Source organism: Sciurus carolinensis, chromosome X, assembly GCF_902686445.1.
Source record: "Sciurus carolinensis chromosome X, mSciCar1.2, whole genome shotgun sequence".
In the NCBI taxonomy this organism is placed as follows: Eukaryota; Metazoa; Chordata; class Mammalia; order Rodentia; family Sciuridae; genus Sciurus; species Sciurus carolinensis.
The window spans coordinates 30,984,371-31,038,953 of NC_062232.1; the positions used below are offsets into that span (position 1 = coordinate 30,984,371).

Consider the following 54,583-nt stretch of genomic DNA (forward strand, 5'->3'; position numbering starts at 1 on the left):
GAAGAGCATTCCATTCTCTAAAAAGGTAATAGCGTCCCTAACTTTGAACATCCAGGGTAGTTCCATTTGGAAGGGAAGTCTGGATTTTAATCTCTTGGATTTAATGGCACTAAATTAACAACAATTTTAAAAATGGATTTTGTAGAATCCAATTATTAGAGAAAACATTTTGTAAAACCATATACAACTGAGAAATAGTCAAGCATTATGTATTAGCTTGAGAATGTGCATTTCCCAAGTGAACGGAATTTACTTCACCAAAAACCTTTTTTTTTCACAATTCACAATATTTATAGAAATATAATTGTATCATTGGAAAAAAGAATTCATTTTCCAAATGATACATTTCATGAGCAGCAAATTAATGCAATTCCTTGATTATGGGGGGGGTAACAAAGGAATAATATGCCAATATAGTATAACTGCTTATTCCTAACTAGAAATAATTACCACTATGTAGAATACTATTGAATTTTGAAGAATCACTCAATGAATTAGTGTTATTCATAAAATTGTACTCTTTACAATATATTTGTCTCAGCACAGATGCAAAGTTAAAAACATAAAATTATAAAAATACACCAAATAATAGAAATTAGTTGTTACTACTTTAAAATCCTATTAATCTGTTGTATATAACAAAAACTTTGAAAGAACTACACACAAAATGAGAGGCTTTAAAAACAATGCCTTTTTGTCAAAACAAGTCAACAAATTGACCTCTTGCTAAATATTTTATTTCCTTAGGGTTACTTTGAGTTGCTTTCAAAGACACATTAGTAACAATAAGTTCTAAATGTAGACAGAGAACATTCTGCCGATATTTTACTGTATCACAAAATGTCATACTACCATATTTTATAATAAAACCAAATTCTCAAGTATCCTAGTATGTTACATATTATCATACCAAAACATCACTTTCTCTAAGTCTATTATTCTTGTGAACATATTTTTTAACAAATAATGACTTTTGGTCCTAGTAAGAAAATACAGAGCAATATATGACATTAAAATGATCTTTAGTGATTTTAGTGAAAATCCACTTAGGGGTTTGACAAGGACATTAGCAATTATAAGTTGTAATACATATGTTATTCTCAAAGATAAGATGGCAAATAACAACAGAGAAAGACATGGTCACTGGGGTAAATTAGTTGGTGTACAGACCAACCAAGAAGGATCAACTTAAAAATGCTGAGTGGATTTTAGCTTTTGTTCCTGGTTGTTCCTGGAGTGGGAACTACTGCAGTTGATGCTGCTTCTCTTCATGTAAGGGGTTTGCTTGCAGCCAATGCATTGTATGATAAAATTATCTTCAGATGGAAAATTGAGTCAGAAGATTAGAGATGCACCTGTTTATAAAACTGTTACTATGTTCTAAACACTGTGATCTTTCCAATGTGTTTTCTGTATTAGTTTTGTATGGTAGAAAATAATTTGCCATAAACTTGTCTTTATAGTGTTTCAAGTGATGTTATTTATTGGCTTATTGCCTCTTGGCACCATAACAGAGTCCACTTAATAATGTAAAACCTGTGATAATCCTTGGCCTTAAAATCTAATGCTAAATAGTTACTGTGTTCTAATTAATAATTCTAAGCTACTAATTAATTTCCTCTGAAAGCTAAATAAAACCTTACACAAATACTCTGGAGTGCTGCTGCTGGTTTTGTGTTTGTGACAGTGTGTGTATCTTGATCCAGGGCATGGTGGCCTGCTGAGTTCTATAAATAGACATTAGTAATCCTTTTGGAAAAAGGGCCTGGTACCTCTCAGCTTTTCGCTGAATCCTCCCCTCAACCCTTATAAATAGATTTTCCCTTGTCACATAACAACCAAAAAGAAAGCTCATCATGTTTTCTTCCTCTCTGTTCTTTGTCTTGCTCCCATCTAAATTTTCATATTCTGAGTTTACATTATTTTCCTAAATAGAAAAATGCCTGAGAGTCTGAAGATTGAAATCACCCAATTTCAGTCAGGAAAGAGATCTTATAATTATTAAAATCTAATTTCTGTAGGGAGAGGTTAAAACCTGGGTTTTAGAAGGATTTAGTGACTTGATGAAGGGCTGAGGGACAGGGGTGGGTGAGTCCATCTTGATGTCTAGAAGGTGGCTTAAAGTTCAGCCGGTGAAAAGGAATTGTGTTTGTCTTAGGGTTGGCACAACAGAAAGCAGAGGTATGCTTGGGCAAGAAAAGCGCTTCCTTATAAGGCCCTGGTCTTTGACCTGAGTTAGTCAGTTATAGAGGAATATATTTTGTAGGCGGGTTTTCTGGGAGGGGAAGCTTTGGCTCCTAGATTATCTGATGCTCTTTCACCACTGGAAGCAAGGCTTCAGACCACTATATTTGGAAGACGAAGGGGCATGCTCACAGGCACTGTAAAAAGTTAAACTACTCCCTGTCACGATGGTGGGTGGTGACAATACACTTGCACTTTGAAAAGGATCTGTGGTCTGCTTATTTTTAAATGATGCGAAACTCTGGCCTTTTGGAGAATTAGGCGTTTCCTCGGTCCAGAAAATGAAGATACCAGCTGGAAAGGCGTACAAACCCCAATTCTGGGTCCTGTTGGTTGCAGTTGTTCAAAGGGATGTGACCAGTTTCCACAGACAGAACCGACCAAGGGACTCTAGGACCCAGAGGCTACACGCGGGGCCAGCAGGGCCGGCTGTAGCCTCCTGGACTCCAGCGTGGCGCGGAGCGCCTGTCTCAGGGCGCGGGTTCGCGACCCGCTGGGGGACCGTCACTAGAGAGACGCAGTGGGCATTCTGGCGCGCGGGCGGCGCACGGCGCGTGTGGGCGTGTCCCATCGGGGCCGCGCCGCCCGCCCCACCCCAGCCGGGTTGGTTCCCCCCAGGCCCAGCTCCAACGCCCGGGCCGGTCGGCCGGGCCCGCGTGCCCTCGGCGGGCTGCGCATAGCGCGGGAGCTGGTCGGGGCTGGGCATGCCAGGAACCCCTAGGATAGCCGCCGCCGCCGCCGCCACCGCTGCCGCCGCCACTGCCGCCACTGCCACAGCGTCCGTCCCCGGTCCGCCCCGCTGAAGCGCGGAGATGAAATTCCCGGCCTCTGTGCTGGCGTCCGTGTTTCTGTTCGTGGCCGAGACGACGGCGGCGCTCTACCTGAGCAGCACCTACCGCTCGGGCGGGGACCGCATGTGGCAGGCGCTGACGCTGTTTTTCTCGCTGATGCCCTGCGCGCTAGTGCAGCTCACCCTCCTCTTCGTGCACCGCGACCTCAGCCGCGATCGCCCGCTCGTGCTGCTGCTGCACCTGCTTCAACTCGGGCCCCTGTTCAGGTGCGTGCGGAAGCCGGGAGCCAGCCTAGGCCGCAGCCCCCGGCCGGCTCCCCCCACCAGCCCGAGCGTGGGGGGCGGCCTTCCGGTAGGGACAGGTGGCTGGGCCGGAGGCCGGCCCGCCCTCCCCTCCAGCCTCACGATTCCAGTCAGCAGAATGTGGCAGGATCCTAGCATAATGACACTAAAGCTGAGGCGCCCAGCATTCCTGTCAGGTACCATCATATGAACTTGTCAACATTCACCTGAATTTGACCGACCAAAATGGCAGCTTCGTGGGGTTCATTCTCATAAAATATGTGGCTTTCTCCGCGGTCAAGTGGGCGCCGGCAAAATTGGCTTGCGTGGTCACCACTCCTTGGAAGCGGGTTCTAAGCCACAGTTAAAGCAGGCTGTTTCATTTGATTTATCAGACACGTGGAACTTACTGTGTGCCAGGCTCTGGTCTCAGTGCTTCGCAAATATTAGTGAATTTCATTCGCATACAGGAGTCTAGAAATCCACATGCCAGTCTTTTGTCGTAGTGGGATGATGATGATTATGGAGCATGGAAACATATACGGTCATAGAAATGTCTTCCAGCCCTGCCTAAGTTATAAACATAGTAGTGAAAGCCGGTACAAGTGGGCCATGAAGACAACAACTTGGTGTGTGTTTAAAAGAACTGTCAGTGACATTTCTGGAAATAGTTTTTATGACTGCAAGGCAAGTAGAAATATATAGGCATGAAACAGACTTTGCCTTTATTTAAGGCCCTTGAAGGGAATTTAAAATGTGTTGTCTTCCTATCTTTCCTCTATAGGAAAAGCAAAATAAAGGGTTTTATCTGGATTCCAAATAAATTTGTAATTGTGAATTCTAAATATAGGTGACAGAGGAATTTGAAGAGAGAAAGATCAGTGACACACCTCAGGGACCCCAAAATTCAGCTAACCAGGAACCTTTCCTACCAGGAAATCAAACTCTGTCTCCCCCCCAACCCACTTCACATACACCACATATGCACAGTCGAGCAGCAGGATAGAGTTTACAAAGCCCCATTATAAAACGTTTGCACCTCATATTAAGAACAGACATTCCAACTGACACTGGTTTACACATAGTCTTGGCAAACTTGGTGAACAAGTTTTCCAGCCTCCAGAAGCTCTGGAATCCTAGAAAGGAAGAGAAGCATGTATGCTGGCAGAAGTGAGAAGTTGCTACTGTTGTCCTGACAGCTGAGCAAGAATGGAGGTGGGGGGTAGGGCAATTTTACAAAGACCTGCCCTGGAGCTGTTTATGAGGAGAGTCCTAGCCAAGCAAGCCCTGTGGTCCCAATAGTGTTCCTGCTGAGTAAAATAAATGTGATCTGACTTTGGGCAAGGTACTCATCATTTCTTCATCTGTGAAGAGAAACTCAGTTCAGTGGCTTGACATGGGAGAACTGACATTTCTCCAAAGCTGCTTCTGTTAGGTGGCTCAGTATGTTCCGGGTTCATTAACTCATTACTATGAGGTAGATGTAATTGCCCCCACTTTATTTGTTTATTTATTTATTTATATATTTTGGTGGTGAGGATGGGACCCAGGGCCTGGTGCATGCTAACCCAGCACTCTACCACTGAGCTATACCCCTGGCCTTTGTCCCCATTTTATAGATGAGAAAAATGAGACCACAGACCATGTTCCCAAGGCTTCTTAAAAAATGGAATCAGGTTATTTATGTTCACTATGCCCTGTGAAAGAAAGCAGAGTATGTAGTACATTTTATTAATAGTTCTGCCTTAAGAAAAATTTTGATCATTTCTGACAAAATTTAAAAACTAATACAACTTAAATAGGCCATCCAAGTAAATGAGAATACCTATCATTGCCATCATTTAAAATGCTGCTAAACATTAAGAGTAACCCAAGACAAAGCTCATGACATAATATTATATATAAAAGCGGGATAACAAGTATAAACCTGAGCTGAAGGAAATACCCTAAGATGTTGAAAGCAGTAATTTCTGGAAGGTGGAGTGTGATTTTAGTATTTAGAAAAACAGGAAAGTGTATAATTTTCTCCTTTATTATATAGTTTTCTGTATATTTCAGTTTTTACAGTAAAAATAATTTAATTTTATTAAAGAAAGGAAAAGTTTGGTGCTTTGAAGAGATTAGTACATAGAAAGTTTCAACAGTATAAAAAGAGACTTATTTCCAGAAAATTCTGAATGGAACAAAATAAAAGGTTAAAAACAAAACAACAGGCAACCTTTTTCCACTCCAAGGAGTCTCTCATTCTAATGCAGCTGATTCATTTCAAGGAGATACTGGACCCATGATCTTAGAACTGAGATACACAAAATGTGGTTCCAAGTCTCTTAGCTTCCATATGAAAACAAAAGGAATTTGTAGCTTTATATTAACTTAGTATCTTACTGAAATTTCTTCTTGCTGATTGGTTCTATTGAAACTAAAACATCAGCTCACATAAAGATTAAAATTATTTCCCCCAACAAAAGAGAGACATGGTTTCTCCCTTTCCCCACTTATCGTTGGATTTATTCAGACTTCTAAATTGTTTTGGGACAGTTCAGCTCTATTTAACTTCGGGTAGGTACTAGTCAAACTCATTTTCCTTAGATGCTGTTTTTGAGTTCACGAAGGATGATGACCCACTTAAACTGCAATATAGGAGTACTGCTGGGGTATAGTGTAGTGGCACAGTGCTTGCTCAGCTAGCATGCAGGAGGCCTGAGTTCCATCCCCAGCACCACACCAACCTCCCCCACCCCCAGTACCTTATACTAATGATTATGGACTAAATACTATTAACTCCACTCTGCCTCTTCTTTCCCTTAGGAAGGCATTAAGAAAGCAGTTTTTTTTTTATATCTTGCATTTTAGTCTTATATGTAAATCTGTAATGCAGTTTCAATGGTTGTTTCTACATTAAGTCTGGATCTGAATATGAACTTTGAATAATGCCCTGAATTTATTTTTTTTTTCAATTTAAGGGAAATCTTACTGTGAATTATAATAGATATTTTGGGAAAACAGAGGGAGAGGAAAACATCTCTTACCAGAAAAACCAATCAATCAACCAATCAACCAACCAACCATTCAACAGAATGACCATTCTATTGATCATTCTTTTACAGTTAATTTTCATAAATTAATTGAGAGGGATAAATGTAAATGAGTTACAAGTTCAAAGAATTTCCCCCATTTTTATTTACTGGCATAAAGAGGGAAAAAATGGTACATTACAAATCTGGGTTTGTAAAATAAAGGCTAAGAAATTCCAAAATTCTAATAGAACATTGCAAAATGATTCACCGTAGTCTTTCCCTCTGTAGTAAACTTTTGGAATAATTTTAAATAACAGTCTACATTTAAAGACTATTTCATTGGCAAAGTGGTTTTACTTACGGTGTTTCATTCCATCCGCTATAAAACCCTGTGAGCTAGCTGTCATTATCTTATTTTTACAGTCCAGGAATTGAGGCTCCAAGAGATTAAGCAAGTGGCTCTTCAAAGGTCTCACAGCATTTTCTATTTAACCAGTTTGGTTCTTGTGTAGCCTCTCAGAGCATGCATGTCATATGAAGATAACGTGGCTTATAGGAAATCATAGTATTTCTTTGGAAAATGTATTCATATTAGGGTCCTTGGTTCCACAAGTTATTTGTGCTGGCACCAACATGCATGGTTTCAGCTAAGAATTAAACTCCTGATTTTATGCTTAAAGAATGGGATATGTGATGCTTGCTAATGGAATAAAGTTTAAAAAATGGACCCAGCTACTGATTATCTATCTATATCAGTGGTTGGCAAACTGTGCCCCACTGGCCAGATTCCCTCAACTACCTGCTTTTATAAATAAGGTTTTATTGGAACACAGCCATTGTCATTCATTTATAGATTGTCTATAATTGCTTTAGCACTTCAGAGGCAGAGCTAAGCAGTTGTAATAGAGACCATGGCCTATAAAGCTAAAATATTTATTCTCTGTAACTACTTTGAAAAATTTCCTGACCCCTGATCTACATGATACTGGAAAGCTACCTTGAACGGTTATAAAAAGTTCATTTTTGGTGCTAGGGCTAAAACCCAGGACCTCGAACATGCTAATCAGGCATTCCACCTGAGAAGCAGTCATACATTGAATAATTTTGTTGAAAATGTCTAATTTTGGGCTTCATTTAGAAATCTCATAAGCAAAACAAACCCAAAACAGATTTGGAATTACAAGAATACAGTAGTAGTTTGTTTTTGCTTAGTTTTCTTACCCAGTAGTGGTGAAACATCTTGGGGCCATTAACAGATTTATTAAACACCTACTATGTATAAAAGTGTGCTAAGACAATGTATTACCTGGGAAATGCAATGGATTGTGAAAAAGTCTACCTCAGCTTTAGAGTCACCTGTGTCATTATTTCATTCTGGTACCTTCTTTCATTTCTTGATTGATCTATGTAGTTTTATTTTGTCCACAATTCTATAAATGCTTCCCATTTCACACAGCCCCCTCCTCAGCCTCAAGAGAATTGCATTCTCCTAACTGAACCATCATTTCATTCGTTTGGCTCTCAGCATACATTGGTCTTTTGATTGCTTGTTTGTTTTGATCTTTAAAAACTCTAAACTTGATTTTATTATGTAAGTAAAGCATATTTGTTGTTGAAATGACAGAAAAGCAGAAAACAGATATGCACAGTAAAAAAAAATAAAACCTCTAAAGAGAATAATTCTTGATTTTTTTTTTTGTATATCCTTACTAATATTTTTATGGTGAATACTTGTAAACTCTCAGGGAAAATAAACCCTGATTTTCAGTGTTTGCCGATTTCCACAATGCGTTTATTCCCATCAAGTGTGATCACACTACTAGTTGTTTAATAACTGGCTTACAAAATTCCTATAAGCTCTTAACAATAAGCTCTCTTGAGTCAGTATGAAGCAGCTCAAACATACCACCATGTAAGTATGTGTGTGTGTGTGTGTGTGTGTGTGTGTGTGTAATTTGTATGTATTTATACATGTGTATAATTTTCTTTTTTAAAAATGTAATTTTCTTTATATATTCTGTTGTAATTTGTTTCTTTCATTTACCTTATAGGCTAAAAATATTTTTAAGATTTTACTTGTTTATTTACTTATTTTTGGTGCTGGGGATGGAATCTAGGGCCTTGAACATGCAAAGCAGGTATTCTACCACTGAGCCGTATCCCCAACCCAGCATTTTTTTTTTATGTCAGTAGATGTATTTCTAAACCTCCAGTTTTAAGCACCACATAATATTGCATTGAAGGGATATATTGGATTTATTTAATTAGTCTTTCATTTTGAAGACCTTGAGAGTATTCTTGCAATTTTGCTATTACAAATAATTCTATGATTCAAATTCTTGTAGTAGGGTTTCTAAGTGAAATAATATATAAGAAAATATTTTATAAGCTAAAAGTGCTGTATAAATATTAGTAGTTTTCATTACTTGTTATCCTTATTCAATATCCCATTGCCCCATTTAGATAATGAACACCTCTGAATGAGGCAGGGGTATCCAGCCATTTTTGCATTCCCCAGAGCACTTAGTAAAGTACATCTGCACTCTTCTCATATTTGAGGGGGAAAAAATGCCTTTTGGTTCATTCTGTCTTCCAGTTCATGTTATTGTCAATGGCCCAGCAGTGTGAAGTGGCTTAAGTGACTAGGCCTTATTCAGTTCCCAGTCACAGATTTGGGTTTGGGACCAGCTGGGCTCAAACTCATGACCTGAACTTAGTTATAATGATTTTCAGCTGAATGCACTGGTACATACTGTTTTACATGTTTTCATGTAATATATTGAAGTCACCTTGACCCACTGCACAAAATGTACTGGACAAACTTCCACCCCCCACACATGGTACTGCACTCCTTCTTTCTCTCAGAAACAAATGAACAAAGGTAATAATCACGAAATATGTTCACTTTGTACTCACCAGAAAGGTTCCTGCATTTCCTCCCTTGCATCAATGACTTTATTATTTCAAATTATAAATGTATTCTCGTTACCATAGTTGCCTCAGGGCAAGAGTATAAAGTTAACAACATTCAATAAAGTAGATGAAGCTGTAAAATCTTCTAGCAGCATTATAAGGTTGTTATGAATGTACATGTTTCAAGAAACAAAAAAGGTCTTCAGCAATTTTTAAACCTAAGGCCATGAACATTTTTCCTATTACTAGGGATAACCCATTTTCCTTGCCTTTTATTATGGAAAATTTCAAACATACAGAGCAAAACTTGATTTCTCCGGTGAACACCCAAGTACCCACTCTAGATTTCACAATTAACATTTTGTTTCACAGTTCTAGCCTTCCCTCTAGCCATCTATCAATCCATATGTGTGTGTATGTGTGTATGTGTACTTAAAAATAAATCACAGGTATCAGTACTCTTCCCCTTTTCAGCATTCCTATCATTACCTAAAGAGGAAATCCAAATTTAAAAGCCAGTTATTCTAATTCTGGATATGTCACTGGTTAAGACTCTGTCCCTAGAGCAGGCTTGGAATTCCATAAGTAAGATGTATCTGGGAAGCCACGGGGCATGATTGGCTTTAGCCCTGCCATGTAAGGGCTTATGAGGACAAAGAGATAGGTAACATATTGTGGTCTTCCAGTGAAATGCTAGATGGCAAGCTTCCCTGAACTGGGCAATGGCCCAACCATATTTTCTGCTTTAACTGGAGTGGTTTGGGGAATCTATTATATGTGCAGTGTGTGTGTGTGTGTGTGTGTGTGTGTGTGTGTGTGTGTGTGTCATCGCCATCTTCCACCACAAAGTAGCTATCGTTTCTGCTTTATAATTGAGGGACAAGGCTCAGATGATAAGTTATTTGCCTGGAGCTTCATAGCTAAGATGTGTCAGGAGGGAAAATTGAACATGTTTCTGTGACTTGAGAGCCTGATCCACTTTCCTCTGTGGCCTTTGGTGTCACCCCTCAATTTGGTTCTTACTCAATTCCCATTGGCCTCCGTGAGGGCCTGAAGAGGAGCAAGTGCTTAGAACTGGTCCTTAGAGGGGATAACTTAGAGGGATGACTATAGTCCAGAATAGCCAAGTCAAGGCTTTGAGAATCAGAACAAATGGAAGATGGAAGAAAAGAGAATCCTGCCCATCTATAATTATTATGACTTGCTGATTTGTTTCCAGGTGTTTTGAAGTCTTCTGCATCTACTGTCAGTCAGGCCACAATGAAGAACCTTATGTCAGCATCACCAAGAAGCGGCAGATGCCAAAAAATGGCTTCTCAGAGGAGATTGAGAAGGAGGTGGGTCAGGCAGAAGGCAAGCTATTTACTCACCGGTCTGCATTCAGCCGGGCTTCAGTGATCCAGGCTTTTCTAGGCTCTGCCCCACAACTGACCCTGCAGCTGTATATAAGCATCTTGGAGCAGACCATCACTGTTGGAAGAAGTATGTATATTTTTTATTTCTTCTTGAACTTGGGGCTCAAAATGGGAAGCAAACTATGCTGTTTATTTTGTTTCAAGTGGAATTCATTCATACATACTTTCAATCCTGAGTCTGTGTTCTGCTTACTAAGCTCAAAATTTAGTGAATTAAAATGCTAACATTAAATTTGCTTAGGAATCTGGATTTTGGACAGGGCTCAAAGGGGAAAGCTCATCTACGCTCCAACTGTGAATCAGCTGAGTGGTTCAGCAGATGGGGGACTAGAATCCATTGAAGGCCCATTCATTAACATGTCTGGTTGCTCACATGTCTTTTTGGTTTTGTTTTCTATTGAGGATTTAACTCAATAGTGCTCTACCATTAAGCTACATTCCAAGCCCTTTTTATTTTTCATTATGAGACAGAGTCTCATTAAGTTTCTTAGACTGACTTTGAACTTGTGATCCTCCTGCTTCAGCCTCTTGAGTCACTGGGATTACAAGCATGTGCCACTGTGCCTGACTTCATATGTCTTAATGCTGTTGTTGGGGATCTCAGGTTGCCTCCATTTGATCTCACTATATAGTTGAAGTTGGGCTTCCTCACAGCATGGTGGCTGCTTCCAGGGGTTATTTTCCTCATAGTGAGAGAAGGATAAGGCCAGATGGAAAGCCATATTCCTTCTGTGATCCAGCCTTGGGAGACATGGAATATCACTTGTGCAGCCTTCTCTTTGTTGAAGCAGTCACAAAGTCCTGCTCTGTTTCAAGGAAGGGGGAGGGAAGTAAACTCCTGCTGGGAAATGGAAGATCATGTGAGACCAAAAATACCACTGTGACCATTTTTAGAAAAGGCAGCTTGCCAGAGGCTAGTCCTCTTGGAATTTCATCTCTGAGTTTCAATGATAGCTCTAAATTAGCTGAGATAGTTGATTGTGATAGCTTTGTAGTGAATGGTGGATCAAGGCCACTGTCCTGTCTTCTTGAAGTTCTGATAGGTATATTAGATGCTTGGCTTTTAAGTGAACACAATTTTCTAACCTTAGGGCTATTCACACATCATCAAATTGAGAGCATATTTTTGGGTAATTCAGGTTTCTCACAAAGCCTTTATTTGTATTGGAGACAAATGAAAAACCTTCAAATGAGAGGGCAAATAACCCCTCCCACATATTAATATTATGCATATATGAAAAATGGTACTCTGATGAGTTTTACAATAGATATGAAAAATGGTTTGAAAGTTTTTAATTGAAAAAATACATTTCAGAAATGCTGAAATCAGATTTTAAAAAAATACTCTTCTTTGTTTCACTTCACTCAATTTTATCCTCTTTTTGCCTGTATATTAAGTGGGATATTAAATGTCTTAATTCATGGTGCTGTCATGATACTTACATGTCAGAGGTGTCTTCCTTATCCAGGTTACCTGACTGTGACTCTTAAGATATGAGTCAGGATCTTAAGTAGAGGTCTTGAACCTTGGTGGATTGGCATTTATATGAAAATGCCTCCCACAACCCCTCGTAGACAGTAGATACTAAATAAACATAGCAGCATCTTTAATCTCTAAGGACTTATGACTGAAATGGCTCTTGACTAAGGTAAGTTTTCTGCAGTATAGTATACCTTTTTCCCAGTTTATTGCTTTACCAGATGGGCAGGGACACAGTGAAAAATCAGATATAGTGATAACCTATTTGGTTTTTATAAGCAAATCCATTTTTTCTCAAGTTTTTGATAGTGAAGACTGCCTTATGGGCCTTATCAGGGCACTGCCTATTTTTGTAAATAAAATTTTGTATGGAACACAGCCATCCTTTTTTGTATGTATGTTGTCTCTGGCTGTTTGGGGGCTACAGTGACAGAATTGAACCGTTACAACAGAAACATATGGTCCACAAAGCCTAAAATATTTACTGTCTAGCTCCTTATAGAAAAAGTTTGCCAACCCTTGTAATTTTTCAGACAGATTTCCATTCAGGTAAATAAAATCTATCCTCTAAATATCCCTTGTCAGTATCACAAGGGATATCTGTGAGATATCCCAAGAAGTTGGAAAAAATATAAGTCCTCTGAGAATTAAATGATAAACCAATTAGACCTAGAAAAAGGAAGTGGGCATGAGCCTGTTAAACAGACAGATTGCTGTCATTTATGCAGGTCTTGACCACCCCCAATCACTGCCTTAACATATCCTGACAAAGGAATCCCTCACCCAGAAAGGGCAAGGCCCTTTTAAATGGAGTGTGGGGTAGGGTGTGTCATAGGCAAATGTTGGAACTGTCTATCATATGTTTAAGAATACATTTGGTGCATGGGACAAACAGCTGATGACAGGTTAAACAACTCAGTGTCAATTTTGCTCATGTAACAAGAAACTGGAGGTGGGTGATTGCTGGCATTATTTCTACAGTGACAAAGTTGATGATCGTGCAGATCCATTGACCTTTGTCTTGGGTTGCTACTGTGGCTCCTACCATCATAACTGCATTTAAGGCAGGAGGAAGGGCTGAAGAGGGAGGAGCAGATAACTTTCTCCTTTTATTACTCAGTATAACTTTCCCAGAAATCTTCCTCATAGACTTCACTCTAGGTCTCCTTGACCAGAAGTGATCACATGGTCACCTGATTGCATGGGATGCTTGGAAAACCAGGCATAGGAATGATGGCCACCAATGTCTTAAACCAACGTGTTAAAGTTTGGATATGAGATGTCTCCCAAAAAGTTCATGTGGCAAAGCAGGAGTGTTCAGAGGTGAAAGGATTAGATTATGAGAGCTATAACTTAATTGATTGATTAATCCATTAGATGGACCAATAATTTGAATGGATTACTGGGTGGTGTAGCTGCAGGAAGTAGGTCATTGGGAGGGTGCCTTTTGGAATTAGGTTTTGTCCCTGGCTCCTTGCCTTCTCTCTCTGCTTCCTGCTGCCTTGTGCTGAGCAACTTTCCTCCATCCATACCTTTCAGCCATAATACTCTACCTTATCTCAGACCCAGAGAAAAGGAGTTAACTGACAGTGGACTGAACCTCTGAAACCATGAGCCCAAAACAAACTTTTCCTCTGAGTTCTTGTTGGGTATTTTGGTCAAAGTTACAAAAAGCTGACTAACACCAATATTCCTCATGCTTCCTTGAGAATTATTAGAATTACTTGAGGCCTTGTTAAATATATAGATTACCAGGACTCATCTCTGGAAACTGACTTGTTGGGTATGGGATGGAGGCCTAGGGTATATCCTTTTATTTTATTTCTCTCTCTCTCTTTTTTTTTTAAATAATGAATCCAAAGTGATTCTATTATCAGTGAAGTTTGGGTACACTGGATTAGACTACTCATGATGTACTGGGGTTGGGTCTCACTTAGAATAAAACTGTTTTCTTAAAAGACAATAGGGATGGATATTGAACAGGCAGATAATAATGTCTGCCATACCATCTAATGTGTTCTAGAACAACAGAAAAGTCTGTCCTCTTGACAAGAGAGATACCTGGAGTCCGTCAGAACCTGGCCCCATTCAGGATTCAAATTCTGTTACCCTCTACTCTCTGATTTTGTGCTCCTGAGAAAACACTGATAAATTTGGCCTTGGAAGGATTTGGCATAAAAAGAGAAAGCAGAGTTGCTTTTTTAATATTGTGATATAATTTATATAGCATAAAAAATTTAAATTATGGTATTTTTAAGTGTACAATTCAGTGACTTTTAGCACAGTCACAATGTTGTTGTGCCATCATCACCACTATCTATATATAGAACATTTTCATTATGCCAAAAAGAAATCCCTACTTAGCCATTTTAATAGTCACTCCTCATTTCCTGTGGCCCTAGACTCTGACAACCATTAATCTACTTTCTGTCTCTGTGGATTTGCCTATCATGTATATTTCATATAATTGGAAAATTTTTTTTCCGTGTGAACAAATAATGAACACCATGTTTGTGAGCTTCAGTCTAGGGTGAGTTTGGCCATCCTGAGACACTGTGAATTTGGTCAGTTCTTACCAGAGGCATGAAGTCACTGAACCTTGGAAAATGTGTTGGGCTGAAGCCCAGGTGAGGAAAACAAGGTTGTTCTGCTCTGGGAAGGTCCCTGCTGTCTGCCATTTGGCCTGCCTGAACCTCAGAGTGCCCTTCTGTCTTCCATTTTAGGTGGTAATGTTGATCTATTAATGATTTGCTTTGTGCCGGGCAGCGTGATGAACATCATAGCTTTTCATTTTCCATATCCCTGTGAGGTAGATAATACTTTCTTCATTTTACTAAAGGGAGAAATTACATTCATTGTCCAGCAGAGGAACTGGGATTTGAAGTTAGATTTGTGTGATTTCATTAATGGATGCAATGAGTTTTTATTGAGTATGTTCTGCATTTCAGACCCTGTGCTGGTCTCTGAGGATAGAGTGGCGAATAAGGTGGGCAGGCTCTATCATCTTAGAATAGGGTCAATAGACATGAAACAATGAATCATATATTCATTTTATTGCAGATAAATCCTGCAAAGTCTGTGGGGGAGATTGGGGGAATCTAAGCAGGCCTGGGAGATGAGACAAAGAATTCCAAAACATAGGTTTATCTTGAAAGCTGGCACATAAAGCACAGAAGGGAGGTGAGAAAAAAAGCAGGAAAGAGCATCCCAGGATTTCAAGCTCTGTTCCAGAGGCAATGGGAGGGCACTGATGAGCATTCAGCAACATTGCGATCAGATTTAGTTTTAGAAACTGAGCGCTCTGGAAAATGGATTGGAAGGGAGTGAAGGGAGAAACAGGGAGGCCAGTAAGTGGGCTGCTAAATTTGCCAAGGTGACAGTGATAATGGTTTGGAGTGGAATAGTCAGACAGAATTATTGGAGCAATATTAAGATTGTGGAAGTGGAATGACCATGATAATTAATTAGCTATGAAGGTGAGACAGAGGAGATGTTGAGTGGTTCCCAGTTTCTGGACATGAGCAATTATAGTCATGGATCCCCATTTGTATTGGTGGAGAACTCTGTAGAAGGAGTAGGTTTGTATGGTATGTTTTTGCTTTCAGATTCAGATTTAAAAAAAAAAAAGAAACATGTTTTAAAGATTTGATTTAAATCAAAATATACTTATTAATATATTCCATATAAACAGCATCATCAATCTAATTTTCACAAGAAAGACCTAACCTGTCAGTGATTGTGTATTTCACAGAGCAACATAGAGCCACCAGGGGCCAAATACGTGTGTTTCCCCAAGTTGCAACTGGGCCTGGTGCTCAGGTGTTTCCTGGACTACAGAGCCACTTGCTGTGACAACCAGCTCCTGTTGCCCCTTGGGTAGAGACAGGAGAGTGTCATGTAGAGGAAGGACATGGGAGGAAATGGATATACCAGGCAGACCACGCTCTGGTTTCCTCTCCCCTCCTTCTGCCTGGTGCTAAGTCAGCCTCTCTGCCTCTGTGGAAGCAGGAGGATCTGGCTTGGCCTTTGGCTAATTCATAGGAGCACCCCAAAGATGAAGGAAATAGTGTCACATTGTGCTTGGGGCTCTTTGGAAGCTGTGCTTGTAGAAACCCAAGAAGCCTTTCTTGCCACATAATAGCCACACATCCTTGTACTCACAGAAACCTCACTGTCAGGAGGTCCAGCCCACAAAGCTGTGATTCCTTGTAGAGCCATGAAGCACTCCTTGGCCCAGTTCATCTCTTCCTGCTCTGCCTGCAAGTAGCAAGCAGGCCTCTGCCCACCACTGCAGGTGCAGGGTCACCCTCAGCTGATCACATGGTAGGGATACCATCCCTCCTCTCTTGAGATGAGTGAAACATCTCATTGTCCAGGGCCTGGGTTTCTCCTTGTCCCATGTCCCTTCATGGAGAGTGAATGCCTTTAGGACAGGCAATGCCAGGGAGGTAGTTTAACAGAGTCAGGCTGTTTGGTGTGTGAGGTGGCATTTGGAATTTGAACCTGGATGAGCCCTTACTGGTGAGCCCTCTGCAGAGTCCAGGGCCCTGGGAAGATCAGCAGGGACACTGCTGCCCCCTTATGCATTTTACTCAGCTGTGTTTGTGGGTTTCAGAGGAAACATGGAGACTGGCATCATCCTAATCCAGCAGCCTGCCAAATGCCCCTTCCACATGTGCAAGGAAACCTACACTCAGGAAGAAAAGGGGGTCCTGTGAGAACTGCTGCCCTTGGGAAGGCATGAGCCAACCTGAGTTTAGGCCCTTTGTGCCTTTTTGAAAGATGGGTTGGGGAACACGAGGAAAGATTCCCTGTAGCTTGGGCCCTATGGAGAGGATGCCATTGGTGATCAGTGACCTTTTGGGAGAAGGAACACTGAAATCTGAGAGAAGAGAAGGCTGCTAATCAGGTCTGTGGTCACATCATTGTCAGGGCCTGCCAAGGTCTGGCATGGATCAACACAGCAGAAAATATCAGCTGTGATGTTTTAGGACCTTGTGAAATAGGTTCTCATTTGTTACCAAGGAGGCATTCAGAAATACAGTCCTGGGGACAAGAACTTAGTGGTTATTAGTTCATATGGGATATTTGAAGCAACATATGTTGATGGTGTCTTCTACACTGCAGTTCTCAAGGTCAGGATTAAGTATTTTCTTTATACTTCACAACCCCTAGGACAAGATAGATTTTAAATAATTACTTGAATAAGCCTGCTACTTCTAAAAGAAAAAATATCACCTGTGAGCATAGATGAGCCTGAGAATCTAGCTTGGGGAAGGTACCATTGGGTTGGTATTGGCATGAACTTAGGCCTAGGATCTAGGATGGCTTCCCACCCAAGTCATTCTTTTGGATCAGAGGTGTTTTGAAGTCCCTCGGTTCCTGATTCCTGAATGTGACAGATCCTGCAGGATGTGGCCAAAGGGAGATGGTCTGTCTCTTTAGAAAGGGCCTGTTGAGGCCAAAATGGGATTCAAGATAAATGGGTCCTTTTACTCACCTGTAATACACTATTTCCTAAAGTGCACATTAAAAAGTGGCAGCTTATGTCTGCAGATAGGTTGCTAAGTTTACACAGACAACTTAAAAGAAAATTAATAAACTGCTGACATTTAAAAATTAAGGACTTTTGTCAGACATAGTGTTGCATATCTGTAATCCCAGCACGAAGGCTGAGAATTGCAAGTTCAAAGCCAGCTTCAGCAATTTAGTGAGGCCCTACGCAACTTAGCAAGGCCCTGTCTCAAAATAAAAATAAAAATGGCTGGGGATGTGACTCAATGGTTAAGCACCCCTGGTTCAATTCCTGATACCAAAAGAATAAGAATAAAAAAACTTGAAATGTGGCTCAGTGGTTAAGTGCCTCTGGGTTTGATCCCTGATACAAAAAAAAAAAAAAAAATTAAGAACTTTTTACATGAAAGTCTTGATGCCTGGCCACTCTTGAGAAACTGAAATGAACATATACTTGTTTACAATCCAATAGAAATGAGCAGCTGTTGCCCCAATAAGACTGGGCCTTTGATTTGCCAAAGTCCTTACTCCTCCCTAGAGTCCCTTATTTGACTCACTTCACTTAGTAACTGTTTGTCCACTATAGGTACTTGAGTTTGTTACTCCCATAATAAATTAATTCAGTCCTCAGACTGATTGATCTTATTTAATTTAATGAGTAGTATAATTTCGGTGCTTCTCAAACTACCTTTCACATGGGGTTGGCATTAGAAAATTTTCTTGTTTTCATGTTCCAGTTCATTGTGAACTAACATCTGGTCATATTAGTAGTATTCGGCTCACATTTGACTTGTCACTTGAGTTAACATCTGGACTGATATATACCCTGTTCAAGAAGATGAGCCCACTCATTTAAATTTTGTGACAAAGCCAGATTGCAGTATAGATTCCTCTGTGCCAATTATTTTCCATTCATTTAAGACCAACCAGTAACAAACAGTTCATTGACCAGTACCAGTGCTCAAATGACAGTTTGAATGGATTGGGATAATTCATTTGTCATATTGTATTCTTCTGAGTATGATTTTAGTTAATAATTCTGTTTTTGTTTTTGTATATATTTTTGTACTGGGGAATGAACCTAGGGACACTTTACCACTGAGCTTTATTCCTAGTGCTTTTTAGTTTTTATTTTGAGACAAGGTCTTACTAAGTTATGGAGGATTTCAATAAGTTGCCTATTCTGGTCTCAAACTTGTGACCCTCCAGCCTCAGCCTCCCAAGTACTAGGATTACAGATGTGCACCATTGCACCTGGCATATGAGTATAATTTTAAATCTGAAGAAAGACAGTAAATAGGACCTCATTTTGTATCATTTTTCCTTCTGAGTCTTCCCGAACACCAAAGATACATCCTTTTTACATTTAGAACCTTAGAATAACACTGATGAAAATGTTAGTAAATTTCTGTTAAAGCAAAAGCTATTAGGGAAACCAATTAGCAACAAGGGGGCAGGTTAACTATTGTGATTATGAGATACTTGAGTTCTGAAAGGAATTCATCAACTCACTTGTGGAGGGGACTTTTCATGACACCAACTGGCAAAATAGTAAAAGGAGAGGAAGGGGAACTGGATTCTGATCTCTCATAGTTTATTTTACTTGGGGGCCTATCAGCTTCCATAGCTGTAAAGTGCAGTTGAAAAATTATTTCAGCTGGGCATGGTGGCAAACATCTGTAAATCTCAGAGATTTGGAAGGCTGAGAAAGGAGGATGGCAAGTTCAAAGCCAACCTGGACAACTTAGCAAGACCCTGTCTCAAGATAAAAAATAAAAAGGAGGGCTGGGGATATAGCTCAGTTGGTAGAGTGCTTGCCTTGCAAGCACGAGGCCCTGTGTTCAATCCCCAGCACCAAAAATAAATAAATAAATAAATAAAAATTAAAAAATAAATAAATAAAAATGATTGGGGATGTAGCTCAGTGGTAGAGCACCCCTGATTTCAATCATGAGTACTGCAAATAATAATAATGGTTGATAATAATAATAATATAATTTCAGAGGTCTGATTGAGGTATATGATTACCAGACTATGTTCTTTTCCTAGGAAAAGATCTCTACTGAAAATGGGTAAATGGTGTTCAGAGGACAAGATTTTTTTTTAAGATCTCCATTTGTCAACTGAGGCCCAGAGACTGGTGATCAGCTTGGTCAAGGTCATATGGCAAATGGGTGGCACAGTGGGAACAAGAGCCTGACCCTCTACCTGTTGTTGAGGCTCTTTATCCTGAAAAGGGCCTTTAGATAGAAAGTGTTTGTTGTCTCCCCTGAAGAGATGAAGCTCTTTAATGTGGATTGTATTAGGGTCTCTTGAATTTCTAGAAAAGCATATCACAACTCCTCTCAAGAGCTTTCATGTGTTTATTTGGGCGGGAAAAAGGAAGGAAAAAAAGACTGATTTGGACTTTGCAAACAGCTCTTGTTCTGCTGGATTTTATGTTAACTTTGTCAAGTAAGCTGTTCTGGAAATTCTGACCCCAATCAGTGATGTGGTGTTAAAGGTGCTTATGTCATAACATGAGGAGCTTGTGCCCAATAACCTATTCTCAGAAATATCTTGGGTCTTGTCCTATTTCATAGGGCTCTAAGACAGTCTTTGTTGGTTGAAGACAAAAATCTCTAGCCTGTAGCTGATTGTAGGCCCTTAGGGAAGCATCAGCATGCATTAAAACTAGGTGGAGATGACAGAAACTTATAATGGTTCACGAACAACTTGTGACAATTTTAACAAGAGAACAGTCTGTGGGAGTGTGTAACACACATAATAAAACTGAAGGAAAAATTTTTTGTGACATGCAGAGTAAGATAAAATGTTTTAAACAAAATATATAAGCAAAAATGTTTTAAACAAAATATATAAGCATAATGATTTAGTCTAGATTCTAGATAATTGTATTTTAATAAAGATCCAAGGAAATGGGTTTTTAAATATTATTTTTTAGTTGTTAGTGGGCCTTTATTTTATTTATATGCAGTGCTAAGAACTGAACCCAGTGCCTCACACATGCTAGGCAAGTGCTCTACCACTGAGCTACAACCCCAGCCCAAAGAAATGTTTGATATGCATCTTCAATTAAAAATAACTGGTGGGGCTTGGGTTGTAGTTCATTTGTATAAGTGCATACCTAGCATGCTCTAGATCCCGGGTTACATACCCCATTACCAATAAATAAATAAATATCACAGGGGGAAGATGCTTGATAAAATTTAAGAAGGAAAATTGTGACCAAATATTTTTAGAAATGTACTGAAATGATTACTGAAATCACTGTAATTTTGTTGCCTAAAATCATGAGGGAAAGCATCAAAAGGACCCTGCTAATTAAAAATATATAATGATAGTAGGGGCATTGACAAATGCCTAGGGGCTTCCAATACAACCTAGAACTTTTGAAATATAGTTGTCCCTCAGTACCCAAGGGGGACTGATTCCAGGATTCCTGCAGATGCCCAAATTGGTGGATGCTCAAGTCCCTTCTATAAAATGGCGTCATGCTGTATGTAACCTACATACATCCTCCCCCTCTACCTTTTCTTTCTGGAGATGGGTCCTGTTCTGTTGTCCAGTCTGGTCTCCTAGCTCCTAAACTCAGGTAATCCTCCTGCCTGCCTCTGCCTCCCAAGTAGCTGGGACTACAGGCATGTACCACCACACCTGACCCTTCCCTATATTTTAAATTATCTCTAGATGACTTTTCACGTGTAGTACAATGTAGATGTTAGGAAATAGTTATCCTGAATTATTTATGGAATAATTACAAAAAAAGTTTGTACATATTCAGTACAGACACAATTTTTTCTAATATTTTCAATCTGCATTTGGTCAAAACACAGTCGCAGAACCCAAAGATAGAAAGGGATGAGTGTGTTTACGTTAATAATATTCCTATTCAGATTATTTTAGCACCTCCTTTGCTTCGCCTTTTTTCCAAGCAACTCCAATACTAACACAGAAAATAAAGCTAATTTTTCTGACATCACTTACAAGGTGAACAAACAATTCTAAAGAACAAATCTCTTTATTTCCAAGGTTTCTCTGGAAAATCTCCAAGACGATTTTAAGTGCAAAATATGTTATGATATAGGGAAATATTGGGGATTGAAAAGGAGTAAATTATATGTATGTATGAATATGTCAAAATGAACCCCACTATTATGTACAATTATAATGCACTAATAAAAACATTTAAAGAGATATTATGATGTTTTTATTTTATTTAACTTTTCATTTTGGAAGGCAAAAATAGAAAGGTTGCCAGGAGATTTGAGAGTTGAGAATTAAGATAGGATCATGAGCCAGGCATGGTGGTGCATGCCTATAATCCTAGCGACTCTGGAGGCTGAATCAGGAAGATTGCAAGTTCAAGGACAGCCTCAGCAATTTAGCAAGACCCTCAGCAATTTAGAGACATCCTGTCTCAAGATAAAAAAATAAATGAAAAGGACTGGGGATGTAGCTCAGTGGTGAAGTACTCCTGGGTTCAGCCCCCAGTACCAAAATTAAAGAAAAAAAAGATAGGCTCATGGGTGCCTAAGTATTGTAAATGAATGTTTATAGGTTGGCTAGCTATTAATGTGACAACACAGTATTGAGATAAACATACAGACGTCCTTAGTATCCTCATAAATGTAGAATTTATATTTCTTTTATTTGAAAAAAGAATAATTAAGTGCTTGATAATGTCATGGGGAAAAGGGTCTATCATAGGTTGAATACCTGGTGTCCCCCAAAAGCTCATGTGTGAGACAATGCAAGAATATTCAGAGGTGAAATAATTAGGTTATGAGAGTATTAACCTAATTAGTGGATTACTCCATTGATGTAGATTAACTGAGTGGTAACTGTAGGCAGATAGGGTGTGACTGGAAGAAATAGGTCTCTGGGTACATGTCGTTGGGGTTCATATATTGTCCTTGTTGAGAAGAACTCTCTCTCCTTTGTTTTCCACACCCTGAGCTGCTTTCTTCTGCCATGCTCTTCTACCACCATGTTCTGCATCATCTGGGGCCCTGACCTATGGAGTCTGCCAACCATGAGCCAAAATAAGCTTTTCCTCCTCTAAATTGTTCTGGTCAGGTCTTTTACTCACAGTGCCACAAAAACTGACTAAAACAGTGTCATTGTGATCAAATATGGAATCTCTGCTATTTGGTCAGTATTACATAGGTGATGTGGTAGACTGAATAATGTCCTCCCAAAGACATTCAGTTTCTAATTCCTGGAACCTGTTAATGTTACTTTATATGTCAGAAAGAACTTTGTAGGTAAAGAGATTGAGATGAAGTTACCCAGGTGATCCCTTAAGATTGCAGAGGCAGAAAACAATGCAAAGATTGAAGCAAGATGCTATACTTTGAGGAACTGACATGGCCACTGTCCACACCACCATCTTGTGGGAGCAAAACCAATGCCTGACTTGGAGCAAACCACCACTGAGGACTCTGGCCAGTGTCACTTCCAACCACCCACAAGGGATGGGGAATATCTTTGCAAACCTCTTCAGGGACCTTTTTGGCAAAAAAGAAACATGCATCCTCATGATGGACCTGGGTGCTTCAGGGAAGACAACTAGTCTATACAAACTGAAGCTGGTTGAAATTGTCACCACCATTCCCACCACAGGTTTCAATGAGTATAAGAATGTATTCATTGAATACAAGAACATCAGCTTCACTGTATGAGATGTGGGTGACCAGGACAAGATCTGCCTGTTATGGTGTCACTACTTCCAGAAAACCCAAGGCTTGATCTTTGTGGTGGACTACAATGACAGAGTGTGTGAACGAGACCTGTGAGGAGCTCATGAGGGTGCTAGCCAAAGATGAGCCCCGAGACAGTGTCCTCCTAATGTTTGTCAACAAGCAGCACCTCCCAGATGCCATGAACATGGCCAAAAAATCACACACAAGCTGGGGCTACACTCACTACATCACAGGAACTGGTACATTCAGGCCACCAGTGGGGACAGGCTCTATGAAAGACTGGACTAGCTGTCCAATCAGCTCTGGAACCAGAAGTGAACCAGAACTCTTGACCTCCTCACTTCTTCCTCTCCACCCTCATTTTCCTCTCATGTGGCAAACGTGCAACTCTGCCGTCCTGAGTAGCAGAAGTTGTCTCCATGGGTTGGTCTATCTGCATTGCACAGTGCTGTATATATGTAGACACAGCCTGCAACCAGGTTTTTGTGTAATGTAAATAGTTTCTGTTTCCACTGAGGAAACTGTTTCCTTCAGTATTGAAAAGGAATTTAGGCATGTGGGCATCTGGCCTCCTGGGCTTCAGGTTGGTGTTGGGATCCATTTTTTGTTTGTTTTTTAACCCAAACTCAGTGCATTTTTAAAAATAGTTAAAAAATACAAGTTAAGGAGAGAAACTTGAACACACAGAAGGATGACTATGCCTGGTGTACAGCCTGAATGCTAGTTCATCAGCCATTCCCCTTCTGGGAACACAAGATGGTGACACAAACTGCCATCCACTGCATGGTCCCAATAGAGACCCTGTGATTCGCCTGTCTTTGGGTCACCTACATTCCAGAGCATTGTGTTGTACTTGTGCTCCCATGGTCACCTGGGGGTGAGCTGGGAGGGCCATTGTGGAGGACACAGGGCCCAGATGCACCTTTGGTTGGCGTGTGGCCAGAGCAGCAGCCCATGTCCCCAGCATCCACTCACTCATGCACCCTCTCAGCATGCTGGCAGATCTGGGTCTCCCCAGCACGAGTGCATACAAGCTGGGAGTGTTGGCCTACTCTAGACCCACAGGCCCGGAGCACCCCCATCTCCATGTGTGAAGTAGCTTTCTCTCTCAGCATGCAAGGGTCTGATTTGCCATTGAAAAAGATGACATCTACTTTTTCCTTTTGTATTTGATAAACACTGAAGAAGCTGGAGCTGTTAAATTTATCTTGGGGAAACCTCAGAACTGGTTTATTTGGTGTCATAGAACCTCTTAATGCTTTTGATACACAATTAATAATCAACTATTTTGTATACTTGTTTTCAGTTTTCATTTTGACAAGCACTGTAATTATAGCTATTAGAATAATGTCTCTTAACTATTAAAAAAATATGTGCTACACTGCTGTCTCTGAAGATGGAGGAAGGGGCTAAGAGCTAAGGAATGAAGCTGTTGAAACTTGAAAAGGCAAGGAAATGGATTCTGCCCTAGAGCCCCTGGGAAAGGCATGGCCCTATTGACACCTTGATTCTAGCCCAGTGAAACTGATCTGGAACTTCTTACTTCCAGTAGTGTAAGAGAATAAATGTGTGCTGTTTTAAGCCACCAAATGTGTGCTAATTTGTCACAGCAGTCATAGGAAACCAGCACAGGTAAAGAGTGATCTTTACAATGAATCAAAATAAATAAATTAATTTAAAAAGAGTAATATCACTTCTTATTAAGAGAACAGACCAATACTTCACCTTCATAAAAGGCAAATCAAGTCCTAGGTTTGTTTCAGTGCAACATTTGATCCTAAAGGACTGACAAGCTTGTGTGTGTGTGTGTGTGTGTGTGTGTGTGTGTGTGTAGTCATACACGCATGTGCATGGTACTAGGAGTTTAACCCAGGGGTGCTTTACCACTGAGCTACCTACCCCCAGGTCTTTTTTATTTTTATTTTGAGACAGGCTTTCACTAAGTTGTTGAGGCTCACCTTGAATTTGCAATCCTCCTGCCTCAGCCTCCCTAGTCACTAGGATTATAGGTGTGCACCACTGTGCCCAGCCCTACAAACTCTGTTTGACAGTTGTACAAATAACCCATCAAAACTGAGCCATATCTGGCAAAAAATTTAACATAAATTTGCGTTCCTTTTCAGATTCTCTTTCTGTAGACCTTCTATAGCTTTCTTTGTTCATTCAGGTTTTGTCCTTAACCATCGTTTGTCTTTCCCATTCTAGAGCAACAAATCATTGAACTTTAGATTGTCTTACTATCTTAAGATTCCTAATAGAATTCCACTCATGTATCTTAACTTTGAAGCAGTCACTTGTTTCTAAAGAAAATTAGAGTATGTTTAATTTTGAAATTCTGTAATTATAGCAGACTAGCAAATCTCATGGATACACCTAACAGCCTTATGCAGCTACATAAACCCTTATTTACTTTCATAAAATGGCAAAAATGAACATACTCATTTACAGACCCAAAGATAGAACCTGTTTGCATATATACAAATAAGAAGCAAAAGTATATAAATTTACATTATGCTTACTAGTCAGTTTTTCAGTATTTTGTCTTATATAGAAATGATCTAAACATCATTGCAAATCAAATCTCCAGTTGTCTCAAGATCTTGGAAATGTTCTTTAAGGTGACATACTACAAAGCCTCATTACTATGGAAGTACAAGTTCACTTAAACAATGATTTAATTTGCTTCGATGTAAATTTGGGTTTTTCACAATTGCAGATAATCAATATGAATAATTCTAGCTCATTTCATCAGAAAACTGCATAAGTTTAGGAAAAACATACCCCCCAAAAAAGTGTGCTTGTATTATAGGTAACACTGGTAAATCAGAAAAGACATACTTGTTTACATTAAGCCCAAACTCTTAAACTAGTCTTATTTGTCAAAGACTTACATGAATTAATGTAAATTTGAATTCTTAAAATGATTTTGTATGCATTTCTAGGAGAATATATACTTTAAAGCTAGCACATTTAAAGTATTGATGATTCATTTCCTATATTTTAATTATATAAATAATTTGTCTGGAAATGCTAGTCAGAAGAGAGTTCCCTTAAGAGACTTTATAAACTAATGTATCAATATCATCCAATGGTAAAAGTGTTTCTGAATTGCAGATAGACAAACAGGCACAGAGATGTAACACTTATAACTTCAACCCTATAATTTCAGATATAGGTCAAGTGTCAACATAAAATCAGAAATTCTTTCTAGACCAGATTTCAAATAGCTGTTCTCCTAAATGGCATGAGACTCTTAGTAGATTTGCAAGTTCAAGCTAATAAAAGCAAACTAATAAAAGACAGACTAGATGATTTTCTGTTGCCTCTTAACCAACTGGAGTCTAGATTTCTATAAACCAGGAATAGACATTTAGAGAGATATGCAGATGTTCAGACTCTAAAATCAAATTCCTGTGCTGGGCACAGTGGTGCACACCTCTAATCCCAGCAACTCAGGAGGTGGAGGCAGGAAGATCACAAGTTCGAGGCCAGCCTCAGCAACTTATACCATCAGAAACTTAATAAGACCATGTCTCAAAATAAAAAAGAAGTGGAAATATAGTTCAGTAGCAAAGAACCCCTGGGTTCAATCCCCAATACCAAAAAAAATTTTTTTTGAATTCCCAATCATTTCTGCCAATAATGGGAAATAATGACCATAAATGAACCAAACCAAAATGAACACAGGGTTAATAGGGAGATTATTAAAAATTAGAAAATGAGAGCATCAACCAGGTCCTATTGGTACTCTGGATTCACCTATGGGAGCCAAGAAAAGACAATCCTGGGCTTTCACTGTGTGCAAGGTGCTTTTCTCTGTCAGATACTGTTTACCTGACTCTGACAGGAACATCTATGGGGCATCTTGTCAGTGTGTTCCAAAGTGGTTAGAAGGTATTTTTCAAAATGGATGAAATCATGTTGCTCACATCCATATAAACACGTTATTTATTCGAGAGGGAAATGACAGATGTTACAACAGTTCAAAAGAGAACAAAGGAATGTTGACTAAGAATATTGAAATAAGTATGTAATTGGAAACAAAACTTGTTTTATTTCATTTTGATAGGGAAGACAGTTGAACTCCTATTGACAGTGTATGTTGCGTGGGTATCAGTTACCTGAGAAACAGCTTGTATCCTAGAGCTGGTAAGCAATAAGACCTTCAACAGTAACAGGAGGTGCATCACCCAGAGTGTGGAGATGTAGTGCACAACTCTGCATGCCACCCCTTCTTTAAGGATGAGACAGTCAGTCCCAATCCAGAAAGAATGACTGATGCCTGGGTTCCAGAGTCTGGCAGGTGTTCTTATAGACCCATTCATTGGCAAAACTGCTCACAATTCAGGAATCTCTGTGCAGTTGCCATCAGCAAATGCTATCAGAGTGTAAATCCATGACAGTACTTCATACGTCTCTCAGTTTCTGTTATGTTTAGTTGGAGATGCCTGTGGAACATCTAAAAGGAGAAATACCATAGAGATATTGCAGATTTAATATGGAGGCAGGAATGGATATCTAGCATGGAGAACTGAATTTGAACCCTGTAGCAGGCTCTTGGATACTCAGTGATAGGTCCATGCAATTGTATGAAGGGCTCTGTGCACATTGCCAACATCTGGGAACCCCAAACCTGTGTCCCAGTGCATACTACAGTGTTTTTCTTCTTTTCTGTCTTAGGGATTTCTCCTATGCCAGAGAAAGCTTTGGTACTGATGAGAACTATAGGGAAGCTAACATGCACAGGGCCACCCCCAAAGGTCTTAGTGGATAAAGCCTTAGCCTCTCTATCCTTCAGATGGATAACCTGGGGTTCAATCTATATAGACTTCTGTGGATCATCATTTGCCACAGCATTTACCAGCTTAATGCGGCCTTTGTTAGCCTGGCATCCTTCTCTCTCTCTTGCTTCCCCCACTCCTTTCTGCTTCCGAGGCCTGCCTCCCAAATGAACCACTTCTGTCTCAAGCTCTGTCGCTCGGGAGTAGTCATCTGAATAGAGATGATAATTTGAGCCACTGTAGGCCAGGCATGTGCAGCTGTGGAAAAGACAGTTAGGTTCATCCAGGGACAAGTTCTGTCAAATGGAGGCTGTGAAAGAATAGAGGGGTAAGTACCCTTGAGTTTGTACAATAGGACAAATGCAGTTTTGCACCAAGCATTCTTTGCTGGATGCAGGGAGGGGTGATGAAGAGGGTTTGATAAGAACTTAAAATTTTGTAGTCTTAGTTAGGTGTTTTAGTTAGCTTTTTCACTGCTGGGACCAAAAGACCCAACAAGAAGAATTAGAGGGGGAAAAGTTTATTTTGGGGCTCATGGTTTCAGAGGTATTAGTGCATAGACAGCTGACTCCATTCTTTGGGGCCTGAGATGAGGCAGAACATCATGGTGGAAAAGTGGTAGAGGAAAGCAGGTCAGGACATGGCCACCAAAGAAGCAGAGAGAGAGACTAAGCTCAGTTCACCAAATGTATATCCTTAAGGCACACCCCTAATGACTCACCTCCTCCATCCACACCCTACCAACCTATAGTCACCACTCAGTTAATCCCTGTCTGGGGATTAATACACTGATTAGGTTAAGGTTCTCATTACCCAATCATTTCACCTCTCTAAGCATTCTTGGATTGTCTTCACATGAGCTTTTGGGGGATACCTCATATCTAAACCATAACAGCAGGCAAGCCAAATGAACAGAAGGTGATAGTCTGAATTAGGGATTTCAAAGGTGTTTATTGTCTCTTGAATTCCTAGGAAAAGATTCTTAATAATTTATTCCCACTGTGTCATTTCTACTGCATTTGGGAGAAGAACGAAGAGACTATGATTCATAGGTCTAATTTTATAATACAAATCTTTGAACTTGGGTTAATTTGACACAGTCATCTTCTATTGATCAGGTTGCTGCTCAAAGGTCTACCTTGGACAGACACATTGATAGCTTCTGAAAAAAAATCTTATTTATTTCATTGCCTGTTTTCAGAACCAACTGCATTTTATGAATTAGTCTAAAAATAATAGTTTTAATTTATACATTCTTAGAGGTGTATTGGGAGGGAGAGTCAAAGGATAACTCTTGTTTTTATTTGATGTTTTACTGATATAATCTTACATATATGTATATATACATATATATTTTTTGGGGGGGGGAAGAACTGGGGATTGAACCCAGGAGCACTCTACCACTGAGCTATACCCCCAGACTTTTTTTATTCTTTATTTTGAGACAGGATCTTGCTAAATTGCCCAGGGTAGCCTTGAACTTGGGATCCTCTTGCCTCTGCCTCCCAAGTCACTGGGATTACAGACATGTGCCACTGCACCTGGCGTAAGCTTGTAAATTTTCACTACAACATCATCTCAGTTTTTTGCATGTGTGTACTCACACACACAAGTGATGTGCACACACATACACAAAATATAAAACTTCAAAAAACCTGAAAGGAAGTTCACTGGAATTTCAATTAGTTGTTGTCCTGAGATAGTGAGAGAGTATGGGTGATTTTTTTTCTTGTTTTCATGTGTCTTTGTTTTTCATGCTTCCTTAATTAAGTTTTATTGCGGGCAGGAAGCATGATGAGGCATGGGCTACTGGGGCTGATCATGGGTCTTTGTCTTATTCATTTGTGCATACCCAGTTCTGGCACTTATGTGTGGTCAGTGAATGGTAAAAAGAAAAGAGAAAACTAACCACTCTCCCAAATGGTATTTCTGTGAGTTTAGGCAGGGCGATTATATTAATCTCATTTTCACAGATGAAAAACAAGATTTTTTTTAAGATATTTCAATTTCAAGTGATAGAAGATCAACTAGAAGCAGCTTAAAATTGAAAAAAATGTATCACTTCACATAATAAGTTCTGAGGCATTGTGATCCCATTATTTGTTGACACAACAATGTCATCAAGGACCCAGGCATTTTCTGTCTTTTTGCCTGTCATCTTCAGCTTGTTTCTAGTCTCCCCTGATGATTTTCAGAGAACTGTGCATCTATTATATAATTATGTATTAAAAAAAACCATAAAACATAGTGACTTAAAATCCTAACAGTCATTTCTTTTGCCTGTGATTTTGCAGCTTGAGCAAGTCTCAGCAGGGTCACCTTGTTTCCATGCCACATGGCTTCAGCTGAGGCAGTTTGGTACTGCTTCAAGTTCATTGCTTACCTGGGAGTGAGGGCTGGAAACCTTGATGGTTTTCCATGTTGACCTCTCCTTGGTTTTCCTGCAGCATGACAGCTAGGTCTTAAGCACAAGGATTCCAAGAGATGAATTGGAAGTTTTCTGTTTCTTGATACATTGGCCTAGAAGCCAGCAGTTATTTTTTCCACATTCTATTATTCAAGGAGTTGCATGATCTCAGATTCCAAGAGAGAAGATATAAACCCTATTTCTTGATGGGAAGAAAATCAAAGAATGTCAGGGAACATGTTTTAAAACATCCACAGATCATTACAGATCTAAACATTGCACATAGGCACCAAGTCAGGAGGAAAAGGGAGAGTTCTTCCTGGATACTTTTTTTTCCTTGAGGAGGAATACCATTTCCTTCAGCAGAATTCTATTCAGTTTATGTTGACTAGAATTAGGTCACATCATGTGCGCATACTAAACCTATCCCTAGTTGTAGGGATAGAAAGTAGAGTTTCAGATAATCTGAGAGATAGATGTGCTTGACCTTGCAGACCTACAAAGCAGAACAATTAACTTAACCCAGTAAATATGTCATACAAATGGTATCATCTTCCTATTCATAACACAAAAATAGTGAAGAGACTAGTATAAACTAGTCTCTTCAAACCATTGATTTACTCCAATGGCCAAACCTGGAGGCTAGTCATTTGAACACATGGGAGGGTGAGTAGCATCTAGTTAGAATCAGAGTTCTGCCTGTAAGGAAGAAGGAAGGAAGGATATTAATTTAGTGTGATGCTCAAAGTATTTGTAACATTGAGGTTCAGGAAGCTTAAAAGCCCAAAGCCAAGACCAAGACCAGTTTTGGAGTATTTGACCTAATGCTAGTTGTTTTAGCCAACACTGCTTCTCTTGGAGTTGGAGAATGTTAGAGATGGAACAGTCGTAAGAGGGCATCGTGTCTGATTGTGCACCCTTTGTAGAAATTCCCTATGTAGGGTTCCTGAAAGGTAGTCCACTAGCCTCTGCTTGATTATAATCAGCAGTAGAGCTCTGAATACTCCAGAGACTGTTCCATTGGTAAAATACTATTGTTAGAAAGTACTTCATTATATAATAAATTAAGAGGGGCTTTTCCTTTTCTTCCAGAAATGACAAGTGCTGGATATATTATATTCAGAAAAAGGCCACTAAAAATTGGCCTGATTCCTTCTTTTAGAATTTTGAATCATGATGCTCTTATGTCTTCTCAGTTTTGTCCCAGTTATCAGTTTGTCTGTGTGTGTGTGTGTGTGTGTGTAAGAACTAAACCCAAATGTGATCAGCCACTGAGCTATATCCCCAGCCTCTTTTATTTTTTGAGAAAATTCTTGTTAAATGGCTGAGGCTTGGCCTTGAACTTGCCATCCTACTGCCTCAACCTCCTGAGATTGGGATTACAGATGTGTGTGTAATCACACTCAGTTTAAGTCTTAATCCAGTAGTTGACAAAACAGTGATACTAAGAAGACCCAAAGGCCAGAGTCCTATTCACTCCTTAAAACACCTTGGCCTGAAAAGTACAAGTACAGATTACTTATGCAGTTGCAAACCTATCTAACTGCATCTACATCAGTATATTTCCAGCCGAGTGCTGTGGTGCACATCTGTAGTCCAGCTACTTAGGAGGTTGAGGCAAGAGGATTGCAAATTTGAGGCCAGTCTATGCAACAGAGTGAGATCCTGACACACATACACACACACATATACACACACAAAAGTTACCAATTCCTCAGATTTGTCTGCAAGGATATCAGGAAAGGGTTTGTTTGATTGTTTTGTTTTGTGTTGAGCTGTATCCCTAGTTTGTTTGTTGTTCGAAACAAGGTCTCACTAAGTTACCCAGGCTGACCTCAAACTTGGCAATACTCCTGCTCCCAAACACCTTTCTAATGCCTTATCAAGGTTGATAGTACTTTGCCTGGTGGATGGGCATGTAGACATACTAACGACTTTTTTATCCTAAGTGAATTGAATTTAGTTTTTACTTCTCAAGTGTGACATACTCAATCATTCCTCCTCCTCTGTAATCAAAGATCACCCTGGCTGCTGAGTGGGAGAATGAAAGATTGGGTAATGGTGGATAGTTGTACATGGGCGAGGGGAACACACATAGAAAGGGTTAAACTGGCTCATAAAGCTATATTTATTTTTTTTTCTTGGGGGGCGGTGGTGGAAATCAAACCCAGGGCTTCACACATACTAGACAAGCACTGTACCACTGAACTACACCCTCAGTCCTCACATGGCTATAATAATGTGGATAATAGTATTGCTGGCCTTTCCTTTTTAAGGCTGATTCTGCAGTTAATCAGCATGTGGGAGACTAAGAAAGAAGGTTGAAAGAACCAATCTTTATATTTCCCTAGATAAATAGTTTTTAATGCTTGCTTCAGATTGGAAGCTATTTCTGGTAGTTATAATTGTGCCTCAAGAGACCTAACAGTAATTTGGACTCAGTGAACAGAATGGAATTGAATTTTCTCTAGGAAAAATAATACGAAGCATAAATTCAGTGCATCTTATACCAGGGTTATTATAATGGCACATGGTATTCATTATGTTTGGACAAATTTAAGACAATGAATTCATGACTTTAGAACCTCTGAGAATTGGTGACTTTGAGTTGACATGAAGTTGTCATCTGCTTCTGTGAACATATTCTGAGTTGTTTTTGTATGTATAGACTAGGATCCAAACATCAAGGTTAAGTAAAGGAAATATTTATGTGTGTATGTGCACACAGTGATGGTATCTAGAAAGAATCTGGAAAAACTCATTATTTAATTTCAAAGTTTTTTTACTCATTTTTAAAAGGGCATTTCAATTATTTTTAGTTAATGATTGTTGAAAAGGATGATAATACATTGAGCAGAGAATTCGTTAACCAATTTCTTCTCTTTTTGAGTAAGAATGAATGTCCAAACAGATGAACCTAACTAATGTGCCATGAAACTTAGTTAAACAGTCCAAAGGCAATGGAAATTTCTGAACATTTGATTTTCGAATAAACCTGGGACAACCAGAAATAATGTTTTTTGCTTTTGGACTTTTCATACCTTATTGTTGAAAATCTTGGTTAAAGATAGATTTGTTTTTCTTCTGCCCCTTTGGAGAAGATCCCATACACGTTAGGAACAGCTTCAATAACAATGGTGTACCATTTTAAAATGTTTATAGATATGATTGATAAATGAAGAATACATATCATACTGGTTTGCCTATAAAATTTTATTAATAAATCCTTGTCATTAATTGAGTTCATCAATAAACATTTATTGAGCCCTTTTCCTTACTGCTATAGTTTTGATAAGTATCTCCTGAAGGCCCATGTGTTGAAGGCTTGGTTACCAATCTGGGGCAATATTGGGAGGTGGTAGAACCTTTAGGAGGTGGGGCCTAGTGGAAGTTAGGTCATTGGGGGCATGCCCTTAAAGTGGATATTGGGACCCCATTCCCTTCCTGTCTCTCTCTTTTCTTCCCAGGCACCTTGAGATGAACATCCTCCTCCACTACATACTGTCAACCATGATGTACTGCCTCAACACAGGCCCCAAAGCAACAGGGCCAACCAACTCTAAACTAAAACCTCCAACATCAACCAAAACAAACCTTTCCTTTTTTAAGTTGGTTATTTTAAGTATATTGTTACAGCAATGCAAAGCTGATTAACACACCTACTACGTGCCAGGTACTATACTTGGTGCCAGGCATCAGTGAATAATACAAGATCTTTGTCCAATTTGCAGTCTATCAGAAATATCAATTTGATATATGTCTATTTTACCTAAAGGTAGAGTGTTAGTTAATTGGCAATTTGGGGAGAAATTATACTGAGGAATACTGTAGGAATTGAGAAGATTAGTGGTGGTAAGGATGGTGCAAGTGTTAGCAAAGGTAGAAAATGCAAGAGACCATTTCAGTCATAGAAGGTCTAGTGACCGTGCCTGATTATTTACAAAGTTCACTGTACAGGGGAAACTGTGTTTTAAGAGGGTTTGCTGTACCTTGACCTAGAGCTGAGAATCTACAGCAGGATGCAGAACCTCTGCCTTGGGATTGAGTGACCCTGCTACCATTTTGCCGTTAGATAACCTGCTAGAGGGCCCTGCACATGAGTCCAGGTATTCCTCCCTTTGTCTATCAAGGACCAAGGGTTTTTTTGTCCAGCTCAACTCACTGATGCTCCTTCTCTCTGCCTGAAGCAGGATAAGGAAGGAGGAGGACAAGTTGATAGGATTGATAGGGGGATCGGCCCTAGTCCTGCTTCTTTCTGGTCATTGCATGTGCCCTGGGAGATGATTCCCCAAAACCAGCTTAGCACTTTGAGGCTTACTCATTCCCAGATGCCTAGACTGCATGGTTTCAGGAAGACTTAGATATGCAATACTCATGTAATAGAAGACAGATAGGAAATTTAGACTCAGTGGAAATGAAGAATTGGACAACTCCCCAAAGTACTCTGGTGAGTTCTCCGGACCCCATAGGACCCTGAACAATTGTGAGAGCAACAGACTCCTTGCCTCACATTGATAAAAGAGATAAAAAGTGGAACTGAGACCACTGCTAGAGAAATAGAACTAATTATATTGATTTAGGCAGAAGAGCCAAATGGTTAAGACCAAGACTGTAGAGCAAGACTGCTTAGGTTTGAATGTCAACTCCGTTACCCAAGAAGTTAACAGGTAAGTTTAACTCTGCTAGTTCTCATCTATTTCATGAGGATAATAACATTATCTCCTTTATAGTGTTCCTTTATAGAATTAAGTGATTGGCACCTATAAAATTCTTACATTAGTTCCTTGGCATGAAATAAGTGCAATAATTTTTGAGCATAAAAAAGATGAGCTGGAGGAGATCTTGCCATCCAGGTCCTTACACAAGAAATTGGAGTATGTCTGGGAGAAAAAGAGCAAAATCATTCAGGATCTAGGGGATTATAGAATATACAGTTATCATATCACGTGGATTGTGAATGATGGGTCATAATATTTGTGCCAACAATTCTGAGAACTCAATTAGATCTAAATATGTATTGGAGGAAAAGTCCTCAATTTCTAACTAGACATCTGGTAAACTGGCAGATGTTCAAGAGAGATTTTGGTAACAGTAAGATCTTAATCACTAAGAATTCAAGATTTTTTACAGCACTAGGGTGTCACACTGGTTACATCTGTAGAATGAGTTTTACGGGGGCGCTCTAAGTCAGGGTTTCTGCTGTGTTTATTTTCTACTTGGTATTTTGCCAGGGTAAAGAAGGAAAATATTTCTGGGACAACTTCATTGTACTAATGAAAGGGTAACCTTTTTATTTTCCTTTAAAAAATTCAATCTAATAAACATTGAGTGCCTACTAAGTATAATAGTAGTGCATCCAGTTTTTTTAATATATCTTTTTATTGACATTTAAAATGCATACAAAAAAACTGTACTCATCGCAAGAGTAAAGTTTGGCAAATTAGCACAAAGTAAACACTCTACTCACATTAAGAAAGAATACCAGCAAACATTTCCTTCTGTGTCCCTTTTAAGTCACTTACCTTACCATTCTACCCAAAGCACAACAGAAAGCAGACTTCTAACACCACAGATTAATTTTTCCCAATTTTAAAATGTATATAATTTTAGAGGTCTGGCTTCTTTCACTTAACACTGTATTTGTTAGAGTCATCCATGCTTTGGTTAATATCAGAAGTTTGTTCCTTAGCATTGCTTGGAAATTCCTTAGTATTCTATTGTATGACTATATCACAATGTGTTGGGACATTGTGCTTTTAATTAATATATGGGTTATTTCCAGATTGTGGCTCTTCAAAATAAAGCTTCTGTGAATCTCTTTGTACATTCCTTTTAGCACACCAATATATGCAGTTCTGTTGCATATATACTCAGCAGCGGAACTGCTGGGCCATAGGGAATTCTTATATTTAGCTTTAGTAGAATCTACAAAAGCAATTTTACCATTTTGTACACCCACAAGGAGCATATGAGTATTCCAGTTCCTCCACATCCTTGCCAATGCTGAGTTTTACTTTTTGTAATTCACTAGTTGTATATAGTAGCTGGTCCTTTGAATTTGCTTTTCCCAATGACTAATGAGCAGATTGATTTAATAGCAGATTAGACACCAATCCTTTTCATGTTTTTAGTTGCCATTCAATATCTCTCCATGGGTGTGGGTATATATGAAGTGACTGTTCAAATCTTCTTGCCAATTTTAAAATTGACTTTTATTTACCCTTTTGGTCCCTGTTCATACCTTTTTGTATCTCCATACTTCCATGTAGGATCATTTCCTGTGCCCTTGAAATGTTACCTTTAGTATATCTTTTAGAGAAGACAACATATACCCTCTCCTCATTTTTGTTTTGTCAGATTTTTTTTTTGCCTTCATCTTTGAGTGTGGAAGTCTGTTAAGATGTTATTTACTTCCCACTTTTGTTTTATCATTCCTTTGTCTTCCAGCTTCCATTATTTCTGTTGAGATGTTCTTATTATTGTTCTTTGAATCTGACATTCTGTCAGATGTTGTTATTATTGTTCTTTGAAGTTAACCAGTTTGTTTATTTGTGACTGCTTTTTAGGACTTTCCCTTTGACTTTGATGTTCAGCAATTTTAACATGATGTTTAGTTGTGGTTTTCTTTGTGTATATACTACTTGTTGTTTGTAGTATTTTCTGAACATGTGGTTTGGTATTTTAGCAGTTGAGGAAAATTCTCAGCTTTTATTGCTTCACATATTGCTTCTGAGCCATTCTCCCCTCTACTTCTCTCTTTTTCTCTCTCCCCCCCTTCCTCCCTCGTCTCTGACATTTTCATTTTCCCATGATTTCTCATGCTTTTTGTTTCTACATTTGAATATTTCCTTCTGACTTTCCTTCTAGTTAGTGCTCATTATCTTTATAACTGTGTCTAATTTGCTATTAAGCCTATCTGTTGATTTCTTAATTGTAATTGTGGTATTTTTTAGTTCTATAATTTTCATTTGAGATTTTAAAAGCTTCCTGTCTGATAAATTCCCCATCTTCTTATATAATTTCATATATGTATTGATTAGTTTTTAAAGTTCATGTAAGATAATTCCAAAATCTGTATTATCAATAGATCTGTTTTTATTACCTCTTATTCTTGGATTTTAGCCATTTTTAAAATTGATATGCCATGTTATATTTAATTTTATGCAGATATTTGTATGAAAAAAGAAGAGGTAATTTGAGACTCTGAATGAATTTTCTTTCTCTAGGAAGATTTACCTTTGTTTATGGCAAGGAATTGAAATAGATGCAGATCAACTTAACTCAAGATTTGGGCTGGATTCTAATTAGAATAAGTTATACTCCATGTATGTATAATATGTCAAAATACACTGTACTGTCATGTGTATCTAAAAAGAACAACAAAAAAAGAACAATTTAAAATCCAGCTCTTAAAAAAAAAAAAGGCTCGAACTGGTTGAAATCTGTATTTACTTAAGTCTTTGTGAGGACTTAGTCTATTTCCAGTCACCCTTACTCCAAGTATCCTTTGGGTTGCCACCAGAAAGCTTTGGGTATATACCAGGGTCATTATGGAGGCTGAATGTCAATATTTGCTGCCACACCCACCAGCTTTATGAGATTGTGTTCAGATGTGTTCAGATTCTTGGTCTCTTAGCACCAGCTTTTGTTTGGGTAAATGTCTTGAGGGGAAAATCAGCTTCATATTTTTCTCTTGGGATTTTCTTCTCTAGAGATCTTAGCCCCAGAAGTGTCCACTGCTTTGATAGATCCCTGATACCTTTAAAAAGCAGATGTTCATCCAGTTATTTTTTTCATTTTAAATGCCTGTGTGGATAATATTTTATTCTATAATATATTAGTCTTTGCAGATCTCAACTTTGAATTCTGGCACACATTTTGGGATATGTGTAGGACAATATGATATCTACTGTGAGTTCAATCCATAGTTAAGAAACAAAAGCAACCAAGAAAGATACATAAATTGCTGATGGAAACATGAAAACATGTTAGAAATCCTGAGTTATTTTGGAAATGCAAATAAACATCACAATATAAAACTTCAGCCGGGTGCAGTAGCTGCACACTCTTGTAATCCCAGTGGTTCGAAAGACTGAGGCAGGAGGATTGCAAGTTCAAAGCTAGCCTCAGCAACAAAGCAAGGCCCTAAGCAATTTAGTGAGATCTTGTCTCAAAATAAAATATAAATAGTACTAGGGATATGACTCCGTGGTTAAGCACCCCTGGGTTCAATTCCCAGTAAAAACAAAAACAAAAAACTAACAAAAAAACACTTCACACCCGTTAGAATGACTTGAGTCAAAAGTTACGTAATAACAAATGTTAGTAAGGAGGTAGAGAAATTGGAATCTTCATCCACTGCTGATTGGGAAGTAAAATGCTGCAACCACTGTGGAAAACAGCCTGGCAGTTCTTCAATTAAACAAAGTTGCCATTCGACCCAGCAACTCCATTCCTATAAACCCAAGAGAAAAGGAAACATGTTCACACAAAATCTTGAACATGAATATTTACAATAGCCAGTGTTTGGTAACAACCCAAATGTCTATCAACTGATGAATATATAAACCAAGTCTTGTATATCCAATATGGGAGTGTTATTTGGCCATAAAAAAAGAAATTAAACTGTGCACAGTGGCACACACCCATAATCCCAGTAATTTAGGAGGCTGAGAGAAGGATCATGAGTTGAAGGCCAGTCTCAGCAACATAGCGAGACCCTCAGCAACTTAGTGAGACCCTGTCTCAAAATAGAAAATAAAAAGGGTTGGGGATGTAATTGGTGGTTAAGCACCCCTGGGTTCAATCTCTGGTACAAAGAAAAAAAAAAAAAAGAAATGAAGGGCTAATATATGCTACAATGTCAATGAACCTTGAAAACAAGCTAAGTGAAAGAAATCAATTATAAAATGCCATATATCATATTATTTCATTCATATAGAAGTCCAGATTGGGGAAATCCATAGAGACAGAAAAAAGATTAATTGTTGTTTAGGGCTGGGAGAGGATTGGTACATGGTGGAAGAGGTAATAGCAAATGTGTATAGGGTGTCTTTCTCAATCAACTTCTTGATTAAGGAGTGTACACGGAGGCAGACAGATTTGCATAGGAATTCATAACCCCATAAGTCACCCCATGATGAGGGGGGCTTTGACAATTCTCTTGATGCTTGCTCCAGTTATGTCTACGGGAGAAATGGAGCTTAAGTTCCACACTCAGTGGTGAAAAAATGACAATTGGTAGCTTGTGCATTTTTTTCATTCATTTCATTCACTTATTCAATATTGATTACCTTCATTGTGCCAGTCAGTGTGCTAGGTGTGCTGTGAAAAGTGTATGAAACAATAGCTGCCTTGAGTTGATTGCATTCTAATGGGAAGAAGGCAGATTACCCAAAGATATCAACTAATGAGATTAAAGGTGACTGTGCGATACCAATACAGTGACAGTTAACTGAGCTTCAGAGTCTTGGAAGCATTTAACACAACTGAATGAATGTAGCTGAACAAAGGCTGAGGCAAGTATCACTGATGAGATGATGACATGATGAGTGATGGGAAGCATCACTGATGAGATGACACTTTTAGCTGAACCTTGAAGAATAAGTAGAGTTTATCCAGGCAGATAAAGAGGAGAAAGAAGGCTGGTGGCAGAGAAACTAATGAGATCAAACCACATGCCAAGAACCATTTAATGGTTAACACATTATTGAACGAGAAAGGGAGAGAGGAGAGTACCTTAGAGCAGTGCTTCTCAAACTTTAAGTGCATACATATCACCTGGAAAATCTTGTGAAATATGGATTTGGATTGTGAAAATTTGGATTCAGTGGCATGGGGTGGGGCACCTGAAACAAGCATCAATGCCAAAGCTGTTGGCCCATGAGCTAGGGTGAATAGCATGAGCTTAAAGATCTATTTGGATGTGATGAGAGAGGAAGATAAAAATTCTAGCTAACTGTTAAATTTCTGAACAGGATAATCTGGGGTAATGTTGTCATGGGATACCATAAAATGCAAGAACACATTTTCAGAGAAATATAAGTTTTATTCTGGTTTGTATGTGTGTTGAACCCATGGATCCTTAACCATTAAGCCACATCCCCCACCCATTCTTTTTTTTTAATTTTGAGACAGGGTCTTGCTAAGTTGCTGAGGTTGGCTTTGAACTCAAGCCTCCTGAGCCACTGGGATTACAGGCCTGAGCCACCATGTCCAGCCCTTTTGTTTTGTTTTGTTTTGTTTTTTAGGGAATTTGTTTTGTTTTGTTTTTGAGATACCTATGGAATATCTAGGAAGAAAAATACGATAGGCCTTTGAATAGAAAGAAAATTAAACCATAGTTCCTGAGTGGGAAGAAAAAGATGTGTCTATGAACGCCCTGAGTAGGGACTGCCAGGAAAGGAAGAAGCTAATTAGGAGAAAATGATGTGGGCACTAATACAGGCAATTCCAAGAAGGTGGTAATGGACAACATCCAGTGTTACAGAGATGAAGGAAAAGCAAGACTGTGACTCATACTGCAAGGAATAGAGGATTAGGAAGTGAGTGTTTTGACTAGGGACAATTCAAGAGGATTGACTAAAATGTATCAAAGAGAATAGTAGATGACAGAGGAAGTGTAGGTTAAAGGGAGGGATCTTCTCTGCCTTCTCTTTCTCCCTCTTGCCCCTCCTTCTTCTCTTTCTTTTCTTTCCCCCCTTCCTTCCTCCCTTCTTTTCTTCCTTGTCTTTGTAGAAATTTTTCAACATAAAATTATGTATATTTTTGCCAATCAAGGATGTTTTATAGATGCAGCTGACTTAGGCAGATTCATACACTCAGGGAAAAGAGCCAGGATTGAGGCAGCAAATGAAAATTTGGAAGAGAAAGATGATACTTGATGGAACAGTTTCAAAGAAGCAGGCAAGTGATGGAGTATAGTTCAGATGATGAACCTGGCCCCAGATGGTAAGAAAGTCACTTTTTCTACAGAAATGGTAAAAATCATTGCGTCTCAGAAGTCTGGTTGAAATTCCAATTTCTAGACGCTTACCTCCAGACTTCTTCCAGTTTCCCTCTGCCACTACATTCCATATCTTTTTTGCCTGTCTCACTTCCCCCCCTTGAGTCATCCACTAGGTTTTTGAAAAGTCCATTCCACCCAAGCATTTTGTGGGTTCAGTGATTTTACTGAAGGTTCAGTGTCTGCAGAGAGTAATGACATTACAGAGAACAACTGTCTACCATCCTCCATCTCACAGGCAGCCTCTGAGAAACTGTTCCTCTTGAGCTACAAATAGAATTCCCTTCCTAAGTGGAATTCTAGGGGGAATGATGATCTTCATTACTTTATGCAGACATCAAGTTTTTGGTGTCAAGTCAGGAAATGAGCAAATCCAGGCCTAGTGACAATTCCTCTGTGAAATATGAAGAGAGTTCATTCAGAAGGTTCATTAAGCTGGAACTCCTAGTGTTTTAGTCAGCTTTTTCACTGCTGAGACTAAATGACCCAACCTGCACAAGTGTAGAGGAGGAAGAGTTTATTTGTGGGCTCACAGTTTCAGAGGTCTCAGTCCATAGAAGGCTGACTCCATTCCTTGGGGCTTGGGGTGAGGCAGAACATCATGGCAGAAGAGTGTGGCAGAGGGAAGCAGCTTGCATCATTAGGAAGCAGAGAGAGAGTCTCCACTCAAGAGATACAAATATATACCCCAAACTACGCCCCAATTCCCACCTCCTCTAGCCATACCCTACCACTTCGCTTACCACTCAGTTAATCCCTATTAGGGGATTAAATTATTGATTGGGTCAAGACTTTTGTCTTGACTTCCTCTGAACCAGGAAGCATTGTCTCACACATGAGCTTTTGGGGTACACCTCATATTCAAAGCATAACACCTAAGTAGGAGGATGCTTTAGGAGTGTGGCAAGGGTTTGGAATATTGCCGAAGCCTTCTTTTTGGCTTTCCCTAAATTGATGACTTACCTTATGATAAAAGATGAAAACAACAAAATGCCCTACTATACACACACACCAGGGAAATGAGAATAGGATTTTTAGATGTTTGACTTCTATGATGTACTGCTTAAATAAGCAGGACTATCAACTGATCCCCTTTATGTTGACTGTGGAAAGAAAAGTCTAGGAAATGATGCCAAGGAACTTTTCTCCATTTAAGTCTGAATAAATAAGTGTTTGCATGAGCTTCATCCAAGTTCTTCATTAGATAGCAGCTTACTTCTTGAAGTAGAAATGTACATTCCAAGTATGTTTTACGAGCTTTTTGTCTCCCAAGTGTATCCTCCTCCTTGGCCCCATTTCTGTCTGACATTTTACAGCAAGTACTCAAAGGTTCATGTGATGCAATTGAAGTCAGTGACTTAAAGATAATTTTGCTATGTTCTCAAAATTCTGCAGCTGATTACTACCAAGCACCAACTGAGTAATTCTCTTCATAGAGACAAAAGATATAATTTAGAAATTATTGACCTTACAAGAGAAAAATGAATAGATGCTGAAAAAATTATTTGGGTTATTGTGTTGTTAAAAAGCAATAAATATTTGGAGTTATTTATCATATAGTGGAGAAAACATAGGATTCAATACTGGCTCCTTAGGGTATGGAAATTTATAACCACACATATAAAAGTATATCATTATTATTCTGTTTTATGATGGTCTGCTGCATTAGCTTTTCAGAAAGAATAACTTAGTCCAGTTTCTTCCCAGTATATTGTGCTGTTGGTGTTTCCATCTTTTAAATTTAGTTTGTGCCAGTATTCCCAGTGAGTCATATCAATAATTTAAGTCAATGCTAAAAGACCATGAAAAAATTGATGCTTTCAGTAAACTTGAGCTACTCCCAGGCTAATAAATACCAAGGCTTCAGAGTTTTTATGTTCACCAAAGATAGATGTTTTCCCATTGATTCAGAATTTTAATAAGGAGTAAAGTTCCCTTATTCTTGTGTTTTTTATACATTTAAGTAGAGACAGTTTTGTTCCAAAGGTAGAATTATATGGAATTGCATTTTAAGCAAGCATGGATAAAGATAAAGCTGCAGTAGTCAAGACAGTATAATATTGGCAAAAGAATAGACAAATAGATCAATGGGACAAAAGTGAGAGCCCACAAATAGACCCACTTAAATATAGTCAACTATGTTTGATATTCCACAAAGAACCAAAGGCAGCCAAGCACAGTGGCACATGCCTGTAATCCTAGCAGCTTGGAAGGCTGAGACAAGAGGATTGCAAGTTCAAAGACAGCCTCAGCTATTTAGTGAGGTCCTAAGCAACTTAGTGAGACCCTGCCTCAAAATAAAAAATAAAAAGTGCTGGGGATGTGGCTCAGTAGTTAAGTGCTCCTGGGTTCAATCCCTAGTGCCAAAAACAACAACAACAACAAAACAGAAGCTATATAGTGAGAAAATAATAATCTTTTAAACAGTTGGTGCTAGAATAATTGAACATCCACATCCAAAAATTTTTTAAAAAAGACTGCACGCAGAATTTACACCCTTCACAAAATTTAGCTCAAAATAGATCACAGATATAAATGGAAAATGCAAAACTATACAGCTCCTTGAAATTATATATATATATATATATTTATATTTATATTATATGATTTATTATATTATATGATGATTTTATATATATATAAAACATCAAAGGTACAATCCATGAAACAAAGAATCAGTAAGCTAGATTTCATTAAAATTATAATTTTCTGTTTTAAAGACATTTTCAAGAGACTCAAAAGAGATTGTCTCCCACAGACTGGAAGAAAGTACTTATAAAAGACATTTCTAATAAAGAACTATTATCCAAAATATACCAAAAACTCTTAAAGGCTGGGGATGTAGCTCAGTGGTAGCAGGTAGCCCAGCCTGTGCAAGGCCCTGGGTTAAACTCCCAGTACCATCAAAAACAAACAAACAAAACCCAAAAGAACTCTTAAAGTTCAACATTAAGAAAATTAATAATCTGATTTTAAAATGATCCAAAGACCTTAACAGACACCTAATCAAAAAAGCTATACAGATAGCAAATATGCATATGAAAACATGTACCACATTATCTGTCATCAGGGCAATGCAAATCAAAACAAGATACCACAATACATCTATTAAAATCAAGTATTATTCAGCCTTTAAAAAGAAGGAAATCACGGGTGCACACACCTGTAATCCCAGCAATTCAGGAGGCTGAAACAGGAGGATTGCGAGTTCAAAGCCAACCTCAGCAACTTAGCGAGGCCCTAAGCAATTTAGTGAGACCCTGTCCAAATAAAACATTAAAAGGGCTGGGTATGTGGCTCAGTGGTTAAGCACCCCTGGGTTCAATACCTAGTACAAAAAAAAAAAAAAAAAAGGAAATCCTGCCATTTGCAACCACATGGATGAACCTAGGGACATTTAGCTAAGTAAAATAAGCCAGCCACAGAAAGAAAAATACTATATGATCTCATTTACCTCTGGAATTAAAAACGAATTCATAAAATCAGAAAATAGAATGGTGGTTTCCAGGAGCTTTGGGAGAGAGGAAATGGGGAAATGTTGGTCAAAGAAAGCAGAGTTTCAGTTATATAGGAGGAATAAATTCTAGAGATCTCAGCACAGCATGGCAACTATAGTTAATGATACTGTATTGTATACTTATGATTTGCCAAGAAAGTACATCTTTAAGTCTTCTCACCACACACAAAAAAATGGTACCTTCACGAGGTGATGATATTTTAATTAGCTTAACTATAATTATCATTTCATGATGAATATCAAAACATCATGTTTTAAAAAAATCATGTTTCACACCTTAATTATATCGGTCAAAATCCAAAGCATTGACAACACCAAATGCTGGTGGGATGTAGAGGAACAGGAATCCTCATTCATTGCTGGTGCCACCACTTTGGAAGACATTTTGGTGATTTCTTACAAAACTAAACTTTCTTTATCTAAAAACATTTTTTAGTTGTCAATGGAACTTAATTTTATTCATTTCTTTATATGTGGTAATGAGAATTGAACCCAGTGCCTTATACATGCAAGGCAAGCACTCTACCACTGAGTCACAATCTCAGTCCCTAAATATATTCTTACTATGTGATCCAGCAGTCCACACCCCTTGGTATTTTTTCCATAGGAATAGAAAAGTTATATCCACACAGAAACCTACAAGTGGATGTCTATAGTGGCTTTATTCATAATTGCCAAAGCTTGGAATCAATCAAACTGTCCTTTAGTAGATGAATATTGAATAAACTGTGGTACATTCAGATAATAGACTATTATTCCTCTTTTTTAAGAGATGAACTATTAAGTCATGAAAAGACATGGTGGGGGAAACTTAAATGTATGTTATTTAGTAAAAGAAGCCAATCTGTAAAGTCTACATACTGTATGATTACCCCTATATGACTTTCTGGAAAAGGTAAAAAGATCAGTGGTTGTCAGCTGGGATGGAAGGGATGAATATGCAGAGCACAGACTGTTTAGGGCAATGAAACCACTCTGTGATATCTGTAAATAGTGGATGTTACTGGGGCCCAAAGCAGAGGCTGCTGGAGTCCTGAGTAGCTGGATTCAATTGCTCACCTGCATCAGAAATAAGAGAAAGTAATATAAAAAGGGGGAAAAATAGTCGCAGTTGTGCCCAAACTGGAAAGAAAACAAATCTACCTTTGTAGTCCTATAGGAACAGAAAGCCAGGAAATATTCATATGTACATTCAGCCAGGCTGTGCCAGTCAAGGAATATGTTTCAATTCCAGTTCAGCTGTTGCTGGTGCCAGGGCTTTGAGGGCAGTTTTAGCCTCTGTTCTCATCACAAACCTGTGGCTTGTAGGAAGCTGGGATGGAGAAAATAGCTTTGGTGAGAAATGAAGAAGAAAAAAATAATTTAGGACTTCTAATTATAAATGAACCCATTTACGGATGCATGTCATTATACATTTACCCAAACCCATAGAGTGTACATCAAGAGTGAACCCAAATGTAAACTGTGGACTTTAGGTAATGGTGATGTGTCAATGTCGGTTCATCAATTATAATAAATATGCCCTTCTCCTGGGTGATATTGATCATGAGGGAGGTTGTGCAAGGTTGTGGGGGGAGGCAAGAGGTATATGGGAACTCTGCTCCTTCTGCTTAATTTTGCTATGAACCTAAAGCTGCTCTAAAAAAATAAAGTGTATTAAAAGAAACAGATCTTTCAAGACAGTTTTTTACAAGAAGAAGAAGCAGGTATGAAAGGTATTACCATTCCAGTTTTATGTGTGAGAAGACAGAACCTAGAGAGGTTGCCATTTTCCCAGTGTACACTGGTATGTCAAAAGTCAAACCAGAACAAGACTCTTACATCTAACTCAAAGCCCTGCCTCCCATTCCTCCTTGTGCCAATGTGTGGAGGTGGTAGTAAGTAATTATATTTCAGTTTTCACCACAGTCTGAGCTCATGAGTTGGCAGCATATTTCTTAAATAATTGAACTCAAGGTAGTGGTGTTGTGCTCTGGAACATGATACCATGCTCCATTTAAATGGGCCACAGCTTGTTTCTCTAGACTACTGTTGCATATGCATACTGGATCAGCCCACGAGCCAGAAGACATTGTAAGCAATAAACAGCTACAGTTGAAACTTCTTGAAATGCTAAGTCCTTTTAGTCCAAGACAGATTGACTCTGAGTAACAGTGAGATTCTCATTTCTTCAGCTCTCCTCAGAATCTAAGAGTGCAATTATTATGGGTTGGATATGAAGCAGTCCCCTAAAGCTCCTGTGTTAATGCAGGAATATTCAGAAGTAAAATGATTAGATTATGAGAACTATAACCTGATCAACCCATCCTACTTTGAATGACCTAACTGGGTTGTAACTGTAGGCAGTTGGGGTGCTGCTGAAGAAGATGGATCACTAGGGGTGTGTCCTAGAAGGGTTCATCTTCCCTGTGGCCCCTTCCCCTTCTCCCTTTCTCTCCTTCCTGGATGTCATGGACTGAGCAGCTTTCTTCTGCCATGCCCTTCTGCTGTGATATTCTGTTCATTTGGACCCAGAGCAATGGAGTCAGCCAACCACGGACTGAACCTCTGAAACCATGAACCAAGATAAACTTTTCCTCCTCTCAGTTGTTTTCGTCGGATATTTTGGTCCTAGTGGCAAAAAGCTGACTAATGCAGCAACCAAACTGATCATTTTATCATTAGTAATAAATGCAAAAGGACTTGCATTAGAGAGGAACAGACAGCAATTTATTTTTGAGTGCCTTCTGTTTATGTGTCTACTCTACTGGTGTGTGTTGAGGGGTATCAAAAGAGAATATCAGACATAGTTAATCTTGACTCCCCGGGAGCTTATAGACCAATTGAGGAAAGAAAACACACCACAAAAGACTCTGCATATTCACACATACTAAGATTGAATCAGGAAGGTGTTTGAATTTGACTTGCCTGAAAGAAGAATTTGAGTCCATGTGTTTTGAAGGGAAGGTGTAAAAGGTGAGAGGAGAAAAATGAGGCAGGGAATGGAAAACAGCCAATAAAGAAAGCATTATTAGACAAATATCATAATGGGCGACTCCAGGTTAATCCTGTGAGGAGGGAAATGGTATCCAACACATGTCTCAGAGTCATTCTCTTCTACGCCTTCCAACTTCTGAAGGCTGGGATTGGGGAGGTTGGGGGGGTATTGAGGGCTCTCCCAGGGGTATTAATTCCCTGGCACTTCTGCCTGCTAGCAATGTAGGCAGAGCAGCCTTTTGTAGTTCTGGAAAAAAAATCCTCAAACAGTGGGCAGATATTGACAGCTGGAAGTCAGCCTGTGCATGTAAAACAGAAGAGTCCAAGACTATGGGCAGGGGACTGACAGAGTGTCTGCTGCAGTAGGATTCCTGGTGGAGGTGAGACTTGACAGTGCTCTTTCTCTTTTCTCCCCAGGCTTCCTCATGACCTTGTCCCTGTTGTCCATTGTGTATGGAGCCTTGCGCTGCAACATCCTAGCCATCAAAATCAAGTATGATGAATATGAGGTCAAAGTGAAGCCTCTGGCCTATGTCTGCATCTTCTTCTGGAGGGGCTTTGAGATTGCCACTCGAGTCATCGTCCTGGTCCTCTTTACTTCCGTCCTGAAGACCTGGGTGGTGATCGTCATACTGGTCAACTTCTTCAGCTTCTTCTTGTACCCCTGGATCATCTTCTGGTGCAGTGGCTCCCCATTCCCTGAAAACATAGAGAAGGCCCTCAGCAGGGTGGGCACCACCATCGTGCTCTGCTTCCTCACTTTACTCTATGCTGGCATCAACATGTTCTGCTGGTCAGCTGTACAACTGAAAATTGATGACCCTGACCTCATCAGCAAGTCCCAAAATTGGTACCGGCTCCTAGTGTACTACATGTTGAGATTCATTGAGAACGCCATCCTCCTGCTCCTGTGGTATCTTTTCAAGACTGACATCTACATGTATGTGTGCGCGCCTCTGTTGATTCTGCAGCTCCTCGTTGGGTACTGCACGGCCATTCTCTTCATGCTTGTGTTCTACCAGTTCTTCCATCCTTGCAAAAAGCTCTTCTCCACCAGTGTTTCCGAAAGCTTCCAGGCATTTCTTAGGTGTTCCTGCTGGAGACGAAGGCGGCAGAAATCCTGTGATTCCTTAGGAAAGACAGACCTAAAGTCATCCAGAAAACAAGAGGAGATACCTTCTAGCAGTAGAAGAAGTCCTGAGCCCACTCATATCTTGAGTGCTGAAGAACTGTGCTCTGCTTAATGAGACTTGAGGTCTCTCAGGACACAGGCATGTTGTTGTCTGGGTTGATACCTGTTCTTCATGTAAGTGATGAGCACTGCAAAGGGAACCCAGCAGAAAGTTAGCTGCCAACTCCTCATGAGCTGCTGCTCTTTACAGAGCTCTTGGGTATGTGGGAACTAGAGGGAGAAGCCAGGGAAACCTGGGCACCGAGGGGAAAGCCTGAGGCACCACAGTTCACAAGTGACCATGTTGTGTTTTTGCAGGTCTTCTTGGCCTTTTCACTGACAGAGTACCCCTGAAGTCTGAGTTAGGCTGGTTAGATCCATCAGGTAGAATGAGGCAAGGGGCTTACTTGTTTTCTAGTTTTCTGAACTGTTGTTCTGGTAGCCTGATGATTTATTTTTTCTGAACAGAGTTTTCATCCAAGAGTTGTCCTGATGACTTAGAGAAGGTTACCAGGGTTTTGCCATCAGCAACATCATTCCTGTCAGAGCTTACAGGGAGGGTTGTTCAGGTTTGGTTTCTGAATAGATACATGTTCTATTTTCATCTCATTAGGGCTTTTTGTACATAACCAACTATAACCACCCTGGCATGCTATCTGTAATTGATTCGAGAGCCTACATTTGGAAACTTGATTCCTTAGGATCCATGGCTGTAACATTGCATTCTAAATTTGGTTATGGAAGCCCTAGATTTTTAGGAAAGTCGTGTTCCTTCCATATGTTGAAGAAATTGTGGATCAGGAGGGCTGTTAAAACATCAAAATGATGGAGGCTTATGTAAGTAGAATTCTTCCCTTCACAGAATGTTTGAAGATATGACTCAGCTTGAAGGCAGGTTTAACCTCTCAAGGTTCAGGCCTGTCTTACAATTCTGGGAAATTTCTAGTAGAACTTGCTAGGATTCACCTTTTGAGGAAAGAAGAAAATAAAACTGATAGCCTTCACTCTCGCCTTCCTCTTCCTTGTCTGTCAGGAAAGTTTGAGACAAGAGTTACCTCGGTTAACTTAAGTTTTCCTAGAATACCCTGCAGAAATCTCTTGCCCAATGCAAGTATATAGGGCATTTTAATTTTCATTATTTGAAGGGAAAGGGTTTTCCTCACCACCACCAAGCCCAGATAGTAATTGACTTAAGAAACATTTTAATTATAGAAAGAGATGACATGACCAGAAGACTTTTTGGTCTTTCATGGAATACATTTTGGTTTGGCATAATTGTAGGTCAATTTAAACAATATCTCCTGTTTTATCATCCTCCAACTTTTATCTTCTATATAATTTCTTCTTTAATCTGGAATTCTCTTGTTTCATTAAAGAGGATTGACTAGCATGTTCTTAATTGTCTTGAAAAAAAATGCCTAGAATTAGTGCTATTATTTCTACCCTTAAAATCTTGATAATGAAATACTTGAAATAGGCAACCATAAAGATCACACTAATTTAGAGTGAGGATGAAAGTAAGACCTGAGAAATTTACAAAGAGGACTCATTTATGGACTTGACTTTACCAGATGGAACAAGGATACACTTCTCTGACTATATTAATGCACAAGACATACTTATTTGGCCATTATGATTCTGATAATTTTCCTTTTTCATTTTTCTTGGTGTCAAATTTGTAAGTAATTTCATACAGATAAAAATGTGATTCAGAAATCAACTTCCACTATGTTCATGGATCCATGAAACAATAAATACTCTTTCACAGGACATCCATGTTCTTTAATATTTTATATAATTCTGTATAAATTAATTGCATCCTAAACCATAAAGCCTCAATTTTAGTTTTATGAGATATTTTTCCTTATTTGAAATTCTTTTGGTTTATCAATATTTATTATTTAATTTTGTGGAAATACACAATTTTTGTCTATTTTTAGCCAAATAAGAATAAAACTCTAGACGGTCTATGTCATATGCTTGCCCTATTTTTAATAGGCCTGGATAAACAGTAAGCATACATCATCCAAAGGCTATATCATACAGCATATACTTCCATGAAGTGCATGGATACACAATCATACTTCAGAAAAATACCTTGGAGAATATATAACAACTGTGGGTTAAAGCTAAGATGTTAAAACCTTAAAACCCTTTTGTTCATTAGGGTTCTGAAGATAACAGTAAAGCCATTTCTATGTCATTCCAAGTGTTTCTTTATTATCAAATCAGTTACTTTTGTTTATTGACACCAGATATTTTCAAGCTTTTTTATGAGAAAGGCATTCTTGCCTTGAAGCTTTACAGTGACTGATGGCAGGGGCAATGGTGTCCCTTGTCCGTCCAAAGGGCAGCCTGTCACTGAGTAGGCTTGTTCAGAATTAGACAAGGATGGAGAGAAGGGTATGTCTCAGCTTTGGTTTATAACATTGTCACCAAAACCCTTGCAAAATGTTAAATTTCAAATACATTGCAAATCACTTTAATTTAGATGATTAATTAAAATAATTAGCATTATTTTGTTTTATTTTGTTTATTTTGTTTTATTTTGGTACCAGCGATTGAACCCAGGGATGCCTTGCCACAGGGCCACATCCCCAGCCCTTTCTTTTTTATTTTGAGACAGGGTCTCACTAAGTCGCTTAGGGGTTTATTAAGTTACTGAGGCTGTCTTTGAATTTTTGATTCTCCTGCCTCAGCCTCCCCAGCTACCAAGATTTCAGGCCCAGCAATTGTAAGCATCTTAAGTGAACCCAAACCAAACTAACAGTGAAAGTTTTCAGATTCCCTTATTGCAGTTCACACATTTATAGACAGAAGTTTGGTAACTAAATTAGACATCCTATCAGTTTTAACCCTTGATATACAGTTAACCCAACTTTGGGGACATGTATATCCATTTACTTTAGGGGAGAGAAATTGTTACTTTTTCTCCTGCATGGTGGAAATGTCAGTCATGGTGAACTAAAAATTTTTTGGTGTTAAATTATTTTCAACTCAGAAATGGAAAAACTACAGTTCATACTGGAAAGCTAAGTTGTTCTAAACACATAAAACCAGCAAATTTCCACATGTGTTAGGAGTCAAAATATGTTTTTCAGTTATAATTCAATTTTCAAAAACTGTGTACTGGGTGTGGTGGCACATGCTTGTAATCCCAGAAATTTGGCAGACTGAGGCAGGAGGATCACGAGTTCAAAACTGGTCTCAGCAACTTAGCAAGGCCCTAAGCAATTTAGTGAGACCCTGTCTAAATGAAACATAAAAAGGACTGGAGATGTGGTGGTCAGTGGTTAAGCACACCTGGGTCTAATCCCTGGTACAAAAAAGAAAAGCAAAAAACCTCTCAGTACTTTGTCTAATTAACCACATGCCATAACCTGTCATGACAGCTGCTCCAACTATAATTTGGCTGGATGGGGATGAATTATTTCCTCAAAAAATGTATTGACATAAGATCATCAAACATGTTTAGACTTTCTCTTGTCATCACTGGAGACAGCCCAGTGTAGAGACTGGCATCTCCCTGTCCAGCCCCACAAGTTATTTAATTACTCTATGCCTCAGTTTCTTACCCACCAAATTAGGATGATATACTTGTCCAACCTACCTCAGAAGGTTGTGGGAAAGATCAAATTAGATAACAGGTGTGAACATGCTTTCAAAATGTTTTTTAAAAGTGCCATGCATAAAGAGTTAATATATTATTCAAATCCATAAGCAGTTTATTATTATTTTTTTACTGTTTGAAAAGAAGTAAGTAGCATTATCCACTTGAGTGTCTTGCGTAAATACATGAGCCTTTGGCCTTCTCAGCAGTTGCCCTTTCTCTTACCACCACTTGCTTCCAAATTTAGCACCCAAACCTGTGGTACTTGGAGGGAAAAGACCTACTGAATCTGAGAAAGTGCTTCTGATGTAAATGAGTTGATCAAATGGTATTCTTTCATAAGGGACATCTTTGGTAATTGTACTTTACAACTTGAATGACTGATTCAAGGCATTAATTGAATGTGAGTATAATCTTTTCAACCTTGTAAATGGGAAAGTAAGCATTAAAATTGACTGTTGAATTTAGCATTTCCTTGGAAAACACCTTAGAACATTAGTTTTATGGTTATGAGTGTATGTGCCAGTACTTCTCAGTGAATGTGGATGTGAGCTTTTGTGAACTGCTTCTCTGAGTCATTGACTCAAATGTTGTTTATGTTTCTTCATGTAATAAATTAATTTTTCAATTTCTCCTTGCAGTTCATTCCTTATTCAGTCCTTACCTAACTTCTTCTTTTACTTTTTTACTTCAAAAAAGTGTTTTAAATTAAAAGACAATTTGGAAATGGTTTTGATTAATTGGTTTTGCAATCTCACATGGACATTCTTTTTGTAGGTTGAGAAATTTGAGAGTGCTAAGATTCAGCCTTTCAAAACAGCCATAGCCCATGAAAACTCCTCTGCTTGTTTAGTAAGCATTTACTCCATTTGTTAAAGGTGCACTGCTGGATACTAAAATTCTGCTCAGGTTTATGTTCAGTTGCCATGTGTGATACAAAAAGAGATGCAGTATATATCTCTTTTAGACTAACATAAATGGTATACTGATTCAGAAATATAAAACACCAAATGAGTGGCTTCATATTAACACAAACAAATAAATTAAATGGCTGGCAATGATTGGAAAAAATTAAAAGGGATTTAATTAGTCATTAAAAGGGATCATTTCAGAACATAATCTAGACATGGACTGTTACTTCTGAAGGTGGCCTTGTAAGACTTAGATATAGGATAAGCTCTCTTTTAAAAACAGCTTTATAAAGGTTATAATTCATATGCAAAAATTGAATGTGTACAATTTGATGAATTTAGACATGTTTCTTGGTTTTCTATTTTTGGAAGAACACAACATGAAATCTACCCTCTTCGAATTTTAAGTTCACAATACAGTATTGTCAACTTTATGCCCTGTGCTGTACAGTAGATTTATAGAACTTTTTCTTTTTTTAATAGTGTTTTATTGGTACTCTATGAGTTAGTTGATCCATCAATCCTTTTTTTTTATTTGTAGATGAACAGCATGCCTTTATATTTTATTTGTTCATTTTGATGTGGTGCTCAGGATCAAACCCAGTGTTTTACAGGTGTTAGGCAAGCACTGTGCCACTGAACTACAGCCATGTATTGAACTTACTCTTTTATAACTGAACCTTTATAACCTTTGAACCTCCCCACAACCCCTAGCAATCACTATTCTACTCTGTTTCCATGAGTTTGACTATTTTAGATCCCTCATGTAAGTGGAATCATGCAGTATTTGTCCTTGTATGTCTAATTTATTTCATTTAGTATGCTCTCTGGATTCATCCATATTG

General features: G+C 38.9%; 1 protein-coding gene and 1 pseudogene across 1 annotated transcript; both read left to right on the forward strand.

Moving 5' to 3' along the window:
- Positions 1-2,662: 2,662 nt before the first annotated feature.
- Positions 2,663-52,428, forward strand: Xk (X-linked Kx blood group antigen, Kell and VPS13A binding protein). Its single transcript, XM_047535692.1, has 3 exons — positions 2,663-3,301; positions 10,466-10,728; positions 48,464-52,428. Exons 1-3 carry the CDS (start codon positions 3,057-3,059, stop codon positions 49,288-49,290), a joined length of 1,335 nt encoding a protein of 444 aa, XP_047391648.1. The 5' UTR covers positions 2,663-3,056; the 3' UTR covers positions 49,291-52,428.
- On the forward strand, positions 23,133-23,678 carry LOC124971828 (ADP-ribosylation factor 1-like; annotated as a pseudogene).
- Positions 52,429-54,583: the final 2,155 nt, after the last annotated feature.

Bases quoted from the DNA above. Each gene is read 5' to 3' on its own strand.
- Xk (XM_047535692.1), top strand. From the start codon at position 3,057: ATGAAATTCCCGGCCTCTGTGCTGGCGTCCGTGTTTCTGTTCGTGGCC. The intron at 3,302-10,465 runs GTGCGTGCGGAA...ATTTGTTTCCAG, and splicing joins CAACTCGGGCCCCTGTTCAG to GTGTTTTGAAGTCTTCTGCA. The intron at 10,729-48,463 runs GTATGTATATTT...TTTTCTCCCCAG, and splicing joins GACCATCACTGTTGGAAGAA to GCTTCCTCATGACCTTGTCC.